This window comes from Erpetoichthys calabaricus, chromosome 16, assembly GCF_900747795.2.
Source record: "Erpetoichthys calabaricus chromosome 16, fErpCal1.3, whole genome shotgun sequence".
Classification (NCBI taxonomy): Eukaryota; Metazoa; Chordata; class Cladistia; order Polypteriformes; family Polypteridae; genus Erpetoichthys; species Erpetoichthys calabaricus.
Window position 1 is genome coordinate 47738140 of NC_041409.2, and position 72089 is coordinate 47810228.

Sequence of the window (72089 nt, forward strand, 5' to 3'; positions counted from 1 at the left end):
TAATGCAACGCTGGACAGTAATGACTGTATAACAAATACATGCTAAAATTCCATATATCTTTATTTATTTGAACATACACAGATGATCACAACAACGGAGTTATATTTTCAAAGGAAAATTAAATCAAATGTCTGAGGATAATTTTTACTGAATTACTGACATTCAAATGTCAATGAAAATTTTCTTTTCTTTTTTTAAACTTTCTTCAAAAAGTATATCTCAATCAAATAATGTCCCAGGAATGAGTGCTAAACGGGAAGGAAACGTAGAGAGTGAAATCCAGAGGCAGATGGCGCTCTTCAAACACGTCCTGCATTTACGCCAACATATCCGCTTAAATGAATGGCCGCCTTTTCCACTACTTCTCAGTATGCAATAGTGAAAATCCTGAAATAAAATAGGACATAGGAAATCAAACATCGCTAAATAAATCACAGTATTAAAAATTAACCAGAAAATACATTACCTATGTAGAACACTAATTAAATAAGAGGTCAAATAATACCGTGACAGTTAGGCAAACGTCTTTTTATGTTGTTTACAGGTCATAGTTTAGGACAAACGCCATAGCATTCTCAAACTTATCTCAAAGTGTCATTTTCTTTTTCAGTGTAAAATAAAAGTTTTAAACGATAAAAAAAATATGAACATACGTAACTATCCGAGAAATGTGCTTGCTTTTTAAGGCAAACCAACAAGGTAGGTTATTAGAAAGACGCTACCTTGCCCGCTATGTTTCCCACATGAAGGGAAAGGTTTCGTGAAAACAACAAATGCTTATGTCTGTAACTATACAAAATGACATACTAGTTATTCATTACGGAATTAATATGCTTTATACTTACACATTCGTAGTAAAATGGCTCTTATTATGGATAAGCATTACAGCTGAATGCGTTGTTGTGTCGATGTGAGAGGAAGTGCCGTGTCATTAAATTTAACTTAACTTAAACGTGTTCAATTCACAGTATAGTTTTTTTACTTAGAATAAGTTATAAAAAATGTTTACATTTTAAGAAAAATAATAAGTTAACATTATTCTTAATTTTGTTATTGAATTAGAATTAAATAATCAATAAAAAGGGTAAAACCCGTTTATATTAATTAAAGTAATGATTATTTTGCATATAGTTATCTATTTTTTATTATTTTTCACACATGCAAGATTTATTTTTTACAGTGTAAGTATTTTTTTTTAATTTATAGAAAACACTTAACTTTTGAAGACAATTTTGAGTGACAAATGTATACAGTATATACCATGTTTGTGAAGAAATAACTTCAATCTGAAAATATGCTAAACTCATCCTAAAGGTACTAGGGGGGTCTGCCCCCTGCTCGCCAACCCCTGAGCGGGTGTTACGCGCTAGCCACTTCGCAGATCTGCCGCTCGTGTATAGGGAAGCGGATGTACAATTTAAACAGATTGTTATTTTCATGGGAATTGTTACAGATGCATAATAGAACTAACTATTTTACATTACAGCGAGGAATTAACCAAGGTAAAAAATAGTAAAACATAATAAATTGAAAGAAAATTATGTTTCATGTTTCGTTAGAGGAATTCGTTGCGTTATATATTTTCATTCTGTTTGGCTTTGAAATTAACACGCAAATACTTTTTAAACTTACACTTTTACTGTAAAACTTCAGCAAAAACTATTTTTTGAATTAACTCTTCTTTAATATCGCATTGAATTTTTATTCCATGTTTGGACTTACATTGTGACAATGCAACGTATAACTGCCCTTGAGTGAATATTGTTTCTTTCTCTCTAATAAATAAACCCAACTTTTTCAAATGTTTGTTCCTGTGATTTGTTAATTGTCATAGCAAAAGCTATTGTAACGGGAAACTGTTAACGTTTTAATATGAATGTCATATCAAGATCTCCTTTGGTGTCTGATGTTATCCACAGAAGATGAACTACATTACTTTTCTTGTCACCTGTTAAAATTTTACATGTCATTGGCGTGTAACCGATCAACAATTTTTGCGTTAATTCATTTGACTCCATCGTTACTCGGTGCTAGGATTGCCCGTGTACTCATTTCTTCTGTTGATAGCCCTTCGGGATGAATTCTTCAATAAAATTTGGACATAATAAGTCTTTTTTTTTGGGAAGTTAAAGTGAGGAAAACGTAAAAATTTATAAGAGGTGAGAGCGCAACAACTGTGTCTGACAAAAGCATTCACAGGAATGAAAGGTGAGAGGACCGTGGGTGTGGGCTGTTAACCGTAAATGGTTGAGAGGAGGGTGGGACTTAAAAAAATCTCTTTGCAATAGTCTCATCTCAAGATTTTCTTTTATAATAGAGAGATATCACCTGTAAAATAGGACACAAACAAAAGTAAAGAGTTGGAACACCACCTTGGTGACCCCACATGCTTGGATTTGCAAAAGGAAAGGAAAATAAGCAATAAGTGGGAGCAGTCATTTCTAGACTGGAGTTCTGGTTAGAAACTGAAACAAGATGGCCTATTTCGCTGTTATGAGTTCAGATGGCAGGAAGGGCAGGGTCCAGGCAGATGGACATAGAAGTGACATCAGCGATGGAGTGTCTGTCAGTCTTTCATTCTGCAAAGGGAGGAGTAGAGAAGGCATCAATACACAACACCAACCCCTGGACCTGTGGATAATTATCATCACCAAAGCTCTCGAGCTGTCACCCAAGTGTACGCACGTGACATACCCAATTGCACAATCAGGACTTATTTGCTCACACATATAAGAGTAGAAATGGCAGAAATATAAAACGCACAAAACATTATTTATTTAGCGTTCTGCTACAAATAGAAGTACACTTTTCAGTATACTTATCCACATGCTTAAATTTAAATATCTTTACAGGGGGTTTTGAAATAGCTTACATGTTATAAAATATTTGTTCTTCACTGATTTTTGTACATTTCATGAATCATAATTGCTGATAAATGTAGTATTACTGAAACTTAATTGACAGCACTGAATTTTCTTTTTAGGATTAGGATTAAGAAAATCAAAAGTGGTGCATATAATGTTTAATCAGTGTGTTAATTCTGACCTGTGATTCATGAATTCTTACAGGCAGGCTGCTGCAGATGGATATCTTGTCCCGCACCCACTGTCTTGGTGCCAGTCTCATTTTTCTGGGATTGATCTGCATCTTCGCCAACATCCTCTTGATATTTCCAAACTTTGAGTACCAGTTTCTGCTGCAGAGGAAAGTTTCCTTATATGCTTTGATGATGAGCGGACTTTGGGGAGGAGGTGTTTTGGTAATAAAACATTTAATTCAATTCAGTTTATTTTTGCATAGTTCTCTTCACTGAGTGCAGCCGCAGAGCACTGTTACAAGTTCTCAGGTAAAATGCAAGTATAGATTTTATGTCATGCCCATCCCAGCCAGCATAGAGAGCAAGGTAGAAACAAACCCTGGACAGGGCACCAGTCCATTGTAGGGTGAATACACACACATCAAACACATTTAGCATTACCAGTTCACAAAAACTGCATGTCTTTGGACAATGTGAGGAAACTGGAGCACCAGGAGGAAAACCCATGCAGACATGTGGAGAACATGCAAACTCCATGCTTTGAGGACCTGCGTTGGAACCCCAGTCTTCTTAGTGCGAGGCAGCATCATTACCACTGCGCCATCATGCTGTCCCAAGTATAGATTTTACAAATTACTAACTACTAAATTGTATATATAAAGACACAGATTTGTTAAAACACACAGAAAACAAAAAAGAAACTGATAAACATTCACGTATACCAACAATATCTGTTCATTAACTGTTGAACCATGGCTAGTTGATGACAGAGGAGAGGAAAACAAAACTCCAGTCAGCAGCATCTCTAGAGAAATAAACTACTGGGGGTTAAGTGGTCAATTTCAAGAGAGAAAATCCAATAAAGTCAGACACAGTCACAGTCCTAGGAACCTCAGCCAACTACCCACCTCTTGGGCATTCTATAGTAAAAGTCTGTGCTGGCCATTTAGTCTGATAAGAGAATCTTTCCATTCAATGATTCTAACGCTCCGTTGTTTGAGATGACTTTTCCTTGAGCAGCAGAAGAGCTTGGCAGCACAGCAGTGGCACCAAGTGTCACATCCAAAAACTGAAAAGAGAAACAGAATAGAGGAGGGTTAGTAATGATTTATAAATATTGTATTACTTATTTTTGCACAAATGACTAACAAACAGATGGACAGCTAGTCAGTAGCTCTAGTCAGTGTATGCTAGAATAAAGTCCTGTGTTTTTATTTAAACACTGGGACTGAAGAGACAGCATTTATATATGCAGACAGATTATTCCACAGCTAAGGGACCCTGAAAGTAAAAGCTAAGCCTCCCTGTAATATTTTATTAATTTTTGGAATCTTAAGTAGGATGCCATTGTGAGATCTTTTTGTAAGTAATGCTAATTTTAGATAGGTAAACAAGACACTGTTTATTTAAAGCTTTATGTGAAAAGTTGGATTTAAGTAATCAGCCTTAAACTTTACCTGGAGCCAGTGTAAGGATTTGAGAACTGGAGTTATGTGTTTCTACTTTGTAGTTCTTGTAAAAAATTCTCATAGCAGCATTTTAAAATAACCAAAAGCTGCATAAAGATAGTTTTGAACAGCCTGTGAATAATGCATTGCAGTAATCAACAACAATAGAAATAAATGCATGAGTTTTTAAAATGAAAAAATATGTTTTGGATAGTTTTGTAATGTGTGTTTAAAACAACATGGTGGCGTCAAAGATAATGCCTAAATTTCACACTGATTTGGCAAAATTCATTTTGAATACAACTGAGGTTAAAATAATGACAGAATGTTTAAAAAAATCTAAAAAAATCTCTGTAATCTAGCAGAGAATTTTAATCTGAAAAATTGACAAAAATATGAATTTTGTACACTGGCTTTCAAAAAGACAGACCTGCTAAATTTAGTGGACTTCATGTTAATGCATCATATCAAAATGAATTATAACAATGGTGAATGTTCACGTATATCTGGAGCACTTTAATTCAACTCCTTATTTTTTTAATCATTTCTGAAATTAAGAATCTTCATTTGGAAAGAACAATGAGCAGAATCACTAGTTGGGGGAGATAACATATTCATTTTAAGAAAAAAAAAATTTGCAAAGATATCCCCAAACACTTCCACAGACAAACATGTCAGTTTAAAATCATCAATGCTGACCACCATCCCACAATAGAATAGCAAAGACACATCCATGCAAATCTAATTGAAAAATCAGTGACGGTAAAAATGTAGCTCGATTCCAGTCCTGACTGGTTAAATTGGGTTCTTTTCAGAATTAATGTAACTAAGAATGGTTGTGTAGCCTATCAAGTCATCAGTGCAGGGCAGCAAACAGGCAGTGAGTGGACTTGAGTTGGGAGTCTTTATCGAAATAAGAGCAAAAAAACAAAACAAACTGGTGCCATTGTAATACAATACAATACAATACAATACAATACAATACAATACAATACAATACAATACAATACAATACAATTCATTTTTGTATAGCCCAAAATCACACAAGAAGTGCTGCAACGGGCTTTAACAGGCCCTGCCTCTTGACACCTGCCTCTGGGGGGCCTTGACTCTCTAAGAAGTCAAGGAAAAGCTCCCAAAAAACCCTTGTAGGGAAAAAATAGAAGAAACCTTGGGAAAGGCAGTTCAAAAAGAGACCCCTTTCCAGGTAGGCTGGGCGTGCAGTGGGTGTGAAAAAGAAGGGGGTCAATACAATACAATACACAGAACAGAACAAATCCTCAATAAAATATAAAAATAAAACTTTTACAAGTACGGACCAGAATTTAACAGTAGATGATATCACATAATATGATTTGGTTGTGTTTATAGTGCTGGAGACCTCAACCATCAAGCTGCCTCCCCGATTTGGCCATTCCACAGCTGAAACATTGTTTGGCCAGCCAATCTGATGAAAGGACCCCTCTACCCCATGATTCCTGCGAACCTCCATCAGGGATGACTTTACCTTAGGCAGGCAAAAAAACTTGGCAGGTGGGCCGTGGCACCAAGTGCCACATTTGAGTACCGAGAAGAGAAACAGAATAGTTGAGGGTTAGTAACAATTGTAACAAGTAACAAATTGTAACATTGTAACAAGATAATCAAAGTTATTCGCTTCACCTGTCAGTGGTAAACTTACTGTATGTTCTTTGTGTGCCTTTTACCATTATGAGAGCTATTTTCTTATAATACAACTATTGTTAATTTTTGTGTTATAAAATGTTTGTGTTGCATAATGTATTCATCTGATTCTAGATATCAGTAAGTCTATTTTATTTCTTCTAAGTAATCAGTTTGGCTATAATTAAAACATTTTTGATTTCTTTCCTTATTACTTTCCTTGTATTTTTTCCTTTTTTCATGTAACAGCAACCCACTTTAGCATTGCTGATTTGATATTTATGGAAGCTGCGAGAGGACGTGCAATATCATTCTTTTTTCATTGTTTTCTTGAGATAACCAAACAATTTTTATTCCTTTCTCAAAATAATGGAACTTTGTTTTCTCATGATACCAGAATGTTTCTAGATTACTAGATACTGTAACTGGATCGCATGTCACTTAAGATCTTGCATGCAGTACAATCATATTTGGACTAAGATGGCATTCTGCAAAGAAAACACAGGAGCCTGTGAAGAAAGGAATCAAATTATGTTTGGTACATGGGCACCTAGGATAAACTCGGTGAAGTGGAGTTTTGGTTTCGCCCAGTAATAATCAAAATGGATCTCAGTACTGAAATCATACCTATGTTAGTCATTGCACTTTGACACTGTGGTCATCCGAGGGAATGACAGGCTGAGATAAGGATACATTTTGGGTCACCAACCCGGCTGTCCCTGTTTACTTAATGGTTTAAACAAAAATAATGCTTGATGCCATGGAAATGAAACAAAAACTGCTGCCACCAGAATAACATGACTACAATAATAAAGATTGCTTCATCTGCCGTCAAGTTATTGAGGAGCTCCTTACCTCTGGTCACTTGGGTAAGAAGTGACACCTCCCTCCAGGCGATTGTGCTCTTATGGCCCAGGGACTGGATGGGGTAGATTCAGTTACCCTCATTGGGTGGCTTCTCTGCATGGTGGTGGAAGTAGAAGACAAGACAGTTAGTGGCAGTGGCCCCTCTCAGTCTGAGGTGGCACCACATACCTAGGGGTGACCCTCTGATGCATGCGTGAATAGACTTAAATTTGTTTATGTATCACACATGTTTTTCAACAGTTCCTATCATTGTTGTTGTCATGCTGGTCACCAGGAGCAAAGGCTATGTTTTGTTTTCTCGAGATATATTGAGAATATTATTTTGATATCTCTAGAAAAGAATGAAACAAATAATAATATGGCATATCCTCTCTTGGCTTCTATAAATATTTGCAGGTTTTGCAGCAATACATTTAATATGTGCTCCTTTTAAGTTACATTCAAAGGTTGACAAACAAATATAATTAGCTAAGTATCTTTAGTACTATGTTAAAAATTGGGATTGCATGTTGGTGCCTTATGCATCCAGCATCCTGGGTTCAAATCAAATGATGGTATGGAATTTGCTCTCTCATCCAAAGGGTGTCCATGTTAGGTTAACTGGGGATGCATGTTTTCTGCAAGGGACCAGCACCTGTTCCTGCCTTGCACCTCTCATGGTACGATCCTCCCCTCCATGACCATGAATTGGATTGAACGAGTTTAAGAAAGTTGTGTAATAAACTACAATGGATTTTGCAATATTATTTACAATATGAACATATATTACATTAGTCAGTGGTAAATATATTTTTCAGTTTTTCTGAGTGCATGTACATCTATATTTATTAAGCAATTATTATCTAGAAATAAGAGTTACTCAGGACATCTTTTGAATGCTGAAATGTTTATATTCTCTCCAGGTGTTTATTGCTGCAAGGCAGTTCTTGACCAAACACTCAAAACCTGGCTTCTGGAGAGTTCGCTCAACAGTAAGTGTTACACATCTGATTTTTACCATCTACTCACATAAAAACAGGAGTAGAATTTATGTATAGTCTAGAGTGGCCCACAAGTATCACCACAAAAGAGATAATTTAAATCAAATCAAACAATATTTGTCACATAAATGATTCGTACAGTTCAATTTGTAGTGAAATGCTTAGCTGCCCAACTCCAATGACTGAGCTTTTAAAAGAATATAAAAGAACAATAACAATAATACATTACATTATAAATCTCAAAAATCATTAACAGAATTATAAATATGTGATAAATAATAATAACTAAATAAATAACATGATGTAAGAGAATTACCAATATGGCATAATGTATTTCTAGACACTTTCCATATTCAAGATGTAGATGGACTGTGAGGGAAAAAAAAGTTCATGAGCCAGCCACATTGTGTGAAAGGCCTAAACAATCTTAACAGATGTTTTCCTATTAAACAGAGTGAATTATTAAACATTGTGTGCCCAATTCTTCATCCATTCTAACAATTACTTCAAAACCCTTCAGATTTAGAATCTTCCCCATTACCTGCTTAACGAATACAGACTTGTATGGTGTTGGTGAATAAATGCAACACAGGGCTATCTTCCTACCACCCAGTTCAATCAGTACCTAGCAGAATTTGCCTGTGTCATCTGAAAAAGCACCAAGTATTTTTGGCTACAATTTGCACCATAGGATCAAAACCACACAAGTCTATTTAGAGGCTGCCATGAAGTATCATTTGTTGCACAATTTGGGCACATCCTTAGCTAATAGCTTGGATTCCTGAATAAACGTTATATCCACTCTTCTTTGACGTAAGTAATCCAGAACACCAACACACTTAACCCCAATCCAAGTCCTCAGATGTTCCAAGAGGCAAGAGTGAGATTAGCCATGATTAGCCAAGAAAAAAAAAATGCAATGTGTCCAATTTCTAAGCTTGTCAGAGTTATTCCCTCTCTTCTTGTTTTTCCACCTTACTCCACAAATGCAACATTTTTACTAAAACTAAATTCTGTGCCAATCAAAATTGCAGTGAAAAATTACCAAAAAATGTAAAAAAATGTATTAAATTGTAAAACAATTCTCAACTAACTGACGTGACAAGAGGTAATGACGATCCCGAAGGTTGCCAGTTCGAATCCCTGTCACTGCCAAAAGAGATGCTACTCTGCTGGGCCCTTGAGCAAGGCCCTTAACCTTCAATTGGTCCAGGGGCGCTGTACAATGGCTGACCCTGCACTCTGACCCCAAGGGGTATGCAAAAAAGATGCATTTCACTGCGTGTTGTCCTGTATAACTATGTATGTGACAAATAAATAAAGAATTATTATTATTTGGACTACACTCTTGGTAAGAGGCTGCTATGATGTTCTTTTTAAGTCCTCAAGGGTTTATTTAAAGTTAACTTTTCATCTGTACATTAAGAGAAATAAAAGTAAAAATATGGCTCAGTTAGTGTCACATTTCTGTCTTACTCTCTTGCATGAAGAGAGGACTGTAGCTATAACATAAACCTGTTGTACTGTTGGACAAGCATGAATGCAAACCTTTGAGTTTCACAGGTTTTTTGTATTAATTTTCTGTTTAGATGCTGTGCTCAATCCCATATTCTGCACTAGGGCTACTTGGCTCAGGTATCTGCTTTGTCGTGAATTTCACTGGACTGGCAAAAGGACCCTTTTGCCAATACTTAAACTGCGATCAAGAACCAAGCTGGGGATATCCTCTGCAAGCAAGAAGTGCAAGGTAACAAGGCTTTCCTACTAAAACATCTTATAAAGATAAGATAATCTCATTGGCTAACCTTCTTACTCTCATCCTGTATACAGTAGAGTCTTTTTTTCCTTTAGTTATCCTCTATAAGGTATTTTTAGTACTGAGTCACACCAACTCAGTTTATTTGTATACAGAGCCCCTGAGAGTTTATTTTCTCTAAGCAATACAGGGTGGCTTGCTTTAGTCAAGTATGGATTAATTTTACTCACTACAGTACCTTCCTTCTATTGTTTTCCTCTATTGTGAAGGCATCTATCTGTCTGCTCACGGGTATTCTTTCTACATAATGTCACGACTAGGAGACACAAAAGGAGTAGATGATGTCATAGTCAGGAATGGGCAAATTGGTGAGAAAATTCTGAGGAGCCCAATGCAAAAAAACAAGAAACAAAGTTAAACAAACAAGTTAAGCTGATGTAACATTACACAACTTCTAGTCGTGGGGTCTGTCAGGCTTCCCAACTGCAGTATCTGATCTTGTCAGATCATGTCAGTTAAAATGACCGGAAATCTCTGGGCATGTCAAATTTAGCGAGTGAATGCCAACCTTCCAGCACTGTGCTGCTCAACCCTTTTTCTGAAAGCCAATAGTGTGCTGTCTATTGAGGGGTTAATAAGTATAGCAAGTTCAGCCACAGTTTCGGATCTTTTTTTTTTTTTTTAACTTTTTCCATTCAGTCGTGGTACATACATTTTTCCCCCAATGTACTTGTAAAGTTAATAAACTTATCGACTGATTGACTGTATTATACTGTATATCCTGTGAGTCTGCATCCTTGTTTTGTTATGCTTCTGCTACTTTATGCACTTGAACTTCCCCATGGAATTAATAAAGTTTATCAAATCTAATCTAAAACACAAGACAGATAAGATTGTCTTCTGCTTGTAAGGTCCAAAACACCTGCATTCTTTATTCTTTGTTGCTGTATTACATGCATTTTCCTTCCAGATGAGCATTCATTGGTTGTCAACTCTCATTCTCACAAATCTGACTCTACAACAAAAGACAAAATTAAACTTGTTTGAGGGACGAGCCATGGACTAGTTGGAGTGAGTCACTAGGCATGTCACAGCAGACGATTGGCTTCACTGAATACCTCATCGACCATCGCTAACTCACTAAGACTGCGTACACACAAAACATTTGAGTGCTTGACAAGATTATGCAATGTTGACAGTCAATAGAGAATTACAAGCTTTGCTAGAATAAGTAAAGTTTAATAGTCCTCCTATAACCCAAAATTAGATGACAAAAGAGTATTCTGTAACAAACTAATCTGGGTCCGACAGGAATAGAAACATTATTTAAGAAAACAAAAGTGTGAGATACTAAGCATAAGTTAATTCAGAAATGATTACCGTACAGTATATACTCACGGATAAGTTCTCCCACGGATTAGTCAGGACTTGCTTTTACAGTATAATTTCTGGTGTTTTATAATGTCGGTCGTATAAGTCGAATGCAGAAAACTCCCGCTATTGGTCCAAGAGATTATGATATGCTAACGCCCACCTTAGCGAGTAACCACGGAGCACACTGCCTTGTTTTTCTATGTGGGTGCGGCAATGTGCTGTATCAGCACATACTCCTAACCTCTCTCTCTATTGTGCCTACGTGACCACACAGTAATACCCAAACTATTCCAAAGCGACATTTGCACTGTTTTCTGTTTTTTGTATCTCACACTCTTATACACCTTTATCGTAAGAGCATCCCTTATCTGCGATGGAGCGTTCGATCAGAAGTAAATATTAAGCTGGTTTTAAATTAAACGTCGTTGAAGTAGCAAAAGAAATTGGCAACTGCGCGGCTGCAACAAAATTCGATGTGTTTGAAAAACTAGTGCAAGATTGGAGGAGGCAAGAAGATGTAAAAAAATAAAATAAAATAAGGGTCGCATTTTTGAATGGGCGAATAAGTCAATGTCTGATTTTATGATCGATTTTTCGGGTGTCAAGACCCAACTTATACGCAAGTATGTATAGTAAGCGTGCCCCGTACTGTACTTTGCTGATATGTCATCTATGGATCAGTAATGGGTTGATTACCAGAGGGAGGCTTTTTATTGATTCATACTGGCTGTTATACTGCACTTCTAGTCCATGTGTAGGATTACTTGATTATAAAAAAGAGATATAGGACTCTTCTTGTCTCATCTCAACTTTTAAGCATTATTTTATACTATTGTAACTCTGATAATTCTGGACTTCCTAGTCTGAAACTCATGAATCCATGCTCCTAAAATAAAATGCATTATTTCTGGTGACTCAATTTATTTGTGAGACACTCAACAGATGTTACAGCTCTTGTTTTTCTTTCTGCTATGTCACTTGGGGTACATTTAGTAAAGCCTGATCCTCGGTGATCAATGAACACAATACTCACACTTCATTATGAGTTCTGAACACCTATGCTTAATCCTGAGGAATTATCAATAGAGGGGCTTGCGGACCATATTTTTATTACAATAAATAGTAACACTTTAGCTTAGGCACTGCAGAAATGCATCTATTGCTCATTTAATGTTATATAAGAAGACCTTAACATACGCTTCTTACGGTCTTCATTAAAGTGTTTATTCATCACTGAACTGTGAGCTACTAACAAAAACATCACTTTAGAGTGGTCCAAGGTGTTTTAATGGAGACACTTTTCTCCTTATATTATACATTTAGTATAAGAACTGTGCATCCTTCATATTAAAAAGTAATTTTACCAGAATGTCAATATGCCACACAGCACAGAGATGAATAACCTTTCTACTGATGTTTTATGTATATGAAGCCTTTGTTAAGGTCTTGTTACATAAGAGTAAATAATGGATGCATTTTTGCAGTACGTAAATTAGAGTGTTGTCCAATAACTTTTCTGCCCACCATTAAACTAGTCTGCAGGTTGACACAACCTAATTTTTTTCAATTTCCACAACACAGCATGTGCTTCAGCATCTTGTATGCTTATTCTTTGATTTAGTTCTTCATCAATTAATCACTTTCTGTGATGTGCTTGACACTCAGCAGATGCTAGTGCTGTCCTTTTTCCTACTTCCTTGTAACTCGGTCTGTCGATTATACTGCCATAATAAATACACAACCACAGGTCATTCTGCCAAGGCTGCCAATACCTAAAAATGTGTTTAATTTACACATCAGTGTGATGGTACATGTCGGCTCCTTGCTCCCTCTTCATTTCTGGGAGCCTCTTGAACCCGAAGGGATAGTGAAAAGTGCAAGTGCTTTAATTTTAAAAAATCCAAAGTGCAGTGTTCCAAAAAAGTTTAAATAAATAAATAATCCATAAAATGAAATGATCCAAGGAGGTTAAAATACAGTAAAATAAATAGAAATCCAATAAAATGAGGTTAAAATCAACTGACTGAAAACTGTCTTTAATAAAAAGCCCAGTGCCTTTTTTTAACTGGCAGCTCTCCAGCTTATTCTATATGGGCCTTGCAGCAGAGGAGTGGCCCTACTGACAAATGCAACCAACCTTATTCAGGTCCAGGTCCCTACCGTCCCATGACTATAGTAAGGCTCTCTCTCCGGACCTAGGCTTGGGACCCCAATGGCCATGGTGCTCACATTGGAGCTCACCTCTGTTGCTTTCCCGGTCTTCTACGGCAAGTCACTCCTGTTAGCGCATATCGCTCTAAGCAGTCACTCCTTCAGCCCCGCCCCAGGAATTACCCTCTCACTCCACTCAAGGGGCTGTCCTTCCCAGCTGCCTGCCTTCTCTGCCTCAAGCCTGCTCCCTTCAGCTAGCTTGCACCAGCTCCTTCCGCCTCCTGCCTTCTTCTCTCTCTCTAACCTCTGTTCATTTATTGTCTTTATGGGAACCTCTCTCATCACGCTACCACGCCCCCCACGAACATGCGAATGCAACGATTATTTATTTAAAACGCCAAAATCTGCAGACCTCACGTTACCACAATCAGGTTATAAGCTTTCATTTAAGTAGTTTGCCAGTAATTGTGTGACATGCAGACCGACCTTTTCTGTTGTGGCAACTGGCTCGGACACAGACAGGCAGACACGTTCATGTCACCCAACACACATTTATTTAACTCACTATTTACAAAGTCCATGTGCCCACATACCCTAAAGTCCTGGCCACACAACAATGCCTTCTCTCTGTTCAGGCCGCCTCCTTGCCGTCCTCCCAACATCATCTTCCTTCCTCCCGACTCTTGTCAATGACTGGAGGGAGGTGGCCCCTTTTATACACACCCGGATGTGCTCCAGGTGCTCCACGGCAATCTTCCACCGGCACTCCCCAGTGTGGCGGAAGTGTCGGCTGTGTACCCGGAAGCACTCCGGGTGTCCCTTCTTCTCTTCCCCCCAGCACTTCCGGGTGTGGCGGAAGCGCTGGGGTCCAGGGTCCCCAAGGCATCAGGGCACCCCCTGGCCCCCAATACAACCAGGGCGGACGCCCCCTCGCGTTCTGGAGGAGGAATGAGCCCTCCTCCTGTCCTCCTGGGCGTCCTGGGTGCCACACTGTATATTGAATGGGTCATTTTAGCAAAGTTGCCGCTACATACATTTTTTAACATGCAGAACAGATCAGGTCATAAGCTTTCAATTAAGACAAAGATCAAGATTCTAGCCTCAGTAGTTTGCGAGTAATAGTGGGACAGCCAGAGAGATTTTAGCATTTTTTATGTATAGTGTGAAGTAAAGGAAAGAAAGGGAGAGAAGGAGAGGAGAACCAAGGAAAAGTTGGCCAACTGGGTCGCCCCATTTACAGCCAGTGTCCCAAACAATGAACAAAAATTAGTGCATGGTGGCACAACAGAAATCAGGTGCAATATATGCCATTTAGCTTCTGCAGCTTCTCAAAATTATCGACTTTCTCGAGCAGGACTGGGAGATCTGAGATGCCATCTTGAATTTATTTTGTCCTGACTGGAAAATACATGGTTTAATTTAGTGTGGGAGTGGCTAGGTTACTCACAGTGGGCTGTTTCTAGGAGCTATGGGGGAGAAAAGGGATGGCCCTCTTGTCCAGGCAGTTATTACATAGCTTATCTGAGCCTGGAAACTGATCCTCATTCACCCATTCGTGACAATATATATATATATATAGATAGTTCTTGCCTTCTAGACTTGGCTTGTTTCAAGTGTTGGCCATTTTAGCACCCTTTTACACTGATCAGCTTACATGATCACCCATGAACCTAACAAAATGGTGACCTAAATGAAACACGTACTCTGATTATAAACATCTGGAGAAGAAGAAATGTTTTTCAATATTGATTATATTAAGTAATATGAAATGCAAATATGAATATATTTGCTGGAGGGAAACTTCACCTCTCATAATGATTATGATATCATGTCTCTCTATTATAAAAGAAAATATAGAGATGAGACTATTGCCAAGAGATTTTTTCAAGTCCCACCCTCCTCTCATCCATTTTCAACCATGCCCATGGTCCTCTCACCTCTCATTCAAGTGTCTCATTCGTGTGAATGCTTTTGTCAGATACAGTTCCTGCTCTCTCAACTCTTATAGATTTTTACTTTTTCCTCAGTCTAGAATAAAAAAGGATTTATTATGTTCAAATCTTATTGAAGAATTCCATCTTGAAGGGTTATCAACAGAAGAAATTAGTACACGGGCAATCTTAGCACCGAGAAATGATGAAGTCAAACGAATTAACGCAAAAATTGTTGATCGGTTACACAGCAAATTGGTTCAATGCGTATCAATAGACTATGCTGAAACAGTTGGTGGTGATGGTGCGAAAGATGAAAAGATCAACTGAAATATCTTGAAGAATATTTACAACCATTAACACCATCCGGTCTTCCACCGGCCAAATTAATGTTGAAAGAAGGATGTATCGTAATGTTATTGCGTAATTTATGTCTGAGTGATGGGCTATGCAATGGGACAAGATTAGTTGTATTCAAAATTGGTCAAACAATTCTGAAATGTAAAATTTTAACAGCCGACAAGAAAAGTAATGTAGTACATCTTCCGTGGATAACATTAGGCACCAAAGGGGATCTTGATTTGTCGTTCGTATTAAAATGTTTACAGTTTCCCGTTAGAATAGCTTTTGCTATGACAATTAACAAATCAGATGGGCAAACATTCAAAAAGGTCGGTTTATTTATTAGAAAGAAAGAAACGATATTCACTCACAAGCAGTTATACGCTGAGGTGTCATGATGCAAGTCCAAACACGGAATTAAAATTCAATGCGATATTGACGAAAACTTAATTCAAAAAATTGTTTTTACTGAAGTTTAAAAAATATTTGCGTGTTAATTTCAAAGCCAAACAGAATGAAAAAGTATAACGCAACGAATACCTCTAACGCAACAAGAAGCATAATTTTCTTTCAATTTATTGCATTCTACTATTTTTTGCTATGGTTAATTACTCACTGAAATGTAAAATAGTTAGTTCTAATATGCATATGTAACAATTCCCATGAAAATAATAATCTGTTTAAACTGTAAATTGTGCTGATGCTAGTTTTATGTTTGTACTATTGTATATACAAGACAATTTACAAAAACATAGTAATTTTAAAGATCAAACTGATTACACATAATGCGTCATAAACAAAGGCATACTTTATGCTGGTGCAAAACCTGTTCATAATAAAAAAAGATAATGGTCAATTTATAATTACAATACAACAAAACAGAAATTTACTGTATATGTTTTGAAGAAAATGGGACACAACAAGGTGGAGAGATCCTCCTGGATGTCTCCCTGTGGAGGTGTTTCAAGGAGGTCCAACCAGAAAAACATCTGTGTGAAGACCAAGGACTCACTGGATAGGTTATATCTCTGAGCTCCCCTGGCAACACCTTGGTATCCCCCTTGGAGGAGTTTGAGCAGGTGGTGGGGGAAAAGGAATGTCTGGACATCTTAACATCTGGAATAAACAGCAGAAAATGTATGGATAGATGGATGGAAAATTATAGAGTCATTTTTTTTTTTATATTTGGTACATATTCTGGTTACAGATGGCATTTCATAAGAGTTGAGAATAGTGTTTTACGGAACGTACTTGTATTCTGTAGTTTACTGCCATGTCCTTCACATCGGTTCTTGCATTCTCCCAGGATGTACTTTTAGATGTACTATGATTTCACTGCTAGTGTACAGTTCCATAAAGCAGAAATACAAGGTTATATAGAGAAAGAAAATGTAATTCCATAAATAATAATGATGTCAATTGAGCAAGACTTTTTCTCTTTGTTTAGTGAAGAACATTATATCTACAACAGCACGCAGTGGTATACCGTGTGCAAGGAGCCACGCAATGTGGTTGTCTGGAATATATTCCTCTTTTCCATCATACTGTTGGCTAATATACTCCAGGCTCTGCTGTGTGTTATTCAGATCATCAATGGAGTGGCTGGTGTCTTTTTTGGCACTGGCAACAGACACAATAAGGTGGGTGAAAATTGTTCAGTCTTAAGTCTTGTGAAAGTGCCTTATCTAAAGTATGGTGTACTGTGTGTCAATAAGAGAATTAAAATAAGGATGCATTTCAAAAGGTTTCTCATACAGCACTGAATATATAAATGCAGGAGCTTAGTTTCCTTACAAGAAATATATTGACATTTTCTAACCTGTTTTATCCTGACCAGGGTCATGTTGGTGGCCCAGAGCCTATCCCAGCTAGCAGAGGACACAAGGTAGGAACAAACCCTAGATAGGGCACAAGTCCATCACACGTTGATCACACACCCCCACAGAAACTAGGGCCAATTTTGTGTCGCTAATTCACCTAGCCTGCATGTCTTTGGGCTTTGGGAGGAAACAGAAGCACCTGGAAGAAACCCACACAGGAAGGACCTGGGACACTTACTGTGAAGCAGCGGCACTTCCTCAACCCAAATGTATATTGTAGGTTGCAAATACACTTCTATTAAAAATTAGTATACTCCACTAGGTAAAGTACTGGATGCACTGGTACTTTTTCTTAAATGTTAAAAAAGTGCTTACATCAAATGGTGTCAGAATAGTGTCCATATTCTTTATACTAAAATGGGAATCCACAATGCCAGCAACCTCTCAGACATGGACTGTAGATAAGTGCCATCCTTGTTCCCAAAAATGTAAATGTGTAGTTAAAATTTACAATTAAGTAGTTTGATTAAAAAAATGTAATCACACAATTAAAATGTGTAATCAAAACAAATTTCATATTAATAGAAATTTTTCATATTTCCAGCAAGCATATTCATTTTTTTCTATAAAACAGTAATAACTGACTGATTACTGTCTTATATAAAACCACTTGCCTACCATACATAGTCGCAGATAAGTTCTTCCACAGATAAGTTGGGACTTGATTTTACCGTATAATTTCTGGTATTTTATAATGTCAGTCGTATGATTTGAATGCGGAAAACTCACGCTGTTGGTCCAAGGGATTACGATATGCTGACGCCCACCTGAGAGAGTAACCACAGAGCACACAGCCTTTTTTTTCTATGTAGGTGCGGCAATGCCCTGTATCAGCGTGTACTCCTAACCTCTTTGTCTCTCTCTATTGTGCCTACGTGACCACACGGTAATACCCAAACTATTCCAAAGCGATGTTTGCACTGTTTTGTGTTTTTTGTATCTCACACCCTCATATACCTTTATCGTAAGAGCATCCCTTATCTACAATAGAGCGTTCAATCAGAAGAGAATATGAAGCTGGTTTTAAATTAAATGTCGTTGAAGAAGCGAAAGAAATTGGTAACTGTGTTGCTGCAACAAAATTCAATGCATCTGAGAAACTGATGTGAGATTGGAGGAGGCAAGAAGATGTAAAAAAAAATTTAAGTGTCGCATTTTTGAACGGGCGTATAGGTCGGGTCGGATTTATGATGAATTGTTCGGGTTTCCAGACCCGACTTATACATGACTATATACAGTAGTTGTATTAAATTATTCCAGTCAGTTTTTTGAGAAATTTTGTGTGACTGAAACATATGAATAAACAGTAAAACACTCATCGGTCAACTGCAAAAAGTAGGCTTTTTTATTTTGAGCCCCATCACACCACAAATTAGTCAAGCACTTTGATTACTTCTGATAATAACAGAATGATATGAAGATGAAAAATAAAAAAAATCATTGATTTTCTGACTATTAAAAGAATTTATTCAGCCAATTGCTTAAGCAAACCAGTTTAGTTGCAATGGTTGATTCAGATGATGCTCATTTTTATTAACAACATATCCAGAAACAGAAAACAAACATTCACAGTGGACAGCAGTGGCCAAGGATGCTAAATATTTTCTTATATAAACTTAGCCAGGACTGAGTATTTGTACTTCTGTAGCTTCCACCACAGTAATAGTCACATTACATGCATTGTCGGTGGTAAAAGTCGTCACGTTCTTGTAAACTCCCCATGATGTCGCCAAAGACAAGAAGTGTTCGGAATAGTGTCATTCTTCAATATGTTTAACACAGAGTGCAAATGAGTAAAAAAATCCAATCTTTGTCAATGACATGACATGTAGCACAACAAGACAAGCAACAGTCGCCTGTTAAAGCAACAAATTAATTTCCTGTCATAATCTGACTGATCTACTCTCTCCCTTGCTTGTGTAAATTTTATTATTAATGGCTGACCTGGAAGGCAAAGTGTACAACTGATTTCCACTGGCGACACAAATAACAACAATATTAGAACATTAGAACACGCTAGATGAGAACAGGCCATTCAGCCCAACAAAGCTCACCAGTCCTATCCACTTATTTCTTCCAAAATAACATCGAGTTTTGAAAGTCCCTAATGTCTTACTGTCTACCACACTACTTGGTAGCTTATTCCAAGTGTCTATCGTTATTTGTGTAAAGTATAACTTCCTAATATTTGTGCTAAATTTACCCTTCACAAGTTTCCAACTGTGTCCCCATGTTCTTGATGAACTCATTTTAAAATAACAGTCTCGATCCACTGTACTGATTCCCTTCATAATTTTAAACACTTCAATCATGTCACCTCTTAATCTTCTTTTCCTTAAACTGTAAAGTCTCAGCTCTTTTAATCTTTCCTCATAATTCAACCCCTGTAGCCCTGGAATCAGCCTAGTCTCTCTTCTCTGGACATTTTATAGTTTAAACTTTTCATTTATTACCTTTTTTTCCTCCTTTGGTTCCACTTTTAATTTGTGATACAAAAATAAACCAACATTGCAGTATCATACTCACAAAAGAAAGAATATAAATGCAACCTGAAACGATGAAGAGATGCTGACCTCAGTGACCCATGTGATGGACAGTGCACATGTCTGGGCATCCCAACCAGGATAGAGCAAGGTTTCTTACCTGGACAGGAGGCCAGCCTTTCTGAGGCATAAAAAGGAAGGCGAGGATTGTCCTGCCTTGGCCAGACACAAGGAAAAGATGCCAGTGCAGAAGTGAGTACGCTGGCATCCGGGCAGGGTTGAATTGGACTGGGGAACAATACCCAGTCAGGAGGGTAGTGTGATGGAAGGGAGACAACCAGTCAGCTCTACATGCTCCCCAAACATGCTAGGTGGCAGCTTCCCTTGGCAACACTTCCTATACGGACACCCGCAAGGCATGCTTGTGTGGGTGCCGCTAGGGGATGCTTCAGGAATCCATAATCCCTAGTTTCTGAGGGTTCCAGTTAACCCAGAAGTGATTCCTGGGTCTAAAATAAAAGGAGCTGCTCAACTTCATCCAGGCAAGTTGGAGTTGGGGGGCAGAGGGCAACACTTGATGGAAGGAATAGGATGCAGAAAGAGGAAGATCTTTATTGTTGTGTGTGCTGTGCTGGAGGATTCTAGATGGGCCTATAAGGGTACTAAATCAAATAAAATTATTATATTTTAAGCCATGACTGTGCTGTGTCAGTTGTGTCCAGGGTTTGGGGTGCTGCTACACCCCCTAGAGGTCACACCTGCTACTACTATTGATAGACTTGGTGTTGCTTTATTAACAACATTTGAAGCAGAATCAGATTAACTGCATTTAAGTAACACATTAAGGTGATGCATTGAAAAATTTAATCTCAGAAACTTTTAACACGTTAATCATGCAAGTTACTGTGATTAATTGGCAGCCCTAGTATTAAATTAAATGCAATTTACTAAAGAATTACTTCTGCAAATTTGTGGTGATTTCATGTATGTAAAATTGGTGGGTTTTTTTGATGTCTTTTGTTAGATTATTTTTAATTGTTAGTTACTCATTTCAATCAAGAGCTAAGCCTAAGACTGTGTCCACGACTGTATTTTTATTTAAAAACGGCATTTTGTAAACTCAGACAACCTCACACTAGCATTTTCAAATGGTGTATGAAGGTATATCTATCCACTCTAAAATGACTGGAAATTAACATGATCCAGTCAGAGAATGACATGTTGTAATGAGCAGGATCTAATCAATAATAAGCACAAACAAATTAAAGTGTGATTAGAGTTGGTTTTTTCAAAAAGTTTCACCCATCAACATTGCAATACTGTTTTCAGAGGTTTTCCAAAGCATCCATTTTTAAGAGTTAAAAACACTGGAGTCGTGTAGATAAACAGCAAAAATTAAAACTAATGTCTGCATTTTTAAACTGAAGTGTAGTAGTGTGGAGGGAGCCTGAGGGAATGGACTGCCATCTGCTATTCACGTCACAAGTGTTGTGACTGATTATTGGTCAAATCCCAAAGCATTTTGCTGAAAGATTGAATTAATTACAGTTCTTCCTCCATTTGCACTCTTCTTGGATTATTTGTTTTACATTACAGACATCTGTGCTCCGTACATCTGGATTTTTGATCTTTGGATGTGGCATTGTCTCAGTCTTAGGAGCAGCAGTTTTGAACAGTCTTCGGCAAATGTATTTTGACATTAGTCTTCTTAAACTAAGTTCTAGTATGGAGAATGAAATCCACTGCATTATGGAGAATCCACTGCATTTATGGAGAATCCACTGCATCCATTAAATAATGTCATCTCCAGACAGAAGAGCAGCTTTAGCGACAGACTGCTGTCACTGTCCTGCTCCACAGACAGATTGAGGAGATCGTTCCTCCCCCAAACTATGCGACTCTTTAATTCCACCAGGGGGGGTAAACGTTAATATTTAACATTATACATAGTTATTGTCTGTTTTTTTCACCTGTATTATTATCATTCTTTAATTTAATATTATTTATTGTACCAGTATGCTGCTGCTGAAGAATGTGAATTTCCCATTGGGATTAATAAAGTATCTATCTATCTATCTCTATCTATCTAGTATTGGACGGTTGTTTAAATGTACAGTTGTGTTTCTCCTTGCTCATGTTTTGTATTTTGAGCATTGCTAAGTTGATGCTATATTCTTTATTGGTATTCACCTTTTTTCATTTATTAATTCTAAATTTTACTTAGTATTATTTAATTTCATTTTTGCTATTGTAAATTCTTATTAGTAAATAAAGATACTTTATATTTTTTTACGAAGTACTTCAATGAGAAGATAATATCAGTGGTTAGTCTCTTTGTGGTCGTGGGTTTAACAGCTTTAGTGTGAACTATCAATGCGCAGTCATACACTTGTGATAATATATACATATTTGTGATTTTCAGTCTGCACCTCTTATGAAGATAAATTTAGGTGGACGCAGGATGGGGCTAAGCCTCTTACTGAAAGTCTAATATACCTGTCTGTTCTTTCCCTCAGAGAAGAGGAAAGCAAGTGACCACAAGACATAGATCTGCAAAATCCATGAAGAATCCATACCTAACAAGACTTCCCAAACACACGTCACTAATTTAATGAGCAAGGACATGAGTCAGACAGGTTCCACAGAAGAAATAGCCAGACAGATCAAATCTGCTGGTAGTATTATGGGTGACTGTGTTCACCAAGTAAAAGGAAACAGAACACCTAGTTGATTTCCCAAGCCTTTTGTGGTGACTCTACACGACTGTTGTTATTAACAGCAGGCATTTCATGTCCAATCAGGAGGACTGACCTACCATGAAGAACAGGCAGGCCTACCATAGGAAACATCATTCAACAACTGGCTCAAAAGGCTCAGCAAATTCAATCCTGCCACACCAGGCAATTGCTGATGATCCAATGTTTCCATTTACTACAACATATTCCAATGTTTCCCCATCCCATAAAAGGTGCCCTCCTGCTGAAGTGAAGTGCAAACATTTCTTATGTACCATCACTGGCATAATGTGATTGTGTCAGTTGTTCAATACCTTAAGTTATGGCCTGGAAAAACTAATTAGGACATGGAATTCAGATTTTGGAATATGGTTATGAAGTGGATGGCCAGAGGATAATTCAGATGAACAAGAACGGAAATGCCTGTGTGCAGTATATCTGTCCAGTACTCCAATTGTCCATCCAGAGACAAGAATGCAACACAATAGAGGATATGGCAGGCCTCATTGATCACTATCAATGTGTCCTAGAAGTTCCTGTATCAGAAATAGCAAGATCCAAGAGAACTGGGATCTAGATGAAGGATGCTCAACTAGAGATTCAGCAGCGTGGATCAGCAATTCAGTATTTCAATCATGAGAGATGGCTGGCCACTGTGCACTTAGCCAGGATATTGCTGGCCAGTGGTCAGTATCACATTTCTAATGTAGACTTGCTTGTCTGATTGAACTTCTTTGCTCTGGGTTTTCGTGTGCCTACTGTACTTCTCCTCCAGGTCTGTGTGAGCAGAGAACACTTTTGATCCTTTACAGGCCTCTTTTACAAGGCAGTTGGGATGACATGAATGGTGGAGTGGGGGCGCCATGGGGAAGGTGTTTTTTCCCCCTGTTTTTTCATGTTTGTAATGTTTTATTTATATTGATGTATCTTATTTAAATTTATTTCAAAATTAATAATATAAGAAACATGGCAGCAGCAACATGAGATAAGAAGACCTTTCTATAAGTTAAGTGCTACTGATTTTAAGAATCTGACACTTTTTTTTTTAAATTTAACTATATTTTGGGTTTTTGGGGTCAGAGGGTCTCTGCTCTTATATGTGAGTGATAGTTACTAGGAAATGTTTAGACACAGCTCTGATGACAGCATCAGTGTGTTTACAGAAACTGCCATGATTTATTTGGAATCTCGTTGATGAAATTCACTGAGCTGGCATGAATGTAAAACCCATCGTGGTGAATACCAACACCCCGGTGGGTGTCAAACTTAATAATTTCTACACATGCTTTGACATAAATGGCGCTAGCACCATCCACTGGTACACCATTTCTAAGTCAGGAGCTCTATACAAAGAAGAAACAGCACTCACACAACATAAGGAGAGCTTTTAATAAAGTGAAACACCAGGAAGGTCCACATGGCATTCCAAAATGTGTTTTTAAGTTCTGTGATGATCAGCTTGCACTGTTGTTTATGGTAATATTTAATCTCTCCTTAAGCTAGTCTGTCACACCAATATGCTTTAAAAGATCTATGGCTAGTCATAACAGACAAACAGTATGCTCTTTACCACTGAAGAACTGGAACTTTTACAGTTTATATATCACTCAAGTACAGGGTGTCCCACGAAAAAGTGGCTCACCTCCATTGAGATGACTGCATTACGTGGTGAAAAGAAAAATGATAACATTTGGTACTCACATTTACAGAAGATGCTGAAAGTGATCTCCTTGTGTGTCAATACATCTCTGTGCTCGTGTTCAGCATGTTCATGTACACTCATTGCACTCGGTGGAGGCGGGCCACTTTTTCATCGGCCACCCTGTATAACAGAGGATGCCATCACCTTCATCCCACATACAGTGAGAATTTGAGAGGGAATTACATGCAAATTCTATTTATAGACTATACAGGTAGTTCAGAATTTAACACAATAACACTTCTAAGCTCATCACCAGGCTTTGGGTAGATCCCAGATGGTTCAGGTGAGTAGTCGCATTTCATAATCCCGCAGTCTCAACAAAGGTCTCCGCAGGACTGTGTTCTGAGTCCTATGCTGTATTGCCCCTACACATATGACTGCATGGCTGCACGTGACTCTAGCATCATTGTCAAGTTTGCTTATTACAGAGCCAGGATAAGCCTAATCTCCAATAACAGTTAGAAGGCTTACTTAGATAAAGTCGTGAGTCAGCCAAACTGGAGTCAGGACAACAAGCTTCTTCTGAATGGCAGCAAGACAAAAGAACCAGTTGTGCTCTTTGGGAGAAAACAGCCCATGCACTGCCACTTCCTCAGAACTGACTGTACTAAGGTGGAGAGGGTGGACAGTTTCAGATACCTCGGTGTTCACACCACAGAGGACCTAACTTGGTTCAAGCCATTGGACACTGTGGTGAAGAAGGCACAACAACTGATTTACTACCTCAATTGCTTCAGGTAGTTTAGGCTTCCATCCCATATACTAAAGAATATCTGTAAATCCACCACCAAAAGTATCCTGAGAGGAAGTATCACTGCCTGGTTTGAGAACAGCATGCATCAGGACTACAAGTTCCTGCATACAGTCAGCTGAATGCATCACTGGGTGTGCACTCCCTGACACCCATGACATCTACAACTAAGTAATGTCAAAGTAGGGCAAAGAAAATTATTCGAGATACTAGCCATCCCAAAAATGGCCTCTTCTCTGTGCTGTAGTCAGGAAAATGGTACTGTTGTCTGAAGGCCAGTTTAGAGGGACTAAGGAAGAGCTTCTGTCCACAGTCCATCTGCATCCTAAATGCTTAGAGCTAAACAACGTCCTGTTGTTAATTCTTTTTATTTATAAATTATTTATTACATATTTTTGTAATATCCGTGCTCATTGGATATAATGATTTTTACTGATATTTATAAATGTGTCTATCGTTTATTGTCGCTTTATATTCTTCTTTACTATCCAGTCTTGGAGTCTAAGTGAGCAAGCATTTCACCACATATTGTATTGTGTGTATAATTGTATATGGTAATTAAAATTTTATTTGCTTTGGAAGGAAAACTCGCTTCGACAATCAGTGTACATGTAAATTTCACACAGTGACTGTGCTTGGGGCTTGAAAGACACTAATTGGTATCCTTTTACATTTCCAGGATGTTTGCTGTGTAACTGATTTGCAGATATGCATGACAGAGAACAAAAGTTAATGCTTTGATCAGGATCTGAAGCACCCTTTCTAATAATCATTACTGCTATAAGGACAATTAATTAATGATTTCATATTAATGTTACTATCAAACAGTACTAAATAAGTGCATTTTTTCTAGTACCTGAAAGTGGTTTTCTTATAGTACCGTATATAACAAAATGTAAACATTAAAATATCATATCAAACACATTGAAACACTGTACTGTAAGTCACAGGGTTAAAGACTCTGATGCATAAGATATTTATGATGAGGACAGAATTCAGTTGTGTGTATTTTCAGAGCGTACTTACTGTATCTACAGTGTTGCTACCATCTACAGTTATGTATTTTATTAGTTTTATCTTGTAATTTTCCCTTAAACAGATTGAAAGGCACAATTAAATAGAATGTATTAGTATTACTGTTTTTATTTTCTGCAAAAGAAATTTTCTTTCAAATTTCTCTTTGTGGATATAAGCCTGAAAAACACATCACAGTCACACAAAACAAAAATGGTAACACACTACATAGTAGTAAAAAGTTTAAAACAAACTTACATTTTATAATTTAAGAAGAGATTGTCATTCAGCCTTGATGGAGGTTTGAATGGAGTTCTTTTTTGGTAGCAAGCCATTTCAGCATTCTGTAACTTATGGAATGGAAAGGAAGTCTTGCTGAATTCAATAAGCTGTCATGAATGTAAAATCCTGACACAACTCCATTGCAAGCATCTCATTAAAATAGACTTGGAGGACAGGAACTCATTTTTCTCTGAAAAATGTCACAGGATTGTACTTCTAATGTTAACTCTTCTTGCCCAAAACTACCAATAATATGGTTTCTTAAATTTGTGGATTATCAAATGCTCGTTATGATGTTTGAAAATCAAATCTGTTTACTCTTTAAAGGTGAGGTCATCAGTCCTTCCAAGGCACAAATATGAAAGAACATTAGAGCATTAGAACAATCTAGACCATTCAGCCCAATAAATCTTGCCAGTCCTATTCGCTTAGTTCTTCTAAAAAAACATAATTAGAACAATCTAGACATGAACAGGCCATTCAGCCCAACAAAGCTTGCCAATCTTATCCACTTCATTCTTCTAAAAAAACATCAAGTTGAGTTTTGAAAGTCCCTAAAGTCCTACTGTCTACCATAATGCTTGGTAGCTTATTCCATGTGTCTGTGGTTCACTGTGTAAAAAATTCCTAATGTTTGTGCAAAATTTACCATTAACAAGTTTCCAACTGTGTCCCCATGTTCTTGATGAACTCATTTTAAAATAGTATTCTCAATCCACTATATTAATTCCATTCATAAAAGATTTAACTTAAATGGCAAAACTAAAAAAATAATTTAGCAAAAGAAATTAGATTATAGAATTACTACAGCTATTTTATACCTTCTGGCCCCTTAAGCTCTAGTCTCCCTCTCAAATGCCTGCTGTTTGTCCTTCTATGAGGTTATCTTTATTTTTTTCTGTCTTTTCCCCTAACTTTGCACTCCTATTATTCCTTACTTAAAAGCTCTTCAATCTCAGTGTTTGTATTCCCTGTATTAATGAACCCATACACTGTCACCCACTTAACTACTCTACTTCCAGACCACTAAGAACTGTTCAATCTAAAATAAATAAAACTTGCTTACTGAATATCTGCTGCTAGTTAAGTTTTTACTGTCTTATCTGCTCCTACAGCTCCTTGTGCCTGATTGGGCTTCTTAACACTGGCCGCTTACCTACGCCTTCCACTTTATTGCTTTGAAGTCGACTGCAGCCTTTTTTTAAACTAAGGAATTGCTGTTTCTGTAACTTATGAACTATTTATTGCGATGACAGTTATTTATTTACAGATGCTATCAGTTACTGCTTCTTTCTGCCCTGCCTCTTCAATGCTAGTCCAAATACAAGAAACAAAAACAAGTACACATAACAAAAAAAACCTTTTAAAGGAAAGAACAGCTTTAAAAATTCCCACAATTCATTAGTGGGAACCAAAACACAAGTTTATAGGAGCAAAGTGTATTTTTTTAGTTAACTCTCAGCAACTCTCTGCTGCCTACCTCGTTTAAAAAGTTGGCGTCAGCACGGCCTGTAATAAGAATGGCCCACAAAGCTAGACTGCAGCACTTTGTTGTTGACCTAGACAAAGAATAAGACTTTCTTATTGCTTACAAAATATATGAGATTCCAAAAACAGTAACAGAGGTAGCCATTGCAAACGTCTAGACCACTTCTGTTCTTTCCTTATAATGACTGTTTCTTCTTTTTCTTCTTCTTCTTTTTCCCATAATACCTGTGCATCTGTCCTCCTCAATCCAGTTCCTGAGCTGAGCCTATAATTCCTGAACTCTGATCTGGAACCAGTAAGCTGTTTTTCTTTTTGTTCACTATGGCTTATGGACTGGTGTTCTTTGTTCAGTCTCTTCTTAAAGATGTTATTGGTGACTCATCTTTACCCCTCAAGAGTACTGTTCTGAGTCACTTTGTTCTCATTCCTCACATTGCTGCACCTCAGGGCAGATCAGCCTTCGGGTGACATGTACTTGTACAATGTAACATTGGTGCCTACCCCAGGCTATTGTTATTTTTGGAATATTCTGCATGCCATTTGGTTTTCAGTGATTTATTCATTTGGACTCATTTTACCATAATGCTTTGTAGTGTTATCTAAAATGTTGTGTTCATGTGCTTTCGTATAGAGAGTAAATCTGAAATTCCATTTGAATGACATGTGAACTCTAAGCTACAAGTTGGACAATTCAGAGAAAACAAAGCTACCCGACCTGTCCAAGTTGTGCCATTAACACTGACCTTTCACTTTAGTTAACTGTATAAAATAAAACATATAACCGGGTCAGCCAGAAATTCCCTTTTTGGGTTAAATTGCATTTGGATCAAAGTAAAAAAACACATTTAAAACATTTATTTTGCTCTGTATTTCCACAAAAAAATGCCATTTATCTTAAATTTCTGTTTTTGCAGACAAATCAGCCACAACCTTGCATTTCTCTGAATAGTCCAACTGAAACCCACATGAACACAGCCAAAGTGTGGGCTTTGCAGCTCTGTGTTCTTAAACACATTTTCTTCATTCTGCTTCCTTTTGTTCATTTCTTTCTCTTATTCAAGTGCATTGGAAGAGGGGAAAGGGTGGATGGTGTACCAGTTTTGGAGTTTGAGTTGTGTTGGGCTTTTTTATGGACTGAAGTGTTGCTGGGATTCTTTTGAGAGGTTTTTGGAGCCTGCATGGTCAGAGGAATGGTACCGCTTCCCTTCTTTTTATTTTTTGTTTTCTACAATCTTTGTTTTCACTATTAATCTTTTGATTCACTGGCCAACCTGACAGTCCCTTCCTGGAGCATCTGAGGCCTTGGTTCTAGTACCAAAAGTTCCATCATTCTTGGTTTTCTTTGGCTTAAAAAATTTACATTATTTTTTTTACAAGAATCTAAACTTTTTTTATGATCAAATGTTTATTGAAATATAAAAGCCAACATTTTAAAAGAAAACAAAAGCCATTTTGACAACGATTAAAATAAAACCCAATTCTTGGCGCCCACCCCACCATCTCATAACACAACCCAACCCAACCTTGTGTGGCAGACAGCCAGAACCCTTACCCAGTCAGGATACCTTCATACTGGAAGGACCAGGAAGAGAGCGTGCACGGGGTGTTATCTCCCCTTGTTCGCTTGATGCCAGCCCCCCTGGATTGCTACGGTACCTCGGATTCCCACAGGACACACTGGGAATTGGAGTTTGTTGGCTCAGCCCTTTTGGGTTCCAGGGGTGCCACCAAGGGACACTGCAGGTACTCTGGAGCCCTACTTTGTTAGGTTCCCACCTCACCCGGAAGTGCTTCTGGACCACTCTTATGAGACACTGAAAGTACTCCTGGGTGTTGCAAAAAAGAAGCCCACTGCCTCACCTCAGGGAGCCTGAGTCAGCAGGAAGAGGGACAAAGGAGGAGGCAGAAAGAGAGAGAAGAAAAAGACAAAGAAGGAAGCAAGAGTTTTTTTGAGCTTTTGAACGTTGTACTGTGTTGTGCAGGTGGGAAACACTTAAGAGTTTCTCACAAAATAAAAAGCCTGTGTGTTCCTGGACCTGTGGCTGTCTGTGTCGTGTTTGGGGAGCTGCAGTGCCACAAATTAAGAACAGCAAAAAGAGCAAAGGATCAACAAGCAAAGGAGTAGCACAACATCGACCCCATTAACAATAGGAAAAGCTAAGGATTAGGGATGGAACTAGGACCAGGGCATCCTTGCTTGGACCAGCTGTGCTGTATCAGTCCATTTTTCAAATCAACAGCCAGATGCCCCATTAAATCCTCGCCAATGACAATTCCAAAAGAATTGAATTAAAAAAAAGATGACTTCTAGACAGAAAGAGAAAAGTAATCAGGATATTTCCATCAAGAAGCAAGGGCAACTTTAGCAGCATTTGTCCCAAACTCAAACAGTCTCTGCTGGAGAATAGATAAAATGAAGTAAAGATAAAATTACAAGCAAAATATGTGGGGATTGAAAGTAAGAAAATCAGGGAATGTAGATAAGAAAATAAGGTACCCCAAACCAAAAACAGAAAACAGAAGAACAGTCCCAATACATGTGCATTAAAGTACATGGTGTGTTCAGGGAACAAAAGTGACAGGATCAGAGGACAATCCCCAGGCATATCGTTTACAGGAGGTGGACAGATTTAAATTGAGTTTGTTGATAATTTGGATTTCTTGATACCAGTCAGACATTTTCAAAATCTAAATTCCATGGAACAGAAGGAGTGGGAGAAAAATCTCAGAGCCACACTGACTTATTGATAATGGGTAATACAATACCTTTCAAAACATTGCATGTAAAGTTTATATAGATTTGCTACCAGGAGAGAAATTTACAAATGATGGCAAGCAGCAGCCGAAGAGACTGGAACCCTGCAAGCTTTAAAAACAGATCTAAGCTGTAAGAAAAAGGAATATAAGAAGAAGCAGATTGAAGATCCAATTCATCAAATATATCACCCAGAGTGTGAATACCATTACTAGAACATGGCTGGAACAGAAATCGACCACCTCCAATGCACATGGCCAGGTTGTGAAAAAAAGTGTGTGTGCGTGTGTGTGTGTGTGCTTGGCTAAACAGGGCCAAGACGTCTCTCCAACTTACGCCATAATTGGAAAGCGTAAGTACTTGGAGAACCCACCTTTTAAGTTTAATATTGGAGAAGGCGAGGATGGGAATAGAACTTGAAGATTCCCCATTGGACTCCAGCAGTGAACATGAGGGAGGGTCCACAGAGAGGGATAGCCATAGCAATACTGGGTGCAGTGGAAAAACCCAATGGTAAAACTCTCAAGATTTGTCAGGGAAACATCACTATTACTTTTGACCTGAAGCAGTGTGGAGTATTTCATGGTACGTCTTTTTGTACCACAGGATGACCTTATATTGAACCGGTACTTAACATTTGGGGGTGGGGGAGAGTGGAAGCATTGTACTGCCCAAATTGAGAGTGGGATACAATATTAATTTTAATAATAACCCATCTAGATCTGAAAGGTAAGGGCATACATGACCATGAAGTCAGAGGCTCACCCAGCTTATTGAGTGTTTAGCGACGAGAGTAAGAGTGTCTTACAATGAAGGAAAAATGTCAATGACATGGTATTTAAATGGAGTAGCTAAAGGGGCATTGAAGGAAGGAGTAAACTTCACAAAGTGATATCGGCCACTTTATTTTATAACCTGAAAGACATTTGTAAGACTCAGATAATTTAAAAGTGTCTGGGAGATCACTAGAGGCATTTCCAACGAGGAATCGAATTTTTTTTGCATACAATGATATTTTATGGTGGGACCAAAACGTTACGTTTTTGGTAAATAATTCACAAGTTCTCATGGCAATTGATAAGGATTCAAGGGAGAGATTGAAGAACAATGGTGATAGTGGGCATCCCTGTCTGGCACCTTTAAAAGTTCAAAAAGGGCAAGGTTTTGTTGAATCATTGAGAACCACTGCCACAGGAAATTAATATAAGGTCTTGTTCATGCTAATCAAACTCGACCTGAACCTCACGGACTGCAGGACCTGCCATAAAAATCCCCAGTTCAACTGGTTGAAGGTCTTTTCTGAATCCACAACCAAAGGTACAGCCACACGGGATGCAGATGGGGCTATGTCTAATACATATAGAAGATGTTGCACATTGTCCACTTCTTCGGGAGCTCCAACAAAACCTGGATGGATCAGTGTGTGAATAACCAACTGTAATCGCCTCATTGAAAGTTTTGCGAACAGTTGTGCGTCTGCAATCATCAGAGAAATTTGACAGTAATTTTTGCACTCCTCATGGTCTTTATAATTAAGAATTAAATAAGAATAATAATTAAGGCTGAATTTACTAAGGGGTTCAGCTTGTTTTAGGTGAGAGCAGCATTTACCCTCTGCTGATGTATTATTTCAAGGTGGCAACAAAAGACAGTCAGACAACCTAAGGTGGAAACTCATCTGGGCCAGGGGCTTTGCCAGTTCTCATTGAGTTCAGAGTATCTTTCAGCTTTTACATAAAAATGTGTCAGATTGAAAGTTTCACTGTTTAGCAACATTCCTGTCAATCTGTTGCAATTGTAGAATGGTAGGATCATTGTTGTGTGGCAAAACCTGCAGTTTAAAACAATTGATTTGGGGTACAATTCTTTGGGTAGATTCTAGTATGTTCTCTTGGAGAACTGTAGTTTGTATGTTATGGGTATGGTCCTTCTCATTTTTTTAGCTCTCATACTGCATATGACTGACTTGAAAAGCTTTTAATTAATTCTGGGGATGATAGAAATTCTGTGATGAATCCTCTTTTAAACAAAACCCTCTTCCTTGTGTCAATAATTAACCAATACCACCTTGGCTTTCTGTAAATTTAGTATGGATTTAAACTTAGTTTTATCATTGAATACCTCCAGAAAAGAATAATCTTAATTCCTGTTCGCATTACTCCCAATCTACGCATTACTCCCAATCTACTATTGATTCCATGTTCATCTCATAATCACTCTTTCCTGCTGTCATGTATGCCAGTATGGGCTCTTACCGCTCTCTGTTTTTACTCCAAAATAGAGATTTCTGACAAAAACTCACATCTCACCTGACATAATTCATATCTTTAAATGTTAGTACAGTGGATAATCCTGCCCTCCTTTGGTTAGGTGTTTAAGATGCGATTTCCGATTTCACTATTCATTTACCAGCAATCTTGGCTCATTCTAAAGAAAGAAAACCCCAGAACTTGAAGCACACCAGCCATCTTTACAGCATGCACACCCTCTTGTGGTTGATTCCATGCACAAATCATTAATAATTTATACCAGGTAATAATTAAATTGTAGGCTTTTACAAACATCTGAATTCAAAATCCAATATACAAGGGCTAGATAATATACATCTGGGACTAAGATGAAAATATTATCAGCACTCAGACTTTATAAGTGTGATGCATTTGCCACAAAAATAAACCCAGGCACTAATAAAACCCTTAGTGGAGGAGTTCAGGTATCTCAGGATCTTGTTCAAGAGTGATGGAAAAGGGGAACGTGAGATCTCATGGTGGTGAAGTGGGAGCGGAGTTTAAAGGCAAAACTCCGAGTTGACATCACTGTCCTCACCTATGGTCATGGACTATTGGTGATGACCAAAAGAATGAGTCCAAGATGCAGAAATAAGTTTGTTTTTTTTTCACAGGGAGACTGAGCTGCCATTCCGTGATAGAGTGAGAAGCTCATCAATAGATAGAGACACTTCTCCAGATCAAGAGGAGCCAGCTGAGATATATCAGCTGAGCAGCTCTGGGCATGTCCCACAGACCCAGGACATGCTGGACACATTATAATACTCCTCTGGCTTAGAAACACCTGCAGGAATTCCCATGGGATTTCCCAAGAGAGAGTTGGAATCCGTAGAAGGGGAAAGGTAAGTCTGGGCTGTCCTGCTTGGCCTGTTGCCATCACAACCCTCTCCAGGAACAGTGGTTTCGGAAAATGAGATGAGGTGAGATACCATTTGTAAGTATGCTTTTTTTATGTTATTCTGAGTTATTCTTTGAACATTCAAGCTCTTCAATTTCTAATATAAATTTCTTTTTTAAAAGGTCTGACCATTTCTACTTTTAACCAAGCATAAGGCTTCCTTTTTGAATTCTTCTTTACCAAAGTTAGAACTTAAGGAAGCCTTAGGCTCCATGAGGAAACTGAAATAGCAAGGCCCACCGCTTCTCTTGGGATCCATTATCTACCCAGCTTTTTTCAGATGCTAGTTTGTCATCTTTTCAACTAAATGTAATTCCTTGATCAATAAAATACTGATCACTCTTCTGCCAAAACAGAATTCTTGATGAATTCTGATGCCAAGTTTTGGTCCAAAGGTCTTGCTTGGCATAAAATGTCTTTATTCAGGCATGTCATGCAGCTGACATCTGTTGTCTTCTCTACTTAGCTGATGTATTCCTTCCTTATCCTCAACAGCCATAGATTTCTGTTTAGATGCTGAGAAGCCAATCAATTGCATGAACTGGGCTTTTCTCTGGCAGATCCAGATAGAGTTAATTAATAAGATTTTTTAACAGTTCAGACATCTCGGCTCTTTCTAATTCACAGAGGTGTTTTCCCCTCTCCCTTTCAGGCTCACCATTGAGCCTTTGGCCCTTTCTCTCCACAAAGCAAAATTAATTATCCTGAACACCCTCATCGGACTAGCAGCATTGGTTCTTACCCATAATACCTTTGCTTTTGAGAACAACTTTTTTCACCAGGTCATTGGCATCACAATGGGTACTAGAATGGGAGCTTGGTATGCCAACATCTCTTGTCAGCTCAGAAGTAGAGCATTTCTTTTCTTCCCTCCAGACCTGTACAAAAAGATATATCGATGATTGCATTGGTGCTGCCTCTTACCCTAGAAGTCAGCTACAGCAATTCATTAATGATTTTACCAGTTTCCATCTTTCTCTCAGGTTTATAGTCAATGTTTTCACCACAACTATATCATTTATTGTGTCTGCTTTCCAGAACTTAAAAACCTCTGTCTATTAAAAGCCAACTGACTCACATAATTACCTTCTCAACAGCTCCTTCCATTCCTGGTGTCATGATTAGGGCTACAATTTGACATCTTATAGCCTTTTCCTGTTATGGAATGTACCATTGTCAAGGTTGAGTCCCACGTTTCTAGATGTGTGGTCTCCAGGTTTGTGACCTCGAATTAATCAGCAGACAGGATACAAGGTCAGCCTTTTGCACTGAGATCTGTGGATAAAACCTTCTGAGCCTTTGTTGCTTTTCGTGTCCTGCCTGGTTTTCGACTTCTTGCCTGATCATTGACTGTGTTTTTTGCCTCTCATCTGGGTTTTGGTCGCTTTGTTTTTATTTTTATCATCGTTTATTTTGCCTTTTGCACACAGTTCTCCATTTAACTCAAGAAATTAGTTAAACAAAATTTTCCAATTTTGCAGACTGATCCTACTACAGGAGCCTTTTTTCCAAACCCTCCTGTGATCCCCTTCTGTCCACTTCCTAACCTAGGCAAACTTCTTGTCTGCAACTCACTTCACAGAGGAGAGAGACATTATTCACCAAGTGCTTTGAGCTGTAACAGAAGCCACTGTGTCACCAGCAATACCGTTGTATCTGGTCCCTCTGGTAAGTTCATCATTGTCCTAGAAGCTCTGCACATAGGAGGACCTCCCATCTCTATTTTCTACCTTGGGCACTTTTAGGTATTAATGTCATGGCAGAAGGGTTTGAGGATTATGCGCTCTGGATGTTACAGACACAAGTTTCCAGGTACTCCATCTGTGAATCTTTTATCATCAAAAAAGATCACATCTTAGGACATGTAGTGTGTTCTCTTTTGTTTTGTCTTTTCTTTCTTGCTGTTGCTGCTTCGTACAAGTCCTGTATCTATATTCAATGAGGCAATTTGATTTCTTATCCTCCATCACCTTATCCTGGAATCAAATGTTTAATAACATCATGCTGTCTTCCAGAGACTCTCTAATCATCGTTATACACAGTTTAAATGTCTTCATCATTTATATATTAATACTCATAAATGTTTTTTCCACCTATCTCCTTTATTACTTCTGTTCCCTAAATGTTCCTGGTAGTTTCCTCCACATGTTTTGGAATTTTTCCTGTCACTCATTATCAATCTTTTGTCTCTCTCATTGAACTTTTCTCTCCAAATGCCCCTCTCACCTCAAAGTCTCCTCCTACAGAAACTTTCACTTCATCCAATTTACCAAAGGTTGTTTTTCCTGAGGTACTGCCCATGCCAGGCTAGCAATGGTCTTTTGCAGAAAACCCCTTTCTTCCATTTTCAACATACTCTTGAAAATCTTCTTTCTATAGTCTGGTTCTTGTTGAGTTCTTTGTGTTGCAGATCAATGGATCATCTGGCCACAACATTAAGAAGTGAGTTTCGTTTCACCAGTCTTTTGGGTGGTTGGATGTCTGGGAATCTTTAATAACAGGATCTCAACCTCCTTGTTTCCTTTTCTTCTTCAGTCTGGCTGTGAACTGTTCTCTCATGCCATGCAGGCTTCTTATAGTCATTTCTCTTGTCTTTGTACAATTTGGTTCCTCACAGGGGCTGGAGTTGCATACCAAGAGGGGTATCTTTAAATTACTTATGTGATGTGTTCATATTTTTGTGGAGTTTTTTTTGTGTTCTTTTCAATAAAAATTTAACCACATACTACATAATCACTTTTTGATATAGATGGGATTCTAAAAAAATCCACTGACCTTTTCCTACTTCTCTGGCTGTTTTCAACAAAGCCATTGATGCACTAGGATGTCTTCCAAGGTGGGGCGCCACTTGGGTGAAAAGCTGAGACACTGTCTGATTAGATCTTCGCATTCTGATGGTGGAATATAAAAAAGAGTCAGCTATGGCATTCCTTGAATACAGAGGTACTCATTGTTTTACCAGATTTTGTGCTACGCCTTGGGGACGTTCATGCAATTACTTAATTATTTGCTTGGCATTAATCAGTATTGACAGGACTGCTTTATTCTTGCCTTTTTTTAATAAGTTGATATTTTCTGACTAATTGTAACCATATATTATTGTGACAGATGGCCCTAATCTTTCAATACTGTTTTCCAAATTTTCTTAGTAAAGCCCAAAGTTATTCTGAACGCCACTGTTTTAAATATTCAAAAGTGTTCCTCTTTTACCTTCCGAGAGATCACGCGTTATATTAAACCTGTACTTGATGATTTCGTCTGACGTCTTAAATGGAAGGTGGCCACAAAGAATCATATAAAGTGTCACCCCCAGAGACCATACTGTAGTAGGAACTGCAGCGTAACTCTTACGTGCAACACATTCTGGAGGTGCGTAAAGCCAGGTGCCTAGGGAGCAGCAGACAAATCACAATTATGCTTTGACCATCTCATTAACCAGCAACATGGATGTTAAGGTTGTCAAAAGCTTACCACAAAATCTTATGTATTCTTGATTGTGTAGCAGAGTACCTGACCCAAAATCAATTAGTTTTATCTGTTCTGTAGGAATCTGAATAAGGATATTTTTTGGTTTGATGTCCCGATGAAAGACTCCTCGGGAATGACAATGTTGTACAGCTTTAACAATCTGACGAAAGATGTTCCTCACTTGAGTCTCGCTGAGCGGACTCCGTTGCATTTTCACAAACTGAGAGAGATCCACTGAAGACTCCATTAGTTCCATCACTATAACAATTTCCCGAGGTCCACGATACCAGTCAAGGAGCTGGATTATACCAGGATTTGTAGGTTCAGCACAAACAAGCTGCATCAAAGACACTTCTTCTGGAATCTCCTGTGGCAAACACTGATGAGGTGCAGCCAGAAAAAAAAAAGAAAAAAAAGAAAAAGAGAAGTGGGTACAAGTCAGACCACATTAACAATTTCAAAATTGCTGCCTTTGCTTTATGAAACATTGGCATACTGTATTTGAGGACAGAAAAATACTCTAGATAAATTAAAGGTATGTTCTTGTTATTCTGGATAATTGAATATAAATAACTTTTTATTTGACTCAAGAAAATGTCTGAACACTCTAAATGTATATTATATTAGCTGTCCCCTGCATCTCCACCCACATAGTAGTGAAACAGGACAAACTTTAAAAATCAAAAAAAAAATGCAATTCTGGCCAAGTGGAAGGTAGGTACGCTCCAAAGCCAAACATTGCCACTGTATTTAATAGTGTTCAGCTGTGATGGGAGAGCGTCCCCCATGTGGGGAGAAAAGCACGTGGCTGTGATATCTCTGGTAATCAGCAGCTACCCACTAAAACACACGGAGCTCTGATCTCTCTCTTAAAAATGTCAAACATTACTCCTTAACAATCTCTAGATGATAATGTCTGTTGAACAAACATTTATCACTAGTTAAGCGGGGGCAAAGTATGCTCCAACACGTGGCAAGATGTAGACCGACTCAAACGGAGACTGGTGCGTGAGTGAGGAGGGCCTTGCCCCCTCCCCTTCGACCCACAGGATTCATGCAAATAAATCGCTACCGCAAGTGAACTATGATACTTAATGCAAATAGACAAGTCACAAAATCAACGGGAATGTTCAAGCAAATTATAGAAAAAAACCCAATCTAAATCCATTAAGTAGTTTTTCTCGTGAAAAGTAGACAGATATAGAGATAGACAGACAGACGTATTTTATATGTATATATTGTAAGGTTTCTAAACTCTTTTGGGACTCCAAAAAGATTACAACTTGCCTCAAAAGCTTGCATATTGTAATCTTTTTAGTTAGCCAATAAAAGGTGTCATTTTGCTTGGATATTCTGGGAAACGTGAACATATTTATATAAAACAATACAGATCACTGGATATCATTCTAAGTGTCTTTAAAGGAAGCCTTATATATAGAGTAGCCCCTCTCAATACAAAAGTGAAAAGATCACAAAGAAATTCACTCTTGTTTGATTGATGCACAAATGGAGAACGACAATGTTAGATCTTCAAAACTGCAGGGACTGACAGTGTCAAAAGGCACAAAAAGCAATCTTTATGGCCTGCTCTAACTACTAAGTCAGATTAATAGACGAAACACAATTTTCTTGTGTACTGTTTAAAACAACTGCTAATTTGACAAATGGAAATTCTGATCTGCCATGCAGACCCCATCAATTCTGGCACTACAGATGTTATTAATTTCTTTAATAACAGAATCGATGATAATATGAGATCCTAGATTTTCAGTGTCATCTTGTAACTTAAATATTGCATTGTCAAATCCAGTCTTTCCTTGTGCATACCATATTAGTGATTTTAGTTTTTAACATTTTTAATGCTGCACTTTCACTCTGCTAGTTTTGTGAGATTTACCTATAATTAATAAATGTATCCCTGTCACTTTGTCTATTACTAATCAATTAGTTTTTCATATAGTGCTATTTATTTTGTACATTATCCTTCTTTGTAATCTTACATAGGAACTATTTTGTACTGTATACCTTTGATTTCATTTCAGTGGTTGTAACTATGAACACATGCTCTCTTTTAGCACTTCTGTATAAAAATTGGCTACAGGTTATTTTTTCACAGGCCAATTTGAGGTGTGATCCCAGTTGTTTCTTGGCCTGTGTTATTATTGTTCTGTTTCAACAAGAGACAGTGAAAAATGTTATTGAAAAGATCAGGAGATGAAAAACAAGCAGGAATATTTACCAAAAAATCGAACTAATCTGTCAACTAGCCAAGAACATTAAAGAAAAATCAAAAACCGACATCCCAAAAAGAAGTTTGTTAATCAGGGAAAGTTGTATCTCAAAAAATCACACACCAAATGCTACTTTTAATCCAAACTTGGATGAGTCAAGAATGCATGCATCAATAATAATAATAATAATTCTTTACATTTATATAGTGCTTTAATCACTACTCAAAGTGCTTCAGTGAGTGGGGAGCCACTTCAACCACCACTAACATTTAGCATCTACCTGGATGATGTGACTGGAGCCATTTTTACACCAGTGCACTTGCCACATATTACAAGTTAGGTGATGAAGGGGTGAGAGAGACACTTAGAGAAAGGGGATTATTAGGGGGGCAGAATGACTAGGCCATGGTAGGCAATTTAGCTGGGACATCAAGATATACCCCAGTCTTTATGAAAGATGCCCAAGATCTTTTATTAGCACAGATAGTCAGGATTTTGGTTTTATATCTCATCTTAAGAATGGTGCCATTTTAACAGCACAATGTCCCCATCATTGCATTGGAGCATTGGGATCCACATTCAGACCACAGGCTAAGCACCCCCTGCTGGCCTCACCAACACCTCTTCCAGCAGCCACCCAAAGTTTGCCTAAATGGTCTCCCATCCAAGTACTCTATGGGCCTGAACATGCTTAGCTTCAGGTGGATGATCTGTTCTCAAGTGCATGTGGTATGGCCAGTAAACTGCTACAAAACAAATGGCATCACGGGAGAAAGTTAAAAATGTAGAGGTCTCTCAGGAAAACAGGTAGCTAACAAAAACCTCAACATCTGATTCCTTGTGTAAAAAAATGTAGCCATATAGATGTCCCTAAAAGACCCCAGATAAGGCACAAAAAATTAATGAAGAACAAACACAACAGTTACAGGTGAATCTATAGTATTGTGAGTTGTTAGGGTTCTGAGTTTCTATGTACAAGTCAAGTCAAGTTGGGGAGCATGTACTGGTACAGCGTGTTGCCACACCCATCACACAACAAAACAGCCCAGGATCCTGGTTGGCAACCCCCCAGGCAGACACACAGTTCATTCCCACCCCCCGGAAATAACCATCTATCTGCCAAAGTCAGGTGTTACGTGGGCGACCCCATGGCCTGGTCCAGCTGTGACTGATGCTCCCTCACGATGCAGATAATGTGCCTTATTCAGGACTCTGTAAGCAACTGCTCGTTCAACACAAAGTCAAACCAGTGGTACCCAAGGATTTTCCAGAGAGACGCAGTACTGAAGGAGTCCAGTCTTCATCTTAGGTCACTGGATAGTGTCAATGTTTCACAGCCATATATCAAAACAGAAAGCACCAGAACTCTAAAAACTTGGACCTTCGTTCTTTTGCACAGATATCGGGAGCACCAAACACACGTTTCCAGCAACCTCATGACCCCCCCATACTCTCCCAATTCGTCTACTGAGTTCATAGGAAAAGTCACCAGAGACATGAATGTCACTGCCAAGGTAAGTAAACCTCTCGACGAGGTCGACATTCTCTCTGCAGACAGACACACTGCTGATGGCTGTGCCTAAGAGGTCATTAAAGGCCTGGATGTTGGTTTTTATCAGGACACTCGCAAGCCCAGACACTCAGACTCCTCACTCAGTTTCTTGAGCACCCCAATCAGAGCCTCCATTGACTCTGCAAAGATCACAGTATCGTCGGCAAAGTCAAGATCCGTGAATCTTTCGTCACTAATGGATGCCCCACAGTCACTGGACCCCACGACCCTGCACAACACCCAGTCCATGCAAGCACTGAAGAGAGTAGGAGCAAGAACACATCCCTGACATTCCCCAGAATTAACTGGGAAAAGCGTAGAGGCTTTGCCTCCAATCTGTGCAGCATTCATAGTATCAGTGTACAGGCCCGCCATGATATCCAGCAAATATGAGGGAATCCTGTGAAGTCTCAGGATGTCCCACAGGGCCGCTTGATCAACTGAGTCAAACAATTTATGAAAGTCAATAAAGGCTGCAAAGAAACTCTGCCGATATTTGCTTTTGCGCTCAATGAGAACCCTCAGTGCTAGGATGGGGTCAATGGTAGGCTTCTTAGGCGTAAAACAAGACTGCTCCGGTCTCGGGTAGGTGAGCAAGTGATCAAGGATCCTATTGAGGATGACCCTAGCAAGAATCTTACCCGGCATCGAAAGCAGTGTTATCCCCCAGTAGTTGTCGCAATCCAGGCAATCTCCCTTCCCTGTACAGATAGGATCTTCAAGTCCCTTCAAGTTTTCCAGTCAGCTGGAATGTTGCTCATCTCCCACATGGAAGCAAATATTGCTTGCAACGCCAGGAGGACAGCCTTACCAGCAGCCTGGAGAAGTTCACCCCGGATACCACAGATCCCTGCAGCTTTCCCTACCCTCAGCTGGTTCACCACCTGTGCAATCTCAGTGAGATTGGGTAGTTCACAGCTTATTGGAGGATCAGCCTCAAGAACCATGGACCCAGAGATGTCTAACATCCTAGTCGGAGGATCAGCTTTAAACAGCTGCTCAAAGTAGCCAGCCCAGCGGGTCACAACCGCAGCATCATCCAATCAGATTTGGATATGCGTAATGCACGGATTCCTCTGTAAGCAGGATGTGGGTCACTAGACCATAGATGATATGTCACATGCTCACAGATTCCTCTAACAAACATCTCCTTATCTGCCCTCAGAGCCCTGGCAGCCATCTCGCTCAGTTTCTGGTACAGACCAAGCCATGCGCTGCGACTCTTCTCTATGATATCCAGGGTGCCCTGAGAGATGAAACACCTCCTTCTGGGAACACTGGCAAGACAAACACAGTGCTGGGACCAGGTTCCAATGATCCGCAGCCCTTGACCTTTTGCAAAGTTGAGGAACATGGAGCCACTTTCACCATGGTCGTCATACCTATTGGGACTGACACAATCCTCAAATTTAAGTATTGAAGTCTTCCATGACCCGAGAAGTGTCACCTCATGGGCACCTATCAACCACAGAGTTAAGTTGCGAATAGAATGTCTCCTTCATCGAGACTTCGCTCACTACAGTCGAAGCATACACTGAAACAACAGACAAGGCAGAGAGTACCTTAATCTGAGTCTCATAATACGCTCATTGAAAGGAGCAACATTGGACAATATCGGAAGGAGTTGATCCACCACAGCAATAGCTACTCCCTGAGTATGACAGCCGTCAGAGCAACCAGACCAATAAAAGGTGTATCTAGCTACAGAGATCTGGCCAGTCCCAGGCCTGTGCACTTCAGAGAATACCTCTACTGAAATGCAGAGTTTATGAAGGTCCTCCGACAGCAGAGGAAGATGATCATCATGCTGGAGAGACAAGATGTTCCACGCACCTACCCAGATGGGCTGCCTCAAACTGGGACCCAAGTGCTGCCATGCAGTGGGCAACACCTCAGCACCACACTAGTTCTGATCCCCAACAAGCCTGACCTCATTGGCTCTCCAGTGGTTTTGACTCTTCTGGGGATTAGGCTCCATAGGGCTTTCTTCCATCCCCTTCATAATGCGAGCGGCCTTCCTTAGGGCGGTTGCAGTACAGCTAATCCCACAGAGAACAGAAAGGAGTCCTGTCTGCCGTTTCGGAGCTGTGTGAAATTTTTGCAGTGGCTGAAGTGCCAATCCTGCCATCACCTGCCAAATTTTCGGTGCAAGTTGGAGGACAGCTTGCGGGGCCAGATGCAGAATAATGTCATGCCCAGAACATATCCAAGGGCAATGCTGAGTAATGTTGAATTAGGTGCCAATCAACATACCTAGACAGAAAAGCCATTTGAGTGCCTAAATAACATGAACTGATTATTACCCAGGTCATATTATTTTTACTTTACGAACATTAATTTGAACTCACTTATATTTTAGTATAGTATCTGTAATTCAGTGCCTTCATTCACTCATCTTTAGGACAAAGATGCATTTTTCCTTGAGATAACCCTCTGCTCCACGGATTAACATTACAAATCAAACAACTCAGACATTATTAAAGTGCATATTGCAGACTTTTATTTAAGGACATTTACATACATTTTAGCCACAACATGTAGAAATGACAACACATTTTCTACATGATCTCCCTGTTTCAAGGTACCATAATGTTTGGGACACAGCAATGTTAGGTCTATTAAAGCCATCATATTTAGGACTTTGTTTTGTGATTCATAGACATTACCAGATGCTGAGGATCTTCTCTGGTGATGCTCTGCCAAGCCTCTAATGCAGCCATCTTCAGCTCCTACTAGTTTCAGTGGCTTATCCCCTTATGTTCTCTTTTCAGCATATGGAAGGTATGCTTAGTTGGATTTAAATCAGGTGACTGGCTTAGAAATGCAAGAATTTTCCATTTTTTAGTTTTGAAAAACTCCTGTGGTGCCTTAGTAGTATGTTTTCAGATCATTATCTTGTTGTAAGATGAAGTGCCGTCCGATGTGTTTGGAGGAACTCGAGCAGATCAGATGTTTCTATACACTTCAGAATACATTGTGTAACTGGTGTCAGCAGTTACATCATTAGTGAATTGTGTGACACCCATACATGTCCAAGCCATAACACCCCCAGCACTATGTTTAACAGATGAGGTGGTCTGCTTTGGATCTTGGGGAAATCCTTCTCATCTCCTCACTTTGCTCTTGTCATCACTCTGATACAGATTCATCTTTGTCACCTGTCCACAAGACTTTTTCTCAGAATTCTACAGGCTCTTTTAAGTACTTTTTCTGAAAGTGTAATCTGGCCATCCTGTTTTTGTGGCTGGCTAACTCATGGTTTGCATCTTGCAGTGTGTCCTCTGTTTTTCTGCTGACAGTCATCTCTGACATCTGCCTCCTGAAGACTGTCTCTGGTCTGTCAGACAAGTGTTCAGGGCTTTTCCTTTACCATTGTGGGGATTTCTTTGTCATCAGCAGTGGAGGTCTTCCTTGGCCTACCAGTCCCTTTGCGATTACTGAGCTCACCAATGTATTATTTCCTCTTAATGATGTCCAGACAGTCAATTTAGGTAATCCTAAGGTTTTACTGATGTATCCAATGGTTTTATTCTCATATTTTAGCCTCATGACAGCTTCTTTGACTTTCATTGGCACAGTTCTGGTCCTCATGTTTAACAATGGCAATTCCAGTCTCCAAAGACTAGAAGCAAGCCGAGTTTTCTTATGTCTGGACTAGCGATGCAATGAAACACACCTGAGTAATCACAAACACCTGTAATGCCAAACATTATGGTGCCCTGAAACTGTGTGAATGAAATGTGTGCAAAAACACTTCAATGTCTGCAACATGCACTTTAATCCAACATCCGAATTGTCTGATTTTTAAATTTAAACTGTGGAACAGAGGGGTAAATCAAGAAAAAAATTGTCTTTGTTCTAAACATTATGGAGGACACTGTACATAAATAAAAGTAAAGCTTTTTCTCCTTCCTGCTCTGGTTCTCTGCCTCATTGCCTGAGTCTTAGATATAAAAGGTAATGTAAGATATGAGGGCTATAGCAGAGATTTGATAAATAATAATGAGCATATAGGGGAGAACAGGGTCCCTCTAAGACCATACCTTGACAACACAACTCACAATTTGAATGTTTTACATTAGACTAAAGCTCAGCTTTACAGTGATATAGTTATCTATTCCATACGAAATCTCTATTTATATACAATCTAATGTCTGTTTGTCTGTCTGTCTGTCTGTCTGTCTGCTTTTCACGAGAGAACTACTTAACAGATTTAGATTGGGTTTTCCTCTATAATTTGCTTAAATATTCCGGTTGATTTTGCAACTTCTGTCATCACACTAAGTATTATAGTTCGGTTCTGGCACCGATTCATCTGCATGAATCCGAGAGACAGGCTGTGGGCCAACGGGAGGGGAAGGTGGGACCTCAGGAGTAGGGAGCCGGGTGAGGCCCTCCTTACTGACGCGTCAGCCTCCGTTTGAGTCGCTCTACCTCCTGCCACGTGTTAGCATAATTTCCCTCAACTTGGCTAGTGATACCTGTTTGCTCAGCAGACATTATCATCTAGAGATTGTTAAGGAGTAACGTTTGACATTTTTGAGAAAGAGATCTCAGCTACATGTGTTTTAGAGGGTAGCTGCTAATTGCCAGAGATATCACAGCCATGTACTTTTCTCCCCACTCTCTCCCATCAGAGCTGAACATGATCGGATACAGTGGCAACGTTTGACGGCGGAGTGTACCTGCCTTCCGCTTGGCCAGAGATACTTTGCCAACTTTTTACATTTTTGGCAAAGAGATCACAGCTACATTCTCGTCTTTGATAGCAAAAACAAAAATATTATATATCAAGATGCCCTCTTGACAGCTGTGTTCGGTATTCTTCCAGACGGACTTGAAGTGGAGAAGGACAAGCAAACGGTGATTGCATTCACTACACTTTTGACACGCAGACTTATTTTGTTAAATTGGAAAAATCCTAACTCTCCTCTGATAAGTCAGTGGGAAACCGATGTTTTATATTATTTGAAATTGGAAAAAATCAAATTCTCAGTTAGAGGATCTGTACGGAACTTTTTCAAAACCTGGCAGGATGTAATCAATATTATTTTAGAATAAGAGAAATAACTATTGCCGCATTTATTTTCCTTCTCCATTTTTTATATACCTATATATATATTTCTACATTCTTTTTGTTTATTGTTGCCTTATTAAAAAGCCCTAAGCAATTCTCCTTTGGCTAAGCTCTCCTTCTCAGGGGTAGGGTTTGATTTGTTTTCAATTTTTCTTTTTTTTTTTGTTATAAATTGATCTATTTGTATGGAATGATTAATGTAAAGAATTATTATTATTATTATTATTATTATTATTATTATTATTATTATTATGATTACAATAAAATTAATAAAAATTAAAAAAAAAAAAAAAAAGATGCCCTCTTAACATTGATTTTTAATGTTTGTCCTTTTTCACTACTACACGAGCCATGGGGGACAGCCCAGTAAAAGATAAATCCACATCAACAATTACCATTTGCCAGGCTTTGCAAGATGAAAACTTGATGGCGACCTATACAAAAAGAAGTTAAAAAGAGATGTTAAAACAAGAAGAGTAATACGACATAGGCCAGACAATTATTATTGATGTATGTAGGTTCAAGAATAAGTGATCAGATTAATACATGTTACTAGTGTACAGCTGCACAGTCTGCACAGCTGTAGAGAGCTAAGAAAGTCTGTGTGCTGAGACAGTGCCAAAGGAGAGGTGGAGTGGAGATTGATGTTCCACCCGTGGGTGAGAAGAGGAAAGAATCATGAGATGAACTGTGGTTGACTGCGGTGGGCTGGTGCCCTGCCTGGGATTTGTTTCCTGCCTTGTGCCCTATGTTGGCTGGGATTGACTGCAGCAGACCCCCGTGACCCTGTAGTTAGGATATGGTGGGTTGGATAATGGATGGATGGATGGAGATGTGGTTGAAGTGAGTCGAAACCTTAATGACAAAACCCTTTTGCACCAAAATCTCATAAAGTCAAAGTCAGAGAGAAAACAGTAAGATCAGAAGCCAGAGATTCGAGAAGGAAAACACACTTGGATTGTGCATTTGTCCTTGGGTTTACAGCAAGAAACCATAGCAACACTTCTCAATTTACTGTATGTGCACTCAGAAGGATCAAAAAAACATGCAAGATTGCAGTTTATAGACTTTTTGTCAGCTTTAACACAATCCAGCCCCACATTTTAGTTCAGAAACTAATTAATCAATTCTGTTTGGACCCTAACTTGATGGGGTGGATTCTGGACTTTTTAACAAACAGAACACAAAGAGGGACTGTCAATGGCTGTTTCTCTGATAGCCTAAGTACATCTTTGAGCACTCTGTGGGGCTGTTGCTTATCTCCTTTTTTGTTTATCCTGTATACAAATGACTGCAGGAGTTTACACAACGGTAGATACATCCTGAAATTTGCAGACAACTCTTGTCTTTTTGAGTCTTCTACATGCTAAGGAAGACAGCCATGGACCTGTTGTTGATGAGTCTGCACAAGGTGTGATCACTCTAATTTACGACTTAATATTTCTAAGTCAAAAGGTATGGTTGTAGATTTCAGATGCTCTCCACCATCCACTGTCTCAACTTTAATTAAAGGGGAGACAGTGGAGAAGGTGGAGCAATACAAATATCTGGGAATAATCATTGATAACAAACTAAACTTTGATCTAACACAGCGCAAATCTGTAAAAAAAAAGGGCAGTCATTACTTTTCTTTCTTAGGAAACTCAATTGTTTTACAGTGGACAAAACCATAATGACGCTTTTTTATAAGTACTTTATTGAATCCATCGTTGCATTTGCTTTTATTTGTTTGTTTGGCAACCTCAGCAATAAGAACATAAATCACCTTAACAACATTATAAAAATCTGCAGTAAAATTATTGGTTCACGGCAGACCTCTATCACTGAAATGTATTACAAAACAGATTAGAAAGAAAGCCAACTTAATTCTGTTAGACAGTAGCCATCCTCTTTGCTTTAAATTCCATCTGTTGCCAGATTTAGGTTTCCCAAGGTAAAGAGTAACAGATTTAAGAACTCTTTTATTCCTGGAGCTATAAGCATTTTAAATTCTGTTACTTGTAGTGATGCTGCTAAATATTAAATTCTGTATTATTATTTTGTGTACTGTTGAAAGTAATAATTATTCTTTGTTTTAATCTTGAGTGTGTGTTTATGCAATAACATTGATTGTCAAATGTTTTGTCTTTGTTGTATCTATTGGATCTCTGTGGCAACTTTTTTTTTTTTTGTTCTTTATTTCGCATTATACAATTTCTTGTATTAGGAATTTGTTAGTTTTCGCATACCCCTTGGGGTCAGAGCGCAGGGTCAGCTGTTGTACAGCGCCCCTGGAGCAATTGAAGGTTAAGTGCCTTGCTCAAGGGCCCAGCAGAGAAGGATCTCTTTTGGCAATGATGGGGATTTGAACCGGCAACCTTCAGGATACAAGCGCAGATCCTTAGCCTCAGAGCCACCACTCCACCCTATTTTTGTACTCTCCTGCTGCAAACAAATTTCCCTCTGGGATAATAAAGTCTACCTAAACCTAAACTAAGGACTAAACCTAAGGAGCTAACTGCCAAGCATGGGAGTTTTGGAAAAGACGATTAGAGCAATAAAAAGATTATATGAAATGTGGGATATGGCTATCAAGACCAAGAAGGGGCTGAGTGACTGGGTTGACAGTAATAATAATAATAATTCATTCAATTTATATAGCGCTTTTCTCAGTAGGCAGTAGACAAGAAGATCCAATGACCCTACTATTATTCAAAACAATTCTGGAAAAAAAATCAAGGAAAAGGTGGAAGTGCAAGACTATCGAGGTGTGATAATGCAGGGAACCCATAATTTAAGACCTAAGATTTACATAGATCTGTTGGCAGAAGAGGAGGATTGATTGCAAACTTGGCTGACAGAAGTGTATGAAGAACTCTGACTGCATATCAACAGGGATGACACAAAAGTGATGGTGATGGACAGCAACTATGCAGCACATGTATACATAGAAAGTAAATAGCTGGAATGAGTAGACCAGTTCATATTCTTTGGAAGTTTGATAATAAGAAACAATGACTACAGTAAAGAAATACAAAGGAGAATCGAGATAGCAAGTAGTGCTTTTGCAAGTCAATATAATATGCAAGTCAATATAATATGCAACAACATAAACATAACAACCAAAATTTGAATACTGGATGCATGTGTGTTTTCCACAGTGCTACATACAGTACATGCCAATCCTGGACTTTAAAAGAAAAATTATGTAAGAAAGATTAATGCGTTTGGAATGGTGCATTATAGAAAAATAATAAGAATGTGCTGGAAGGATATGGTAAACAATAAAAAGATTCAGGAAGATCTAAACTGGTTGTCACACATGTGTGCATAGGGGACAGCTGAAGGGCTCTAGTGACTCTAGTTCTACCACCGCTCCACTCCAGGGATTGGCACTATGTCCCAATGCCTCTCTTCCTCCCTCTACAGACCAGATGATTGACAGCTAGAATACCTTTGAAGTCCAGCCATCTGGACCTGCTTCTTCCTGCTAGAAGGACTGACAAATGGAAGCTCCATCAACTTTGTTAGTTCAGTTTGAACTTGCATCTGAAAAGACATTTCTGCAACTTATTGCATGTTCTTTTGTTTTGGAACAACCTTCAGTTACGCAGGGTCACTAGGCTGGTACTCCAACTCTTTATATCATTGTCTTGTCCTTCTCTTACAAGGCAAAATAAACCAAGGAAACTACAGTTGTTGGGGCATATATGAAGAATGGAAGAAAACAGGTAGATAAGGACAGTGATACTTGGTAGGGTGAAAGAAGTGAGAAAAAGAAGAAGACAGAAGATGGCTGGATGGTGTCAAGGAATGGACCACCTGGCCATTCCACAAGCAGTTCATACAGCTTAGGAAAGGAAAGGAGTACAGGCAAGAAAGAAGGTTGCCATTGTTGGTCTCAATGGTCCATAGGGCTATGGGGTAAAGAGAAACAGAGGTATGTAGTACCACCCAGAGTCAAGAGAGGGTGCTGCAGCTAACAGCCTTGTGATGTTCTTCCTCCACAGCCCAGGGAAAATGCCCAGTCAGGGCAGTTGACCCTGCACTTTACGGTCCCGGGGCTTTAAAAGGACGGCTGCCCAAATAGAGGCGTCTTTGACCAAGGAGGTGATTACGAGAAAGAACTTCTTCATGACAATGTGCATCACCAACAGAAGCCTTACGATCAAGGCCACTTTGCTACATGGCAGCTACTTTTGTTGTTATTTCATGCCATCAAGCACTATTTTTGTTCGAAAGAAAAGTTACTAAATTGGTAGGGTCATGTTGGCACCCCATACTGATTTTTGTTTATCGACTCCACTTCCTATGACCACCACAGCATTTAAATCAAAGCAAAAGACTCATTAATTTAGCATAGTGTATCATCATATCATCACTAGGGGCCTCAAGTATGCCATGCATAGAATTCACACTAAAACATGGCATATGGACAAAAACAGAAATGTGGTTATGCACAAAAAAATTCAGATGCATAAAACTGTGCGTAAGCAAAGTTCCACACAGTTCCCCTTTATAAATCCCAATCAATGTGAAATTTAATGCACATGCATGTGCCTACAGCCCCACCCCAACCCAGAATTTCAAATATTTGAATATGCAAATCAATATTAATAGCCACTTCCATTCAGTGTATTGCTAAAAGACAATGGAAAAAGCACATTGTCACACACGTACGATAGATAGATAGATAGATAGATAGATAGATAGATAGATAGATAGATAGATAGATAGATAGATAGATAGATAGATAGATAGATAGATAGATAGATAGATAGATAGATAGATAGATAGATACTTTATTAATCCCAAGGGGAAATTCACATACTCCAGCAGCAGCATACTGATACAAAAAAACAATATTAAATTAAAGGTTGATAACAATGCAGGTAAAAACAGACAATAATTTTGTATAATGTTAACGTTTACTCCCCCAGGTGGAACTGAAGAGTCGCATAGTTTGGGGGAGGAACGATCTTCTCAGTCTGTCAGTGGAGCAGGACAGTGACAGTAGTCTGTCGCTGAAGCTGCTCTTCTGTCTGGAGATGACACTGTTTAGTGGGTGCAGTGGATTCTCCATGATTGATAGGAGCCTGCTGAGCACCTGTCGCTCTGCCAAAGATTTCAAGCTGTCCAGCTCCATGCCAACAATAGAGCCTGCCTTCCTCACCAGTTTGTCCAGGCGTGAGGCGTCCTTCTTCTTAATGCTGCCTCCCCAGCACACCACCGCGTAGAAGAGGGCGCTCGCCACAACCGTCTAGTAGAACATCTGCAGCATCTTATTGCAGATGTTGAAGGACGCCAGCCTTCTAAGGAGGTATAACTGGTTCTGTCCTTTCTTACACAGAGCATCAGTATTGGCAGTCCAGTCTAATTTATCAACCAGCTGCACTCCCAGGTATTTATAGGTCTGCACCATCTGCACACAGTCACCTCTGATGATCACAGGGTCCATGAGGGGTTTGGGCCTCCTAAAATCCACCACCAGCTCCTTAGTTTTGCTGGAGTTCAGGTGTAGGTGGTTTGAGTCGCACCATTTAACAAAGTCCTTGATTAGGTCCCTATACTCCTCCTCCTGCCCACTCCTGATGCAGCCCACGATAGCAGTGTCGTCAGCGAACTTTTGCACGTAGCAGGACTCCGAGTTGTATTGGAAGTCCGATGTATATAGGCTGAACAGGACCGGAGAAAGTACAGAGAAGGTTGATAGCCTCAAATGATGTTGTTCCTCAGCCGGACCGGGGGTTGGTGCTGTCATCTGACCTCTCTCCTTTTGTCCCTTGGCAGAACAGCAGAAGAGCCAGCCAAATAGTGACATCACCACCAACCCTCTTCTAGCCACCCTGGACTATCCTCTTCCTGTCTCTGCCATATAAATGTCTCTGTTTCCCATCTGTATTCAGTTCTGTTTTGAACTTGGTTGTAAACACGTTTTGTTTTGCTGCATTTTCACTATACGGGATGGCTATCCCCAAACCTTTTTGACTCTCCTATTCTCTTTATTTATATTGGCATAGTCGACAGGATATAGCTTTAGATGACAGAAGAGCAGGACCTGATGGCCCAACTTAATAATTTGGCTTCAGATATTCAGAGACAAAAGATCTAGTTAGGTGAGACCAGGGCCCAGCTTGCCGAGTCTGAGGCACAGGCACAAGCATGTTTTGCTATTCAACAGTATAGGTCCTGGGCTCCATCCCAAGTGCTCATGCTGTTGCAGGAGAATGATGATATCTTCTCATATCTCCTCATTTTTAATGCACGGCAATGAGGCACCATTGGGGGCATGTGGAATGGGCAAACATATTAGCGCTGTTCTTGAAAGGGGAGGTGCAACACACCTATTATGACCTTGATGCTGAGGATGCCACCAACTATAATGTCTTAAAATCGGAGATCTTAAAACAGTATGGTGTATCTGCGGACCAGCAGGTGAGGTCATGCCACTAGTGACGCCTTGACCCTGAGTGGCCAACCAGATCCCAGATATATGACCTTTGGGCAAAAGCCTGTTGATGGTTGAGGCCGGACATAAACAATTCCAAACAGGTCGAACAGGTGGCCTGTGATCTCTTAATGTATGGCCTTCATGACTTCTTTCCAATAGCCGGTCCGCAGACAAGCATATAAGAACATGGATGCCTTAATCAAGACCATGGATGGACATGGGGTGGCCCAAAGTTAGTGATCAGGAAGGTCGGAGTGACAAACCAGACAGGGATGTGTTACTCATTCAGAGCCCACCCGTTAAGATACAGAGACTGGGGCTCGTTCGAAGGAGAAGAGTACGATCACTCCACACTGTTTCAAGTGCAGGGAGGCAAGGCATACCATTCCCAACTGTCCGTAACTCAGCCAAGGGAGAAAGGTATTTTGCCATCAATAGATACCGGCTGCAATATTTCCATTGTGGCTTGCTGTTTAGTGTTACCACAACAGTGGGTAAAGGGAGAGACTAGTTTAACTTGTATTCATAGGGAGATACTGTGGCATCAGTCCACGTCTTGCATTATCAGTTATGAAAATAGAGCAAGGGCTCTGCAGGTCACGGTACTCAAAAATCCATGTTTTCCCATGACATTAGGTCATGACAGGTTTGATAACAAAAGTAGTAGCACAAAGATCACCCCGTCAAAACTATGGGCCTTGTAATGGACGGAGATAATCCGTCCCAACTTTTCTCCACACCTTGTACACAGCCAGCAAATAGGACCCACGTGGCTACCAATTGTGACGTGGTGAATGACGCAACGCCGCAGCTGGAATCATCAGAGCCCATGCCTCGGACGTCACAGCCAGTTGCTCCGCTCATTGAGGTTAGTTCCTTTATCTACTTTATGGTTTCAGTTTAGGCAAACTCTGGCTTCTTTTAAATGGGAATAATGGAATGACGATTCCTTTAAGTTTGCCAAAAGTGTAATCATCTCAGTAAACGGCCAGCGCACGTTACACCCCATGCAAACTGGTCCCCACTTTGTCATTGAGAATGAACTATTATACCGGGTGGCTGGGCATGGTGGTTGGGCATAAGGGGAAGGTGAAGTCACTATTATTAGAACCACAGACTTGCCGGCGGCAGGTCTGTGAACCTGCTTACACCCACTTCCTGGGCGCTTATTTGGAAGGTGACAAAACACTGGAAAAAGTTTACTCTATTTTTATTGGTCAGGAATCCATGAGGAGGTCTGACATTTCTGTGCTTCTTGTTCGGAATGTCAGTTACGGCAAACTCCTAGAAAGGACCACGCTCTTCCGATTCCCCTTCCCTTAACTGACATTCCCTTCAAGCAAATAGGGGTCGACATTGTGAGACCCCTTGATCCCTAAGCCTGAAGACATAAATACATTTTTGTCCTCATTGATTATACCACCCATTATCCCGAGGCTATCCCATTGAGAGTAGCCAATTCTAAAAAAATCGCACAGGGACTCATTGCGCATGTTGGTATCCCTCAAGACGTTTTGACAGACCAAGGGACACCCTTTACCTTGGAGACATTCAGGAAAATTGGCAAGTTACTTAAAATTAAACATTTAAAGACCGCAGTATATCATCTTCAAACTGACGATCTCATAGAGAGGATTAACCAAATTCTTAAAGAAATGTTACATAAGGTGGTCAGCGAGGATGGTAGGAACTGGGATCAGCTCTTCCCTCTTATATGTTTTGCCTACTGGGAGGTACCACAAGCCTCTTCTGGTTTCTCCCATTTTGAATTACTCAAAGGGCGTCAACCCCGGAGCCTACTGGATATTCTTAAAGAAGGATGGGAAAAGGAGGCCCTCCCTTCTACCAGTATCTTAGGGTATTACACAATAGATTTGCTAAAATCAAGCAGTGCAGGCCTGGTGTTATGACTGTGGGACAGTGCTTTGGAAATTCGGCCCGGGCGATCATGTCATGGTCCTTGTTCCTGCCTCTCACTCCAAATTAATGGCCTATTGGCAGGGTCCGTACAAAGTTAGGGAATGGAAAGGATTCATTGATTATTTGGTTAAACAACCGAATCGTCGACTGAGTTAACAGTTTTACCATGTCAACTTGCTGAAGCTGTAGAAGAATATGGAAGTCGACCCTTTCTCTGGCCAGCCCCATTCCCTTTTTGCAAAAAATAAATCTCTTAATTTCGGCTTTAAATATGACTTCCAAAGAGAAACAGGAGCTCGAGGCAGTGATCCTATCCGTCCCTGAGGTGGTGAGCGATAAACCTGGCTGGACTTCGCTGATTGAGCATGACGGCCAAACCTAGGATGATCGTCAGGGAGCGCCCTTATTGCCTCCCGGAGGCAAAATGCACTGAAGTGGAACTTGATACTTGAGATTAACTTATGCTGGAGATTTTGCAATGACTTGCACCACCTTAATAAAGTCTCCTAATTTGACATTTACCCGATGCGATGTGTGAATGACCTCCTCAAGCGGCTCGGAAAAGCTAAATATTTGACCACACTTGACACGACAAAGGGGTACTGGCAGGTTCCCTTAGTGGTTACTGGCAGTACCAGGTTCTTCCATTTGAATTGCACGGGGCACCAGCTACCTTCCAGCATCTGTTGAATAGAGTGCTTTGTCCCCACAATGCATATAGTGCTGCCTACTTGGATGACATAGTCATCTATTCCGACACATGGAAGAATCACCTACTGCAGGTTCGGGCTGTGCTCCTGGCACTTGGTAAAGCCAGTCTTCTTTTACCTGGTGGGAGGGAGAACGGTCAGGCCACAGTACTCTAAAGTTGACACCATACTAAGGTGGCCCCATCCGAAAACCAAGAGGCAGGTCCTTTCTTGGTCTGGCCGGGTACTACCACCAGTTTATACCCCGGTTTTCTGAGTGAGTGACACCCTTGATTAATTTAACAAAGAAGAGGGCTCCTAATAGTGTGGTATGGGACAGTACTGCGGATGCTGCATTTCGTTAACTAAAGCAGGCCCTTATGTCAGTACCTGTATTAAATGCTCCTAACTTTTCTCTCCATTTCATTCTCCAGACCAATGCTTCAGACACAGGACTAGGTGCCATGTTGAGCCAAAGTGTCGATGGTGACAAACACTCCATGATGTACCTGTGCCGGAAACTGCTCGACAGGGAAACCAGGTATGCATTGGCAATCAAATGGGCAGTAACTACCTCTTGGGTTGTGAGTTTACTCTTATCACTGACCAAGCTGTTTTACAGTGGATGGCTGTGAATAAAGAGTGAAACTCTCACATCACAAGCTGATTTTTGGATCTCCAGCCTTACAAGTTTTCTGTCCTTTATCATTGAGGCTCTCTCCAGGCCAACACTGATGCTCTTTCCTGTGTTCACGACTTCTCAGTTCAAACCACCCGACCCAACACGTCTTGGGGGGGTCTGTGTCACACACGTGTGCTTGGGAGAAGGTTGATAGGCTCAAATAATATTGTTACTCAGCTGCACATAGCGCTGTCATCTGACACTCTCCTTTTGTCCCTCTGCAGACCAACAGAAGAACCAGCCAAATAGTGATGTCATCACCAATCCTTCTTCTGATGACGTCACTTCCATCCTTACCTGATGACATCTTCCTTCACAGAACCCACCTAACAAAGACATCACTTCCTCTGCCGGCCACCCTGGACCATCCCCTTCCTGTCTCCACCGTTATAAATGTATCTTTTTCCCATATCCATTCAGTTTTGTTTTGAACTCAGTTGTAACCAGTTTCGCTGCATTTTCAATATATGGGGTGGCCATCCCCAAATCTTTCTGAGCCTCCTGCTCTCCTTATTTATAACATATAAAAAAGAAGTGATCAGATGTCAAAGTCGATGTGAAAAGGCAAGTGTCTGAGTGTCATATGGAAGCATATTAAGGCCACAGAGAAGAAAAAAAAAATAGGAACACAATGAAGAAAAAAGGTCTATGTCGAGATTAAAGTCGAAATGTCCATTTTAATCTCTCAAACTTCCACTTTAATGTTGTAGTTTACTTTGTCATTAAAATAGAACGCTGTAAACTTCATCTTAAAATCAATGTTTCATTGACTAGAATTTCTCAAACCCCATCTTAACTAAAGTAGCACATTAAATGCTTCATATTCTATGTGTTTCCCAAACCAGTCATTAATCGCTATGTGCTTTTTTAACGGGAGCATGCAGGCTAGTGATGGGTCATTCTTGAACGATTCGTTCATTTTGAACGAATCTTTAATGTGACTCGGGAAGAACGAGTCGTCTCGTGAGAGTGAGAGTGAAAACGCATTTTCTTATAAATAAAAAAGGTCTGTCAATTTCTGTCACTATGATTTTGTTACTGTTTCTTGAGGATCTGTGGTGTGTTATTTTATAAATAAATAATCCTGTTACAAATAAATTATTGATTAATTTGTCCTTTTATTGTCTTTGTCTATCAGTAAAGTAAACAAACACTAGGCTATATAATAAAATAATCCAAGCCTACAATTACAAAGTACTTATAGTTAATAATCATACACTATTCTATAGCAGTGTTCATTTTTACTCCAATTTTGAGTTTCCTGGTATAATAATTGTTTTTCCTATGCAGACTTAACATATTGATCTAATATTTGTATAAAAAGATTGGTCAAAAAGGACATAATGACAAAGTAAAAGCAAATAACATTTTGAATTTGAATGAATAAAGTTAGTTTAAAATATTAAGGTTATGATAACTTAAACTTCAAGTTGTAACCCAAAATGAAATAAAAACTTGAGAGTTAAAGTCATTTACAATCCAACATACAACAAATGGAATTTTACGTTAGTATTTGACTGAGGTACTGAGCTGGTAAGTGGTCACGTGACAAAAGAACGAACGACTCGAAAGACTCGAGAAATGAACTAATCAATTCTCTTTCCGGCTCAGACTGCCTTGGTTAGCTAATTGGGCTGTCACGTGATGAACGAACGACTCAAACCCGAAAACTTGTCAGATAAGAGGCGAGGTGAGCGAATCATAGACTAAAGACCCAGGTAAACAATGAATTAATATTTTCTGTTTCTTATAGCATTATAGTTTTGTCTTGTTTGTAGTGTGATCAACATTTGTGTAAGCAGTAGATGTGTTAGGGAGGTAACAGGTAACATTTTAATTATATTTTGCTAAAATGAACGAAATGACTCGAAAAAGGATTCGTTCATTTTGCTAAACGAGACTCAAAGGTCCGAGTCGGTAAAATGATCCGAACTTCCCATCACTAATGCAGGCAGTGATCGCTACACAAAATACATTACATTCATGATATTACAGCTCTGTGAACATTTTAGAATACTAAGATGTATACTTGATATCATTTTCATGATGAAATGCATTAAAACATGTATTAAACATGGGGGCACGGTGGCGCAGCGGTAGGGCCTCTAAGGCCTCATGTATAAATGGTGCATACGCATCATTTATACATGAGTCCCGAAATCTGCTATTAAGGGAGTTTCATAATGTTTTTTATAACATTAATTCTTTCAATAAGTCTCTCCTAATTTCTTTTTGTACTCAGCATTCTCCAATGGTGCCTGGCTTCCTTGGGGTAGATTTATTACTGTCAATGATGGACCCACTTTTAGACATTCATGGTATTCAGTGTTAATCATTCTTGTTGTCTGGGCTGTAATCCATTGAATGCAGCTGCCCTACAGCAGTAAAATATTGGTCTAATAAATGAAAAGATCTTTCAATGGTAGAATAACAAACAAAAAGAAATAAATTACTTAATAATGTTTTTAAAAACAGAGTGTATATCTATCTATGTATTTATTTATCTAGCTGTCAGTCAATCAATAAGAGATAGATAGATAGATAGATAGATAGATAGATAGATAGATAGATAGATAGATAGATAGATAGATAGATAGATAGATAGATAGATAGATAGATAGATAGATAGATAGATAGATAGATAGATAGATAGATAGATAGATAGATAGATAGATAGATAGATCATTTTGTGACATTCAATCCAATTCAGGGCAGCAGGAGGTCATACATTATTCATGTCACCCTGTTGTATATTATGGACAGGCTCCTGATGGGGACAGCAGGCACTATGGAAATGGAAAATTGCCCTTGGCCCTTTTGATTTTTAAGCGGAGTGGTAGTGACTACATAAGTGACTCCAGAAGTAATACCAAGCTGTAATGAAAGATGAGAGGTCATCTGATGGGTGGAAGAGAGGCCACAGTAGTTCAAGAAAAGGTGAGGGATGTAAGGAAGAAGTGTATTTGGTGTTCTTCTGTGTTGAAGTTGACCAGCCACCCTACAGGTTAGACGGGGACACTTTTGGTGTGCCTTAGTAAGCTCAAATAAGCTTTAGGATTTTTTTTTTATGAAGTTAAATCAAGAGGTAAAGATAATTGGAAAATTATGTGGTAACCATAATGGATCAAAGCTGACACAATACAACACATTTGCAATGGCTTATGGGTAGTTCAAACATGTATTTTGCAGTAGTTGAAGCCATGGTCAAATGAAAATGGAACACTTTTCACTTTTACTGAACAATGCACAATAGTGAGTTTTGTTTGGACAGAGGGAGTGAAACCTCCTGAAATTGCACTATTATAATCCACTAAAAACTAGTTCAGCTTCTCGGTCACCATTTACTTCAATGTATTTTGCCAAGTTTGGTGAATATTTCTGTGATTTTACAAAACTCAAGGTGAAGCAAATTCAACAGGGTTCATTCATTAATATTGATCAATCAAGATCACCTGCTGCAAAGTTTCTGCATCCGTGTCTTTGTGTTTTTGTGTGTGAGTGTGTCATTTGGCTTTATTTCCACTTGGAGGAATGGCTTTTTGGTTGCAACTCTTCCATTAAATCCACTTCTGACAAGACTGTGATTTGTGCCAGGTCTGAGCTGATGGAAGCCTGGACATCTTCTGATTTTGAAGGGACGTAAGCTTAATGTCTTTCTCATTTGACAATTTCCAGTCCTTAACCTTGCACGTTTATGTGAGTGTCTACTGAAGAGCTTGGACAGCACATCTGGAAACATCTGCCTTTTGTGACCTTTCCAGTCTTCATACTTGCATGTTTGCATTTCTATAAAAGAGATTGGCCAGAACATTTGAAACTCCTGCCTCCCGAGGCATTTCTGCTTGGGAGGACACTCTGATGATGCAGGATGATCACCTTATATCTTGTAACTATTGCCATGGTGTTGGATTTGCAGGTGCCACATCTACAGCTACCTCACATTTTTAGCATCACTGTCCCATGCTCATTTTCATTCCTTCTACACAGCTATTTCCATTTCATTTAAACCATGTAGGTTCAATCTACAGTTTGGTAGATTGTAGGTTCAATCTACAGTGATCCCTCGCTATATCGCACTTCGTCTTTCGCGGCTTCACTCCATTGCGGATTTTAAATGTAAGCACATGTGAATATATATCGCGGATTTTTCACTGCTTCGTGGATGTCTGCGGTCTACAGTATGTGTGCTTCCGCAGTTGATTTGCCCATTTGAATTCAAAACAAGGGACGCATTTGAATTCAAACAAGGGATACTATTGACGGATGGCTGAGAAGCTACCCAATCAGAGCACGCGGTTAAGCTCCTGGGTGCTGACTGGCTGACTTCAGACATCAGTTGAAGAATGGCACCCGTAAATGATTCATTCTTTGCAATTTAAAAATGCTCCTGACGGCGCCACGGAAGTGTATAGGAACCTCTTTACACAAATGAAAAAGCAGTGCCAGCAACTGCCCATCACGATGTTCCTTACACGCAAAACACTGCCTAGTACGCCTTCAGTGGAAGAAGACGACGGCGGTGCTACACAGTCGCCTGAAAAGGCTCCTTTAGAACAGCTGTGACAGTGCAGTAAATGTCATCGTTATCTGACAAGTTGGTGAGTACCCAAAACAAATTTTCTACGTACTTAGTACATGTATGTATGTTTATTGTAACTGTGCACACATTTTATACAATTTTTTCCTTGCATTGTAGGTATTGATTGCCGGTGGCCTGTCTATCGTAATGGCTGTAACAAATGATAAAACTCCTCAATTTTTATCACACACGATACGTATGTTTGTGAGTAGTATATAAACTGTGTTTACATACATAATTTCAACGAATCTTACCTAATAACTAAGAGAATATAAAGGGTTTATGCTGTATAACTGTACGGGGAATATTTATAAACCATGTGGGAGAGTTTATAACGACTTAAAATATATAAAAATAACCATATAAACATATGGTTTCTACTTCGCGGATTTTCTTATTTCACGGGTGGCTCTGGAACACAACCCCCGCGATGGAGGAGGGTTTACTGTACATATGAAAAATTTTGGGAACCCCTCTCAGCCTGCATAATAATTTACTCTCCTTTCAACAAAAAAGATAACAGTGGTATGTCTTTCATTTCCTAGGAACATCTGAGTACTGGGGTGTTTTCCAAACACAGATTTTTAGTGAAGCAGTATTTAGTTGTATGAAAATAAATCAAATGTGAGAAACTGGCTGTGCAAAAATTTGTGCACCCTTGTAATTTTGATGATTTGAATGCATGTAACTGCTCAATACTGATTACTTGCAACACCAAATTGGTTGGATTAGCTTGTTAAGCCTTGAACTTCATAGACAGGTGTGTCCAGTCATGAGAAAAGGTATTTAAGGTGGTCAATTGCAAGATGTGCTTTCCATTGACTCTCCTCTGAAGAGTGAAAGCATGGGATCCTCAAAGCAACTCTCAAAAGATCTGGAAACAAAGATTGTTCAGTATCATGGTTTAGGGGAAGGCTACAAAAAGCTATCTCAGAGGTTTAAACTGTCAGTTTCAACTGTAAGGAATGTAATCAGGAAATGGAAGGCCACAGGCACAGTTGCTGTTAAACCCAGGTGTGGCAGGCCAAGAAAAATACAGGAGCGGTATATGTGCAGGATTGTGAGAATGGTTACAGACAACTCACAGATTACCTCCAAAGACCTGCAAGAACATCTTGCTGCAGATGGTGTATCTGTACATCGTTTTACAATTCAGCACAAGTTGCACAAAGAACATGTGTATGGCAGGGTGATGAGAAAGAAGCCCTTTCTGCACTCACGCCACAAACCGAGTCACTTGTTGTATGCAAATGCTCATTTAGACAAGCCAGATTCATTTTGAAACAAAGTGTTTTGGACTGATGAGACAAAAATTGAGTTATTTGGTCATAACAAAAAGCGCTTTGCATGGCAGAAGAAGAACACCACATTCCAAGAAAAACACCTGCTACCTACTGTCAAATTTGGTGGAAGTTACATCATGCTGTGGGGCTGTGTGGCTAGTTCAGGGACTGGGGCCCTTGTTAAAGTTGAGGGTCGGATGAATTCAACCCAATATCAACAAATTCCTCAGGATAAAGTTTAAGCATAAGTCATAAAGCTGAAGTTACGCAGGGGTTGGATATTCCAACAAGACAATGACCCAAAACACAGTTCGAAATCTACAAAGGCATTCATGCAGAAGGAGAAGTACAATGTTCTGGAATGGCCGTCATAGTCCCCTGACTTGAATATCATCGAAAATCTATGGGATGATTTGAAGCAGGCTGTCCATGCTCGGCAGCCATCAAATTTAACTGAACTGGAGAGATTTTGTATGGAAGAATGGTCAAAAATATGTCCATCCAGAATCCAGACACTCATCAAAGGCTATAGGAGGCGTCTAGAGGCTGTTATATTTGACCAAAAATGGTCAAAGATACCTCCATCCAGAATCCAGACACTCGTCAAAGGCTAATGGAGGTGTCTAGAGGCTGTTATATTTGCAAAAGGAGGCTCAACTAAGTATTGATGGAATATCTCTGTTGGGGTGCCCAAATTTATGCACCTGTCTAATTTTGTTATGATGCATATTACATATTTTCTGTTAATCCAATAAACTTAATGTCACTGCTGAAATACTACTACTTCCATAAGGCATGTCATATATTAAAAGGAAGTTGCTACTTTGAAAGTTCAGCCAATGATAAACAAAACTCCAAAGAATTAAGACTGGTTCCCAAACTTTTTCATATGACTTTACCTATGATATCATTGACCATTAGCACTGTGATGGACACCATGCATGGAGGGACTGGGATGAATTAAGGTTCTTTACCTGGCTCGAATGCCAACCCACTAGTGGAATAAGAAAAAAGATGAGAAACACCCTACCTTGGCCAGAAGGCTGGGAGGGAAAGACCATGAGGAAGTGGGTATGCTGGCATCCCAGGTGTGATGGACTGAAGATCCTTACCCATCTGGGACGCGTCATGTAATGAAGAAATGGGAGGAAGAAATCTGCTCTGACTATGTGCACCTCCAATACGCTAGAGGGCAGCATCCCTGGGCTTTAGTACCCATTTGGACAGTCAAAGGGTATGCGGGGAATTGTAGATCCATGGAGCAGCCCTGTTGGGGTACATGCATGCCATCAGGGGGTGCTGTAGGACTTCTTAACCCCTACTTTTGACCTGGAAGTGCAATGCCCTGGCACTGGCAGTACTCTGAGGTCTTAAGTAAATGGTGCTGCTCTGCCTCATCAAGACGAGTTCGTGTTGGGTGGAAGAGGACAAAGCTCGCCAGGGAGGAGTGAAAGAAAGAAAGAAAGAAAGAAAGAAAGAAAGAAAGAAAGAAAGAAAGAAAGAAAGAAAGAAAGATTTTGTTATTATGCTTGTGCAACCATGGAAAATAAGCTTGTTAAAGGTATTTGGGTTGTAATAAATCTTATATTTGAACACGGACTTGTGTCTCTGTGGTTGTGTCTGGGATTTGGGGATTCATGATGCCCTCAACAGGTTACTGCACCTATTTGTTATACGTGTTTAATTAAGCACAGGGCTCTGTGCCTACTTAGATGTAAAGTTTATTTAACTGGAATGCAGTCTATTACTATGTTAGTTTTATCTTTAAGGACACTCAAACATTTCATTGTAATGCTTCACTTTTTCAAAAGGAATATCTCTTTTTCATTGACATGCTAATCAAGAAGACAGAAAATGACCACAGAAGACAAATGTTTTCTTGAATTGCCTAGAAAATTTGCACACTATTGTCTATGACGTCTAAATAAACTGCCCAAAACTATCATTCACAAAGAAAATTAAAATGTTCTGGGAATGTACAGTGGCAACAGTGCCAAACTCTCTGAATGTAAACTAGCACTCTGTCAATATCGTGATAAAATTGACACAACAATTTGGTAAATTAACTGCTGCACACATCCATCCAAGTAGTGAGACTCCTTCTCCCTCTGTTTGAAGATGTATGCTTGTTATGTTGTGAAAGACATCAGCTTCATAACATCTACATTAATTTTGGAATGATATGGGACATCATGATTAGGGGATTAGACTTGTATATAATTTTACTTTAAGAAGCCATCTGATTACAAAACACTACAACAGCAATATTACTGTACAAAAAATAAACACAAGCAATGTATGACGAAAGAAAATCTTCTTACTGGTAAATCATCTGCTTTCCTTGTACCAAAGCGAACTTCTCCATATCCACCATGTCCAAGTAAACAGCCAACGTTGTACTTTTCAAATAAAGAATCTAATTCTGGAAGAAAGATATTGTAAAATGAAATTTATGTGTACAGCCCTTAAAACTCACTCTGCTTCTGTCTTATTAGTACCCATATATTTTTTTGCCCATCAATGTTTGTTACTTAACACTACTACTCAACACATTGCTTTATCACATGCATACGATAATGGCCTTTTTAAAGTGATTTTGTTTAACTAAACAGTGACTGATTTTTTTGTTTTTCAGATTTTATATTTTATATTTTAATTTTATATATTCATCTGCATTTTCAAACCTATGAAAACAGATATATAGAATAATTTGCTAAAATCAAAATGTGCAACTTCCATTAAATCTGTGTCAGGCAAAAAAAAAAAAATTCTAGTCAAACGAATTAGTAACTCGTTCAAATGGATTTTTTTTTTCTTATTTCAGTAGCTATTTATTTTTCTTGGTGTGCAGTTTACTGAAGCGGAACCAGAAAAGTATAACCAGACAATAGTTTTAGTCTATTCTATGCTGTCCAGTGCCATTATCTACTAGATTTTAAAATGACCTTTTCTTCTATTAACGTTTCCACCACTTACTCTGGAATATCACATTCTCAGAGAAAATTCCATAAATCCGTTCTCATAACTTCTCCCAAGTTTCAGGACTCTTCAAAAGAATTCTTTCAGCTGAGGTGGTCTTCCAACTAGCTCCTCTTTCTGATGTTAATACACTCCTTACAGTTAACTTATGGTTCACTGAACTGTATACCAAAAAAAACGTACAGGGCTCTGGACTGCAAGGTGGAAAAATAATAATAATCTGTTCAGACAAATTAATAAGGAACAGGGTTCTGTACTACTGAATTATAAGATTAAAAAAATCCTTTCAGACAAGCTATGTAATTCATAATTTTTTTTCCTATGGGACTCCATACTCCATTGATCAAAGACTAAGCTGTGTACGTATTCTGTGAAAGGTTTCTTAGGCAAAAATCTTTTCTGTTGCATTATTGACCAATATCACTCAGAGATGAGACTTGTAGATACTGTCAACCACAGACTTGTTTACGCTTTAAATGTGCTTATTTTTGTTATCTTGTTTTGGTTTCATCAATTATACTGCAATGAATTATTATACGCTCACTGAGCAAAGTATTACGAACACCTGTACACTTGCTTATTTATTCTGTTGTCCACTCAACTAGTCATTTAGCGCAATGCAAGAGCTAATGTTCACATCAGAAAGATGTGATCTCAGTGCTTTCTATGGTGCCATGATTGTTAGTGCTATACGGTCAGGTTTGAGTTATTTCTGTAACTGCTGATCTCCTGGGATTTTCACACACAACATTCTCTAAAGTTTACTGAGAATGGTGTGAAAAACTAAAACCATTTAGTGAGCGGTAGTTCAGAGATGAATGGCCAGAGTGGTTTGAGCTCACAGAACAGCAACATAACTCAAATAACCACTCTGCACTATTATGGTGAGCAGAAAAGTATCTCAGAATGCACAACATGTCTGACCTTGTGGCAGATGGGATACAACAGCAGAAGACCACATCCAGTTCTACTCCTGTCAGCCAAGAACAGAAAGCTGGAGCCTGCAGTGGGCACACGCTCACCAAAATTGAACAGTGGAAGACCAAAAAAATGTAGCCTGGTCTGTTAAAATCTCAATTTCTGCCACAGCACGAAGATGGTAGGTGCCATCATCATGAATCCATACACCAAACCTGCCTTGTGTTAACAGTCCAGGCTGCTGGTATTGGTGTAGTGTTGTGGAGAATGTTTCCTTGACACAATTTAGGTCTAGTCACATACCAGTCAATCATCAGCCTATCTGAGTACTGCTGTTGACCATGTGCATCCTCTCATGGCCATATTCTAATGGCTACTTCCAGCATGATAACAGACCACATCATAGCAAACTGGTTTTACGAAGATGACAATTCAGTGGCCTTCCCAGTCACCAGATGTGAATTCAATGAAACACGTCTACACACGTCTGACCACTTTTTCATTTAGTTCTCTCTGCTGCTACCCTCTTCTCACTCTTCTCTCCTCTCTACATCCTTCCTCTGACACCTCCATTCAATCTCTCCCACCCATTTCTCTTCCATGGTCTCCTCTGCTGTCCCTCCTCATGACCATTTTCCTCTCGACTCCAATACTGCCGCAGACACCCAATGCCCAACTCTGTCTTCCTGTCTTGATAATGTTTGTCCTCTCTCTTCCAGGCCTGCACTCGAAAGACCCTCCTGTCCCTGGCTTTCCGAAGCTCTTTGCAATCAACTGACTGACCTCAGGACATTTGAAAAGGAAATGAAGGAAGTCAAAGGTTCCGACAAACCTGGCTAAATATCAGTCCCTTCTTGCATCCTTTTCTCCTGTCACCATCAACGCGTGAAGGTAAGGTTCTATCAGATTAGAATTATCAGCACTACCAATGCATACTCTCTGTTCTCCGCTTTCACTTCTCTTCTTAACCCTCCTCCACCTCCTCCCACAACCTCATTGTCTGCTGATGACTTTGGCACCTTTTTTCAGGATAGAGTGGCCACTATAAGCAGTCAGTTCTCACCCTCGCTCCACCCATTATGCCTTCTTCCAAGCATCACCCAACATTCTACACACTCTTGCCACTCTCTACCACTGACATTTCCAGCCTCTCCAATCACCCCACTACCTGTCCATTTGACCCTGTCCCCTTACATCTCCTTCAGGCCATCTCCCCCTCATTCATTCCAGCAATTACACACATCATTAACACCTCACTGAGCTCAGGCACATTTCCTACCATCTTCAAACATACTCTGATATCTGCACTTCTTAAAAACTAACAGTAGATCCATCTCAAGTTAAAATTTACAAGCCTGTCTCTCTCCTTTTCTTTCTTTTCAAAATACTTGAACGTGCTGTTTCTAACCAGGTCTCTTCCTTCCTTGTACAGAATGGATTGCTCCATACCAACCACTCTAGCTTCAAGAGTAACCACTCAACTTTGATGGCTCTACTAACTGTTGTCGACCAGCTATGACTTTCTAGAGCTACCGACATGTTATTGGTCCTTATCATGTTAGATCTCTCTTCTGCCTTTGACACAGTCAATTATGACATCCTTCTTGCCACCCTCTCTAACACTTGCATCACTTGGACTGCTCTCAGATGGTTTCAATCCTACATCTCGGGCAGATCCTACAGTGTGCCCTGGCACGAGATATGTCAAAGGCACATCAGACATGCACAGGTGTACCCCAAGGATCGGTGCTGAGTCCTCTACTTTTTTCATTGTACACCACCTCACTGGGCTCCATCATCCAATCCTATGGGTTCTCTTATCAGTGCTATCCCGACGATACACAGCCATACCTGTCGTAGGACAATACGGTATTGGCTAGAGTCTAAGCTTGTTTTACTGATGTCTCAACCTAGATGATGGAGTACCATCTACAGCTCAACCTGGCAAAAACCGAGCTCCTTGTGATCTCAGCCAGCCAGTCTGTTCAACTCCCCATCTCTGTACAGCTTGGCTGTACATTGTTGCTAACACCCACCATGTGGTAGTAATTGATGAGCAGTTATCTTTTTCTGACCATATTTCTACTGTTTCTCATTCATGCAGGTTTGCGCTGTACAACATTACCAGATCAGACCTTATCTGACAGAGCATGCAACACAACTTCTGGTCCATGCTTTGGTCTTGTTGTGTCTGGACTACTGCAACTTGCTCCTGGCAAGTGCTCCTCGCTCTTGTCACCCCTCTCTCCCTTCAAGTCACTGCATTGGCTCCTTGAACCAGCATGCATTAAGTTCAAATCCCTGATACTTGTCTGCAGAGTAGTCAGTGACACCGGAGTATGTGGAGACACTGGTGAAGTACTATATGCCTGCTCGCCCACTCAGGTCTGCCAAGGAACAGCATCCATTGATGCTGCCTCTGCGTGGTATCGAGTCTCAATCCAGACTCTTTTCCTGTGTAGTTCCTAGTCGGTGGAATGAGCTGCCCACCACCATCCGAACTGCTGACTCCCTCAGTGTATTTAAGAAGCTATTGAAGACCCATCTGTTCTGTAAAAAAAAACTTCACTGCAATATTTTATATAGTCGGTTAATTTGTTGTTTAAATTGCGGTATTGATTGTAATCCATGATTGTAAATTATTAGTTATTACATCTCTTTGTTACCTCTCCTACTATACTTGCTGAACAAACAGGCCCTGGCCTAATGTTACTCAATTATGTTTACCTCTGTTGTAAGTCACTTTGGATAAAAGCGTCTGCAAAGCAAATAAATGTAAATTTAATTGTAAATGTAACACCTTTTCAGATATGGTAGAACGGGAAATGAAGGTGCAGCTCACAAATCTATACAAATTGTGGCATGCAATCGTGTGAACAAGGACCAGAATCTCAAAGGAATTTTTCAAACAACCTGTGGAATCCAAGCCACAATAAATTAAAGTTGTTTAAGAAAGCAAAAGGAGCCCCTACCAAGTATCAGTATGGTGGTCCTAAGAATTTGCTCAGCAAGCGTATGTCTGTCAGACATAAAATGTTTCATCCTTTTCAAACTAAATCCAGTATCTCTTCTCCTACCTAACAGGAGGATTTAATATTAAGTAATCAATGAAAGTCTACAGTTTAGTAGAGCTTCATCCATCTTGATTATTTACGAACAACGCTAATAAAAGTAGATTGAATTCTATTTAAGGCAGTTCTTTGTGAAAGGAGCTTGATTTGTTTCTCTGATTTTAAGTGAAATAGGATATTATTTTCTCACTGATATCAAATATGGGTTTGGATTCTTTCAGGTGAAGAGCATAAGGCAATAGGCTAACTACATATTATAGTTCATTATGCAGTGATATTCAACATTAGGCACTACTCAAAACAGTGCTGCTAGAGAATTAGGTGTTACTGTTATTCAAAGACAGTTAATTAGACAAAATTGCATTCCAATAAGGTCTGAGCATGGAACAATTGTATTTTGACAACAGTTTATTATCTTAATTTTTTGAGGTCCTGTTTCCTACACTACCTTTGATTATCTAGAGATGCACACTTTCTAAAGAATAAATAAAATTATGCTACCTACGGTATATCTTTACCATAGCCAGAATTTACAGTTTCCAAAACAGATATCAAGGTAGAGGTCAGGAAAATTGGCCACGGTTTCCTTTTCCAAAGTTTTGGATGTAATATAAGAAATGTGCTGATGAAAGGATATGTCTGAAGTACAGCATTTCAAAGGAAGTAGGAATATTGTTAATATAAAGATCTCTGAAGATTGCAATATGACACCCATTATTGTGTAGTTTAGGAATGGTGGTCTAATAAGGGTGCATCAGATAATAAAATCTCAGCCATAAGAGGAGTCTTCTGCAGTGGTAATATTTTTAGTGAATGTTGAATCATTGGATTTCTGTTTAGTTGACAGTAATTACTGATGACTGATGCACATGGAAAAGCATAGGATGTCTTCCACATAGTTGGCCAAGTTGGTAAGGGGTCAATTTTGAAGTAATTATTTTTATAGTATCATAATGAGTACATTCACATCTATAGAACTGAAGGTTAGGTGGAGCCATAACTTTCTTTTTTTATAGATCTTGTCATGCACGTGCGAGTAGGAGGAAGTTGTATGGACCAAGTGAGGGTAATTCCACGCCAGGCCAGGAGGTGGCAGGGTGTGCTAAACCTTCTTCTGTTGTCTGTACGGACCAGACCCAGGAAAACCTATCTGACCCTGAAGACGTCATTTCCATTTTCCAGGGCCTGAAAGAGCATCACTTCCGATTCCAGTGCCTAGGAGAACATCACTTCTGGTTTCAGCTATAGACATAGAATTACTAGACGCCTCATGACCAACACCATCGTACGTCAACGTCGCTGCCATATTGTGAGTGGCACTGCTGTGGAGTGAAGTAATGGATAAAGATGCCTCACACATGTGCTGCTTGGGATTGTACAAACCACTGTATGCTCCAAACCAGATCACAGGGATTACATTTCATAGGTAAAGCTGAACAATTGTTTTGGTTATATTTGGCCATTAGAAAATCCCGTTTTATAATCTTAACTTTAGCTACGCCAGGCTAAGCTAGCAAAGCTATGCATTTATGTGTTCAAGTGAGCCTCCAAACAACGTTTTGGCTAAACATATTTAGTCACTAACTATGTAAATTGTTGTTAGCTGTTAACATTTCTCAAACTTTGAAAGTTTCCCAAAGAAATCCACCTCAGGAAGTAGTGGGAGGTAGCCCTTAGACGGGATTTTGAGAAAGCTGTCCTGTGATGTGTGCCGTGCTAGTTTGGTAACAGATTCTGTACCGGCATCATATGATCAAAGCTACCACTTGCTCACATTAAAAAAACAGAGGAGGTTTGATGATTCCTTCTGAGGGTACAGTCAAGGTGGTCAAAGTAGCTGAGCGTTTTATCCGACAGTCGACATTAGGGCAAGCTGTCAGTGTATCTTTGATCAATCAGTTTGTTCGGACTGAGATTGGTTCAGATGATGTGTTTTTTCTGAAGGAGCACATTGAGAAAACACAGTTTGAAATTGACAACCATCATTTTATGCTCATGTCTTTACTTTTGTCTGTCTTCCACAAACTAAGGCTGCACCATATTGCCAGACTGAATACTCTCAAATTACAGAGTGGCAACACAAGGAAAAAGCTATGTAAGACAGTTCTATTTCATGGATTTTAGATCCTAAACTGCATATATTTAAGTAACCACATTGTGTGTGTGTGTGTGCGTGTGTGTGTGAGACAGAGAGATTGAGAGAGGAATGAGTGAAATGTTTTCAGAAATTATTAAGCCAATTTGTATACAATAAAATTGTTTATTTTTGTCATTGAGTGTATCATTTCACTGTTAAAAGAAAGACAAACAAAGATAACTGGCAGTAACTGCAAAATTCACAATTGGTATGCCAGTTTGAAAAGATAAGTTTTGAGGGTAGTTTTAAAATGTGTTATTGAAACGAGCTGACATATATGAGAGGGAAGAGAATTCCAGAGTTGAGGAGCACAATGAGAGATGCTCGAGCTCCCATAGAACAGAGTTTGATGTGCGGTACAGAAATAGAGCTGCAGATGAGGATCTGAGTGAGCGAGAGGGAGTGTAAGTCTGTTGGAGATCAGTGAGGTTGTGGAGAGCTTTAAATGTTAAGAGCGGTATTTTGTATTGTATTCTGTAGTTAACAGGGAGCCAGTGAAGTTGAGAGAGAATAGGTTTAATATGTTCAGTGGATTTAGAACAGCAGGTTATTATCCTGGCAGCAGAATTTTGAAGAAGTTGTAAGCGATGGATAAGTTTTTGTGGGATGCCAGATAGAATAGCATTACAGTAATCTATATGTGAGGTGACTAGGGCATTAACCAATACTTCAGTACTGTGTTGCATAAGAACAGGACAAAGTCTAGAAATGTTTCGGAGATGGAAGAAGGCAGTCCGAGAAATGTTACTTATATGGGAGGAATTATTTAATAATAATAATACCGTAATTATTATTATTAAATAATTGTCATTATTAGTGTATAAATGGATATAACTAGTTGCATTTAAACGATTCGTCAAAATCTGTTCTATGTAAACGATACTGTTTTAAACGTTATTGTTTTTTCATCAGAAAACCCGGTTTCCACGTTTATCTGTATTAGTTTAAATGGCAGTTTTGCCACTCGCAATATGGCGTACGTGCTGACATATCGTGTCGACTAGGCAACACAGTGAATGCGGCATCTATCTATATATGTCTATGGTTTCAGCACCCAGGATGACATCACTTCCGGTTATGATGTCAGAAGAAGGTCACTTCCAGTTTCCATATGTCACTTCCGGTCTTGGCATTTAAAGCTGCCATTTTTACAACCTGTATTCAGTTCACATTTGGACTCCATTGTAGACACTTCAGGCTGATTTTCAAAACCCATTGCAGCCAGGGATAATACACGGGTGGCTGCCC

At 39.3% G+C, this 72089-nt stretch overlaps 1 protein-coding gene across 1 annotated transcript; it reads left to right on the forward strand.

Annotated features, from left to right (window-relative positions):
* The first annotated feature begins 3073 nt into the window (after nucleotides 1–3073).
* LOC114666564 (transmembrane 4 L6 family member 1-like) lies at nucleotides 3074–24258 on the forward strand. The gene is made up of 5 exons (XM_051919929.1): nucleotides 3074–3260; nucleotides 7918–7986; nucleotides 9585–9742; nucleotides 16997–17189; nucleotides 22429–24258. The coding sequence occupies exons 1-5, from the start codon at nucleotides 3084–3086 to the stop codon at nucleotides 22522–22524; spliced, it is 693 nt and encodes a 230-aa protein (XP_051775889.1). The 5' UTR covers nucleotides 3074–3083; the 3' UTR covers nucleotides 22525–24258.
* Nucleotides 24259–72089: the final 47831 nt, after the last annotated feature.

What these genes read in the sequence shown, in the direction of transcription:
- LOC114666564 (XM_051919929.1), top strand. Translation starts at nt 3,084, where the DNA reads ATGGATATCTTGTCCCGCACCCACTGTCTTGGTGCCAGTCTCATTTTT. An exon ending in TCTGGAGAGTTCGCTCAACA is followed by an intron (nt 7,987 to 9,584) that starts GTAAGTGTTACA and finishes TTTTCTGTTTAG; the next exon opens with ATGCTGTGCTCAATCCCATA. An exon ending in CTGCAAGCAAGAAGTGCAAG is followed by an intron (nt 9,743 to 16,996) that starts GTAACAAGGCTT and finishes CTCTTTGTTTAG; the next exon opens with TGAAGAACATTATATCTACA.